This window comes from Triticum aestivum, chromosome 4D (assembly GCF_018294505.1).
Source record: "Triticum aestivum cultivar Chinese Spring chromosome 4D, IWGSC CS RefSeq v2.1, whole genome shotgun sequence".
Classification (NCBI taxonomy): Eukaryota; Viridiplantae; Streptophyta; class Magnoliopsida; order Poales; family Poaceae; genus Triticum; species Triticum aestivum.
Window position 1 is genome coordinate 53238419 of NC_057805.1, and position 70203 is coordinate 53308621.

The 70203-nt window shown below is 46.7% G+C and overlaps 6 protein-coding genes across 8 annotated transcripts; 3 read left to right on the top strand and 3 right to left on the bottom strand.

Annotated features, from left to right (window-relative positions):
- Positions 1-12008: 12008 nt before the first annotated feature.
- On the bottom strand, positions 12009-12899 carry LOC123099587 (uncharacterized). Its single transcript, XM_044521716.1, has 2 exons — positions 12634-12899; positions 12009-12507 (listed from the first exon to the last, which is right to left on the bottom strand). Exons 1-2 carry the CDS (start codon positions 12796-12798, stop codon positions 12334-12336), a joined length of 339 nt encoding a protein of 112 aa, XP_044377651.1. The 5' UTR covers positions 12799-12899; the 3' UTR covers positions 12009-12333.
- Positions 12900-14563: 1664 nt separating this feature from the next.
- Positions 14564-17516, top strand: LOC123096144 (protein tas). Its single transcript, XM_044517766.1, has 9 exons — positions 14564-14806; positions 14905-15150; positions 15247-15342; positions 15434-15517; positions 15656-15813; positions 16152-16269; positions 16511-16646; positions 16817-16995; positions 17096-17516. Exons 2-9 carry the CDS (start codon positions 14917-14919, stop codon positions 17333-17335), a joined length of 1245 nt encoding a protein of 414 aa, XP_044373701.1. The 5' UTR covers positions 14564-14806; positions 14905-14916; the 3' UTR covers positions 17336-17516.
- On the bottom strand, positions 17445-20023 carry LOC123096145 (protein OSB1, mitochondrial). The gene is made up of 4 exons (XM_044517767.1): positions 19676-20023; positions 18692-18830; positions 18145-18238; positions 17445-18047 (listed from the first exon to the last, which is right to left on the bottom strand). Exons 1-4 carry the CDS (start codon positions 19981-19983, stop codon positions 17710-17712), a joined length of 879 nt encoding a protein of 292 aa, XP_044373702.1. The 5' UTR covers positions 19984-20023; the 3' UTR covers positions 17445-17709.
- Positions 20024-25986: 5963 nt separating this feature from the next.
- On the top strand, positions 25987-29642 carry LOC123096146 (protein ASYMMETRIC LEAVES 2). 3 transcript variants are annotated; one of them, XM_044517768.1, is made up of 4 exons: positions 25987-26241; positions 26511-26655; positions 26843-28025; positions 29268-29642. In XM_044517768.1, the coding sequence occupies exon 3, from the start codon at positions 26967-26969 to the stop codon at positions 27819-27821; it is 855 nt and encodes a 284-aa protein (XP_044373703.1). In that variant the 5' UTR covers positions 25987-26241; positions 26511-26655; positions 26843-26966; the 3' UTR covers positions 27822-28025; positions 29268-29642. The 3 variants fall into 3 exon arrangements, with proteins under 3 accessions (XP_044373703.1, XP_044373704.1, XP_044373705.1); XM_044517769.1 differs by having other exon boundaries at positions 26851-28025; XM_044517770.1 differs by lacking the exon at positions 25987-26241 and having other exon boundaries at positions 26264-26655; positions 26851-28025.
- Positions 29643-38909: 9267 nt separating this feature from the next.
- On the bottom strand, positions 38910-42258 carry LOC123096148 (50S ribosomal protein L25). The gene is made up of 3 exons (XM_044517771.1): positions 41839-42258; positions 41153-41282; positions 38910-39364 (listed from the first exon to the last, which is right to left on the bottom strand). The coding sequence occupies exons 1-3, from the start codon at positions 42211-42213 to the stop codon at positions 39156-39158; spliced, it is 714 nt and encodes a 237-aa protein (XP_044373706.1). The 5' UTR covers positions 42214-42258; the 3' UTR covers positions 38910-39155.
- A 232-nt stretch (positions 42259-42490) lies between these two features.
- Positions 42491-44420, top strand: LOC123099588 (uncharacterized). Its single transcript, XM_044521718.1, has 2 exons — positions 42491-43286; positions 43393-44420. Exons 1-2 carry the CDS (start codon positions 43162-43164, stop codon positions 43982-43984), a joined length of 717 nt encoding a protein of 238 aa, XP_044377653.1. The 5' UTR covers positions 42491-43161; the 3' UTR covers positions 43985-44420.
- Positions 44421-70203: the final 25783 nt, after the last annotated feature.

Sequence of the window (70203 nt, forward strand, 5' to 3'; positions counted from 1 at the left end):
CTCTCTCTCCCACGCAAGTGTTTTTTCATTGCGTGAGTTAATTTGGCACCGGAGCAAAGTAGGTGATCCAGATTGGGGCACCAGGTGAGCAATGGAGGGGCATCGATGCCAAATGCATCACAAGTGAATTTGGCACGTGTTTTGGCCTACATAGTGGAGGGCCGTTATAGCCCACTTTTGTACTACCTCTTATTTAGTATAAAATTTTGACCATATATTTATGTAAGAAAATGCCAATGCATGTCACTAAAAATTACACCATTTGAAATTATGTTCAAATACGAATCCAACGATATAGTTCTTAGTGACATGCATTAACATTTTGTCAGTTAAATCTATGGTCAAATTTTGATACTACAAAATAGGAAGAGTAAACCAGGACGGAGGTAGTACTTGCTCTTAGGGTAACCATAGAGTTACTGGAGTAGTCTAAGTTACTTTCCACTATGACTAGCCTAGGCTACTATAGTAGTACAACAAAAAACGATGCAGGTGATCACGTGAGAAAAAATACTAAAAACATTTCTTTCGGTGCAGTGCGTAGATGCAGTTTTGAACACTACACTTGTCATCGTAATTTGGGAAAATTACGAAAAATTTGAGCTACGTTGTGATTACCGTTTACTAATAGGAAAGAAGTTTCACCTCGATGAGTAGCTTCTCCGTGCACGGAAAGCATGTAAGGAATCCAACAACTTGATCCAGATTGGGGCCGATAGATTTTATTGCCAAGATCTTCACTGTGCGCATAGACTGGGTCAAGCTTGTGGGAATCATTTTCTGGAAGACGGTCGTAAATACATCAAGAAGAAATTTAAAAATGTGAATTTCAAGAAGACGGAGAAGAAGATGAGTGTTGTACCTGAACGATTACGGATCCAATAAAGAGTTCGGAGAATTTGGCAGACGAGTGCACCAACGCTGTCAATTTCGGCGCGTCAATGACCCTGATTTTTGTTGGACCTTCTAGATCCGATACAAGCAATCTCTCAAGGAAAGGCGCATTCTCAATGACCATAACGTGGAACAGCTGGAGTGATCTCTTCCCAATTGATGTCTTGTTGCGGGGCCAGCAAGACACATAAATCCATCGGAGATTCGTCGAGGCGATGTGGAGGCTAATGAACCCGTGGATCTGCTCAAGACGAAGGTACTCGAGCGCAGTACAGCTGCGGAGCAGGTGCTCCATAGCCTTCTTCGAGATGACAACGTCGAAGAGGTCGAGCTGCTTGAGTTGAGGGAGAAGAAGGGCGGGCGCGGCATTAATCTGGGGAAGATAGCAGGAGCTGAAGCTGGCGCGGCGCAGCGTTGGCGCGAGGCGGAGCGCGGACGGCGGCAGAGAGCGACATCGTCCAGCTTCAAAGCTGAGCTCCTCGAGCTGATCTAGGGCGGGGGATAAGAACCACTCGTCGAACTTGGGTTGGACCTTGCAGTTGGTACTGAACATGCGGATGTCAAGGCGTCTGGCTGGCCCAGGGTGCGATGAAAGGATCTTGGAGACTGCGGCCATGCGTTTGCAATCCCCGTCGCAGAGGCAGCTGTCGACGGTGAGGTTGAGGGGGACGCGGCGCCAGAGGGGGCGCCACCGCCGGGAGAGCAGGGCGGTCCGCACGGCAGATTTGGTGGGGAGGAGGCCGATGATGACGAGCAGCATGTCGTCGGGGAGGCTGCTGATGAAGTCCAGGCTCGCCGGATGCGGTTTTGGCTCGAGCCGCCTCCGCTTGTTGGCTGCCTCGCCGTCCATCTCAACCGGCGGCGACGCCGGTGTACACGTGTGCTGGTGTGTGTTGTGTGCTGGGTGTGCGCGAGTGCGTCCTTCTGTGCATGCCGCCGCGCAGTGGTGAATTGTGCGCGAGTGCGTCCTCCACGCGGAAGAAGTGTGTCCTCAATGCGCCCTCAATTTACTAGCGTGCGGGGTGCTACCCCGAGTGGTTTCAACTTTGTTTACTTCACCGCGTGTCAGATGGGCCTCTAGTTTACTTATTTTCACCCACTGCCACATGGGCCAGCACACGAAGATACAGAACACGAGCTGACAAGGCAGCATGTGGACTGGTTGACCGGTCAACTAAACAATATACGGAGCTATACGCTGACACAGTGAGCGTATAATCCGTCGGTATAGAGTGTTCGTGTGAGAGGGGAGGCCCGTGAGAGATAGCAGAGAGAGAGAGAGAAAGAGCTACTCCCTCCGTTCGATAATGTAGTTCCAACATTTTTTTAAAGTCAAACTTTTGAAACTTTGACCAAGTTTATAAAGAAATTACTTATATCTACAATACCAAAGATAAATGATAGTATGAAGTAAGTACATGTTGTGATGAATCTAATGATCTTTCCAGATGTAAATGTTTTTCTCCACATATACCTGGTCAAACTTTTCTGAGGTTTGACTTTTCAAAACATCCATATGCTTATGGACGTGAGAGAGTCCCTAACTAGAGAGAGAGAGAGAGAGTGAAATAGAAAGAGTGAGTGAAAAAAGTGTGTGTGCGTGTGTGAAAGAGACATGGACAACACTCGATAAAAGTCGAGAAAAAACGTGTGTGTCTTATGCAAACATATCACACATGCATCTTCGACAACGGAAGCAAGGTGAGGAGATAGTGTGTGGTTGTTTGCAACCGAGAGAGCAAGACCCCTAGCACGTGGCCAAGAGGGGTCTGACAAACAAGGGAGAGAGGTCGAGAGAGACGTACGGAGAAAATGCAGACATGGGGAGGAGAGAGTGTATGTTTGTCATAGAGAGATCCCCTGGAGATCGTGATGGGACTACATGGGTGGGAGATCGAGTGACAAGGTGTGTGCGCGATAGAAGATACCCCGAGAGATATCGAGATAGACGTATGGATGGAAGGAGACAATACGTGTGTTCCTGATGGCTAGTGAGAGATAATCATACTTAGGGGGGGAGTGCTTGCGCCTATGATGGAGTGAGGGATTATGGTACTTATTAGGGGGGTGCGTGTCACATAGAGAGAGAACAAGGGCGGAGAGTGTTGGATGGGTCTATATGTATAGCGCGAGCGAGACATGTGTATGTGTGAACCAGGGAGATATAAAGTTTGAGAGAGATTGAGGAGCCCCGATAAGGCTGAGTGGTGCGTCAGATAGCTGAGAGGGGGAAAGAGATATTCCATCCGCTCGATAATGCAGTGCATGTAATTTTTTAGAAGTCAAACTTTGGAAACTTTGATCAGGTTTACACAAATGTTATTTATATCTTCAATACCAAAGATACATCATACGAAACTACATCTCATGGTGAATCTAATGGTATATGTTTGCCGTTCCAGATGTAATTGTTTTTCTCCACGTACATGGTCAAACTTTGTGATGTTTGACTTTTCAATAAATCAATATGCTATGGACCGAGGAGAGTGCCTAAGTCGAGAGGGATCAAGTGCGTGTGAAGGAGAATGAGTAAGTGTGCAAAAAGAGTATGTGTGTGAAAGAGAAAGTGACAACAAACGATAAATTAGAGAGAGTGTGTGTTTTTTCGTTTCTTAGGCGAACATATCACGCATGCATCTCCGAGATAGAAAAGCGAGGCGAGGAGATACACGAAGATAGCTAGTGTGTGATTGTTTGCAACGGAGAGAGACACCCCTATAGCACATGTCCAATAGAGGTCTGGCCAACAAGGAACAAAGGTCGAGAGGGACACATGGAGAACATGGACGCATGGGGAGGGCGAGAGGGTGTGTTTGTGATAGAGAGACCCCCTCGAGATCGTGAGGGGACTATATGGGTGGGAGATCGAGGGAGGTGCGTGCGCGATAGAAAGATGCCCCGAGAGAAATCGAGATAGACCATGCACATGTTTGTGATGGAGACTAAGATTAGCTAGTCATATACATATAGGGGGGACTGCGTGTGCCTACAATTGAGTGAGAGACCGTCATACATGGCTAGCTAGGCATGAGATTGTGTGTGTATGCGTGTGAGATGGAGAGAGAACGAGGGAGAGAGATAGAGTTTTAGATGGGCCTATCGAGTGCGAGTGAGATATGCATGTGTATGTGTGACCCAGGTAGATGGAGAGTTTGAGAGAGAGGGGGAAGAGCTCCGAGACGATAGAGTGGTGCGTGAGAGAGTTACGGGCAACGATCCAAGGAATTTGTGTGCATACGATGAGTGCACCCAAGATATCTAGCTTGGACTAGAGAATCATACATAGTGGTGCGAGGAGAGCCTATAGATGGAGTATATATGCATGCGAACTAGAAAGACCCCCCCCCCATGCGAGAGAGAGAGAGAGATGGAGAGAAAGAGAGAGGACCAACAAGGTTTGTGTGTTGGATGCGTGCGACAGAAATTTAAGATTGTTCGGCGAGGGAGAGAGAGAGCAGGAGTCCGAGAAGAGGGGGAGGTCGCGTTTTATGCATCAAAGACTGATATAAACCATGTTTCGATATAAACTTGCATTCAAATATTTAAATTGGAGAACATGTTGTCTGCAATCCACACATGAACGGATATATGCGTATATCAAACAAGTTCATTAATTTGACTTTCAACATGTTCATGGAGTACTATAATACTGTACACATGCTATTCGATTGAGGTGTTCAATTTTGGATTTAGTTCACTATTTTGACCTGGTGAACGAGCTATTTTCATTGAATCGAGATATTTTCATTTTGGGTTTGATTCCTTTTTTGAGTGGGTCAACTATTTGTCATATAGTAAATCGCTAGCAACGAGCATGTAAAAACACATTACTCCCGAGCATCATCTCTCCATCTAAAAAAGAAGTGGCAAGCTAATATTTCTAAATTTGATTCGAATCGACTTGGTAAGGTAGACGTGGATGCTCGTTCTCCCAAATTTTGAACGAACCGTTAAACATCCTCTGCTCGGTGGAATTCGCCCGAGCAAATAAATGGGAGACGCGAAATTACCGTCCTATGTGGGAGACGCATTAATTGGCCCGTTGTGCATCGAGGGTAGGTTCGTAACTTCATCCAAGCGCGCCTTCTCCTCGGCCGAAATGACATGTGCCGAATAATTCATAAACCATGGTCGGCAAAACACGCTCTCCTCGCCCGAAATAGCTCGCGCCCACTATTTCAAAACACGCTCTCCTCGCCCGAAATCGCTCGCGCCCACTATATTTCAAAACACGCCCTCCTCGCCCGAAATCGCTCCCGCCCACTATTTGGGGAGAAGCAAAGTTACTCTACTATCCCCGACCCTCAGTACACAGACCCAAGCCGAGAAGCCTAAAGGCAGGGGTAGAACTGTAACCCCCCCCCTCACATTTCAGACAAATGCGTCCGTAAAACATGGTTCCACTCCCGTCCCAATTCCCCCCCCATTCATACCTCGTGGGCGCCAAATCACCTTCTCCCCGGAAGCTCCCTTCTCCCGAGCCGCGAAACCTCAGCCCCTCCTCCATGGCGCCCCCACCGCACCAATTTCACAGCCGCCCTCCTCCCTAATGCCGGAGACGTTGTCCATTTGCCGTCGTGCACTGGGCCGTGTGCCTCTTACTCCGTGCTGCTGGAGCTGCCTCGACGACGGCCGCGTGAACCGTACCGGAGCCGATTCACCCCCACCGTTGTTCACGGCGCCGGAGCGGCTCCAACTTCGGATCCGTCCAGAGTCCCGGCGCTGCTTCCCCGTAGCCGTCGACCGTCGCGACATCGTTGTTTCCCTGCCGCCGGTGGCCACCGCAACCGCGCCGGCCTCACCGACTCGGCAGCTGGACCTGCCTACTTCACCATGCCGCCAGATAGGTCGCACCCTCATCTCAAATCACTTTATTTAGGCGTCAGTTGTCTGAATTTTTATTCTGGGCCAATCGATTCCCAATGGGAAGCAGCACCCCTCGAGGCGGCGGAGCTCCTAGGCTGTCGGTTGGCTGGTGTCTAACGTAAGGGTGCGGGGCCGCAAGTTCGCCGCGGAAGCAGCGCTTAGATGGCTATCTTAGAGTTGCGTGGGTTCAAGGTACTGCCGCCGCCGGATCTGGATGACGGGGAGTCTTTGTGGATTGGCCCGGGGGCGGCGCAACCACGGCAGTGCGGTGGGGCGGGGAGCGGGGTTTTGGCCGGGGCCACGGACGGCGGAGGCAAGCTGCTCTGCCGTTGGTCGCTGGCTCTTCGGGGAAGATTCCTAACAGTGTCAGCCGGGAGGCACAAGACGGCCATCAAGCCATCCGGCGTAGATCGGACAGTACCAAAATAAAATAAAATCGTGTGACCCCAATTTAGTCTCAGTCAACAGACGTGTGACCACTCTCGTACCTTGCTGTTGATCTCTTAGTGTATTTGTTCATATTAAAGAGATGTGTCGTTCTTAACATTATGTGTTATCTGCATCTTCAGCCACACCATCTTCCGACTCACCGCAGCTGCTCCAACAAGGGAAGCATACACCAGAAGGGAGCTATAGTCCCCACTCAACAGTTCCCTGCATCGAATGCGCGTGCCCGACATGGACAGCCACAACAACTGCAGGGCCATCGACAAGTCAGCACATGATGCTCACTCCTATGGATGGCGGCCAGATAGGTTGTACCCTCATCTTACTTGTGTGCAACATTTATGGCTTTGTTATTCATCTAAGCATGGAAAATAGATTATCACATTTCACTGTATATTCATGTTGATCTCTTACGGGTCTTGTTCAGGAGTTAACGTTGTTCCATAGTTCAGCTAAGATACTTGTTCTTTAGGTAACGTTGTTCCATAGTTATCATCCATCAGCCAATGCTATCCCACAGGCTGGTGATTATAGTATTATACCACTTCTAGTATTACCTATGTTGTTCTTTAATACTTTTGTGTGCCATCTAGTTAATCTCGAGTACAAACGATACATATTCTGTAGCTTTCATCTCTGTTCTCCCTTTAGTTTTTGAGACCTGTTGCTGCTAGTTAACCCCAGTCCTACTATTTATGTCGTCTCCTACAGGCACTCATTACATAAATCTAACTACTAGTTGTCTTCCATGCATGTCAGATATAATTGCACACACTGATATATCCACAAGAACCTCACGAAGCAATGTAAAGGCCAATAAACTTGGTGTCAATGATACAATATGATGGAACATGTAAAGGCAGTTCTTCAGAAGACTTGCAGAAAGATGTTGAATCCTCTTCACCCCACAAGGTCCTTTCTCTATCGCAATGCCATCTACTTAATTTGGACATCATGCTTCTGAATATCTTATGCATTGTTATTCATCAGTATGTACTTCATCTGTCTACCATACCATGTTTTTTTTACATTGAAGTGATGTTCTAGTGCTGTGTTGCAATGCCATCTTAGTTTCCCAATCATACACATGTATGTTGCCTTAGTTTTTCTATACGTATTCCGCTAGCATACAGTTTTACATTCAACTAGTGTTTTTTTACTGTGTTGTCCTATCGTATCCCTAGCTCTTACAACATACTCCCTCCGTCCGGGTTACATGTTGCCGAAATGGATAAAAAAGGATGTATCTAGAACTGAAATACGCCTAGACCCATCCATTTTTTTCCGGATGGAGGGAATACATGTCAATATGTCATGCCTTTCTATTCTTTAGTACCTATTTCATCTCTCTGTTGTAGCATGTTTTATAACTGAAGCACCATTCTTCTATACAAGGCATGCAAGGGGAAGACTACTATGTTAGAATCTGAAGGGTTACAAACCAGGTCTTTGCAAAAGATCCAGACGCCAGGAGATAATAAACCAACTCCAGTTTTTATAGATACTCCTCCAGCATAGAGAAACCCAACTCCTACTGATAATAAGCAGATTCCAGTGGCCAAATAACTAGTCCGCTCCAGTCCAGCAAAAATATGTCAACTCCATTCTAAGAAGCATGTGCGTATCCTTGCATCATGAAATTTTATAGCATGCTGATCATATTTTCTACATGTTTCTTACCCATCTCTCTTTTAGAAAATAAGCTTAACAGATAGAAGAATTTATGCACTGGTATCGTCTGTGAGGAAAGATTCTTGCAGGAATTCTCTGTACTCCAATGCAGATGTAAGTACTTGTTGTATATCACTATATTTTTACATCAGCATGTATTTTGTTAATCGGCATGAATCCAACCTTTATCTGATCTAAATTTAGTTGTAGCAAAATGTATGATTAAAGGCCACAATGTTGATTTTTGTAAGGAAAACTGCCTGGTAGTTTTGCATCCTGAACTACATGAGTGTACTATCTCATATTAGTGGGTTTGATTACTTTGGTTCTGCAGTGGATTTTCAGTGTTTTTTTACTATGTTGTCATGTCGTATCCCTAGCTCTTACATCATACTCCCTCCATCCGGATTACATGTCGCAGAAATGGATAAAACTGGATGTATCTAGAACTGAAATACGCCTAGACCCATCCATTTATTTCCGGATGGAGGGAATACATGTCAATATGTCATGCCTTTCTATTCTTCAGTACCTATTCCATCTCTGTTGTTGCATGTTTTATAATTGAAGCACCATTCTTCTATATAAGGCATGCAAGGGGAAGACGGCTATGTTAGAATCTGAAGGGTTACAAACCAGGTCTTTGCAAAAGATCCAAACGCCAGGAGATAGTAAACCAACTCCATTTTTCATAGATACTGCTCCAGCACAGAGAAACCCAACTCCCACTGATAATAAGCAGATTCCAGTGGCCAAAGAACTAGTCCGCTCCAGTCCAGCAAAAGAATGTCAACTCCATTCTAAGAAGCGTGTGCGTATCCTCGCATCATGAAATTTTATAGCATTCTGATCATATTTTCTACATGTTTCTTACCCATCTCTCTTTTAGAAAATAAGGTTAAATGATAGAAGATTTCCTTCATTGGCATTGTATTCGAGGAAAATATCTTGCGGGAATTCTCTGTGCTCCAATGCTGATGTAAGTACCTGTTGTATATCACTATATTTTTACATCAGCATGTATTTTGTTAATCGGCGTGAATCCAACCTTTGTCTGATCTAAAATTAGTTGTAGCAAAATGTTAAAGGTGCCAATGTTGATTTTTGTAAAGAAAACTGCCTGGTAGTTTTGCATACTGAGCTGCATGAGTGTACTATCTCATATCATGCACATTACTGAATTGTAGTGTTGCTCTGGTTTCCCATTCATTCATTGTGTCAATGTTGCTTTCGTATTACCTTACCTGGCTGATGATAGTTGTGCCATATTGTGTTAATTTAGTGTTGGCTAGTTGCCCAAACGTTCGTTGTGCCAATGTTGCTTTCCTATTATCTGACTTGGCCAATGATAGCAATGCTAGTGTCTTAATTTGGTGCAGGCTGCTGAAGATAAGAAGACAAACTCTGAAAACAGCAAGGCAACCCCATTGTTTCTTTCCAATAAATCTAGGCCAGGTAATATGCCAATAACTCATGATTAATCTGTTTGGTTCCCCTCCTAATTTATGTTATGATGTAGTGGTCGAGACACTCTCCACTATCAATAATACAAGCCTGCCAAAATCGCCATCTGAATCTGTTCAGTATCCTCTGTCTCGAATGCAACGGAAAAAATGTATGTTTGTGAACCAATTAATGGCTGAAGGAATGATGGAAATGGTGGAGGAATCAGAGGTGCAGAGTCGTGCGACACAACAACTGATCAATGTTTTCAGAGACAGTGTAGCAAAGCAGCAAGAACTTGCCCACATGCTTATGGGCGTCATCCGTGTTGAGGTTGCAGATTGTGACGTTGTAGATCGTTAGGTTCTGTTCATTTATTTGCACTGGCATCAATCTTTGATTGCCCAGTGGATGTAATTTCCTGTAATATATGCTGGATGTGCAACGTTTTTCCCTGTATGCCGTACCTTTGCTTGATCGGTTTTGGTCCTGTGCATAATTGCTCGTCGTAATGGGCTCAAATTATCTAATTTGGCCTAAAGACATGTACGAACTTTAGTGGGCCCATTAAGTTAATGGGCCGTTACCAGGCCAAAAGTTAATGGTCGGCCCTCTTAACTCCTGGGTCATTAACAGGCTGACATCGAAGCGGGCAACAGGTGGGCCCAATTGATTTCACGGGCCGTTAACAGGTCGTTACTAAGTTCGGGCTACATATGGCCCAACTATACTGTGGGCCTTTAGCAAGCCGAAAGAGACAGCGGGCTTGTACTGGACCATAAAGAGCATGGGCCGCTAAGAGGCCGAAAGTCAGGTCGTATTGTAAATGGCCCAACTGTGTTGTGGGCCTTTAGCAGGCCGAAAGAGAAACCGGGCTGGTATTGGACCATGAAGGGCATGGGCCGTTAAAAGGCCAAAACTCAGGTCCGACTACAAATGGCCCAACTCATTTATGGTCCGTTAACAGGCTGAAAGGCACACAGGGCCGGGAATTGGCCCAACACTTAAATGGGTCGCTAAAAGGCCAAAACTCAGGTCCGACTACAAATGGCCCAACAGATATATGGGCCGTCATCAGGCTGAAAGACACACCGGGCCGGAAATTGGCCCAACACTTAAATGGGTCGCTAAAAGGCCGAAACTCAGGTCCGACTACAAATGGCCCAACTGATTTATGGGCCGTCAATAGGCTGAAAGACACACCGGACCGGAAATTAGCCCAATATTTAAATGGGTCGCTAAAAGGCCGAAAGATGTACATCGTGAAAATTGGCCCATCCACTGAATGGGCTGTTAACAGGCCGAAATCTCATCGAGCCGATATTGAGCCCAAATATATAGCGGGCTGTTAACGGGCTTGAACTGACGATGGGCTGCAATGATGTCAAATCTTTAACGGGCCGTTGACGGGCCGAATTGGCACATCTCGTATGGGCCGTGGGCTTAAATGGACCTGACACAAGTAGGCCTTATATGGGTCGGCTTGCTATTTTTTACTGGGCCGGCCTTTTTCACCGGAATGGGCCACTGTTGGGTCGTGCCACGTGTCGACCTATCATAGGCGCCTCCTGTCCAATGAGTGGATGACATTTGTCCCAACGGTGAGGCAACACGTGTTTCCTCCGGCCAATGATGATTTTACACGTGGAAAATCTCCATTGGTCCGGGCTGTTAACGGGTTATCGGATCCAAAACCGGACCCGATAGCTTAACGGCGTTCCGTTACGGTGGATGCCACGTGTCGGTCACCCTTGATGAAATCACTTCTGTGACGCGCGATTTATCGTCATGGAAGTGGACACTTCCGTGATGATAATTTTGGTAATGTCATGGAACACTTCTACGACAGCACAGGTATGACTATCTTGATTCTGTCATAAATTTGTCATGGATGTACATGCATGACAGAAAACGTGACCTACTGTGACAAACACGTATCATCACGAAAGTGTATTTTTTTGTAGTGCCTGGCCAGTCGGCTTAGGGGGAGGTCGGCTCCTGACCAAGCGGCCCTCCCCCTTCCTTGAAGTTTGTGCGTCATTAACCAGAAGAGATGGGGAGTGGCCACAGTGAACGCCCACCAGGCGGCGGAACTGTAGCCACGCTCTCCCCAACAAAGCACACATCATCAGAGGCATTGCCACAGTACTAAGCAGTCGGCAAGACCCTCAAGTGGCGGGCGCGGCCTGTCGGCCAAGTACGAGACAATCGGCGGGCCCCAGCTGCCGGCAGAGAAGCCGGCCACCAGAGACACTGACAGCTGGTTCCTACACCCGGCCGGATTACCATTGTACCCCTGGGGGTAGGCCTATATAAACCCCCAGGGCACCCATGCAAAGGGTTCGGCCCCTTAGACACAACACCCACGTAGAGAGAAGAGCAGAGCTAGCCTTGCCCTTCTTCCTCCTCTAGCAAACAACTCAAGGAGCAAGCTTGTAGCTACTTGTTGAGATAGTGATCATGCGGGGACCCCGCAGAGCAGGATTAGGGGTGTTATCTTCTAGGAGAGCCCCGAACCTGGGTAAAGTGCGTCGGCGTTCATGTTTGCGCCTTATCTTGTTTCCAGGCACCGGCGACGTATTACTCTCCCCCACCATGATAAGCCATCCTTTGGCATATGTCGCACGAAACCCCCGACAAGAAGCCCCTCAAATCCTATATACCCTCTTCGTCCATGAACAAGTGTATAAGTTTGGCAATCGAAATTTGTCCATAAAAGAGTGTATTTCTATCTTCTCAATGTGCTTTAAAGTAGAAAAAATGGTTCTCTTACATCCCACGGTATCAAGACCGATAACATTTAACACATGGTCTACTCACTTCATACATGCACTTAGCTCATTGAGGTTGAGGTAATTAAAGAGGAGAAAGATGGTAGCTTGCATCTTTCTTGTATTTTTTTTACCCCACTTCATAATCTGTCCTATTACATGTACACTTATTCGTCGACGAATAAGTACTTTATTAGGTAAAAGTGGGCTACCAAATAAATCAGTGAAACACGGAGGTAAATTATGCCGGAGGGTACGCAGGCTGTGTGCTGACCAAGTGAAACACGTTGGCGACAGTAAAGGCGATCACTACCATCAGAAGCGCCATGACCGGTCTCGTTTCGGCATTATCGCAGGCGCTATAATCTTTCCTCATCTGATTCACCATGTACAGCCACACAACGGCCAAGAACCCCTGCAGAATTCAGTTAGTTACGTGCACCGGGCAAATTCAGTTTCAGGTAGCACATCAACCGCACCACGACTTGCTATTTTTTTGGGGGGGGGGGGGGGGGGGGGGGGGCGCTTCGTGGTTCGTTACCTGGAAAAAGCGCCGGCAGCCGGACGTTTCCACGCCCCCATCGTCCGCCGGCGACGCCGTGCCGCGTTCTTCGGGTACGCCCTTCTCGACGTCCAGCAGAGGCGCCTCCTCCGTCGCCTCGCGGCCGGACGCGTCGCACGGCGTCGAGGAGATCCGCTGTGCCATTTTCTTTCCGCCCCACGCGCGAGTTTACCTCTGGAAACCTAAATCGACGCGGCGTGCGAGTTTTTTTTCTTTGGAAGGAAACGTGGCGTGCGAGTTGGTATTTAAGACGTATGCGCCGTGTGTCCGTGTAAATAATCCCTGTATTTCTCAATTATAGGGCTTTAAAATTTAAATACACACGCATGCGAAGAGATAAGAGGCAGCTCGCAGGGGCAAACCAGAAAAGTGAAGATAATCAAGGAAATCGCGCAGAACATATACAGAGTATAATAAGGGATAATAAAACAGAACCTTGGTTCAGTTTTTTTTTCTCAGAACACTGTACAATACAATGACAGATGCTCATATACACCACCATGAACACACATTTGCACACAGTTTTCGAAACGCGAACGCTGCAAGTTGGTGCGAGGCGTTTTTCCCCTGGCCTAGCCGCCGCCACAACCAGGCGACTAGGAAGGCGGATCTTTTTCCACCGATCTTCACCGGCCAGGACGTTGGCCCCCTCTTCCTCCGACTGCTGCTCCAGCAGCAGGAGGGAGAGGGGACCCCGTTTCTCCGCTCTGTAGTTAGGGTTTGGATTTGTAGGTCGTGGTGCGTTGTTGGGGTGGTGGGAGCGGCGTCCGGGCGAATAAATCTGCCTCAACTCCACTCCCACACTGGGGGTGCTCATTATGGCGGCGTCTCGGAGTTGATGGCATCATGTGTTTGCCGATTCTTCAGATCGGCGACGTTAGGGTTCATGGATGGTGTCGGCGAGGCGGCGGCGGTGACTCCATCAGGTGTGTCTCTCCTTCTGCTCTGTCTCCGTTGCTACGGTGTTATCTCCGACGTCATGGTGGAGCAGGGAGGTTTTGTCGTCCAGGAGTACGCGCAGACGGTTGTCTACGCAAGTGACAGCTGGAAGATGGTGCATCTTGTGATGGGTTTGTGGTTGAAGGCTGACAGTTCTGGTTTCCTCCTCCGGCGTCATAATCGCGTGGGGATGTCAGTTCTGGAGTTCGATGGCGTGTCCGGGGACATGTTGCCCCGGTCTGATTCTTTCAACGGCAATGGTTTTGCTTCAAGCAAACTACTTTGGAGGTCTGTAAAGCTGCTGATCAGCGATGGAGCCGCGTCGAGCTCGTGTGAAGAGGTGATCTGTCTCCTTTTCCTTAGTGCAGAGGGACGGGCGCTGGTTTTTTGTATAGGATTGTCCTATCTTTTCAGTCCTGTAACGTCGATGTTTACGTGGCTTGTAACTGAACCTTTATTTTATTAATGAGACACGTATTATCATGCAAAAGAAAAAGAACACACATTCGCACACCCTACTTCTACAAACACCTTGAAGATGCCGAGTCGGCACAACATCTTAAGATTGACGAAGTTATCCAAAAATTTACAGGGGCACAAACTTGCTCTGCCCTACTTCACCATTCATTCACGCCGTGATTTGTGCACTCATTTGCACCCGAAAATGCCTAAAAATCAATAAATCACATTCATTCATGCGCATCTTTTATTATGGTTAAGGTGCTTTGTATTTCTTATGAACTTTTATACTCCCGCACAAGCGCTGGATATTTTTCGAAACAAAAGGTACGCATGCCCTGTAAGAAAATGACGTGCTTTGTTACCATCCTGAATGAACGATAACATCCATTGCTGCTCGCTTAGTACGTGTGGGTGCTCGTGCGGTTCTAAAGGAGCCGACATATGTTTTTCAGGGCTACAGGCACGCTCCCATTTTTGTTGGTGCCTTCTCGTCCTACTCAGACGGTGACCGTCTTTTCCTTCATGGATCTTCGCCACAAATTCGCCGTGTCGCTGGCCGCCGTCCGCATCAACCCCGCAAGCCAACGTTTGACGAAGACTGTGCTTCCTAGTATTTTCGGCCCACTTGCGCCCCTCTCCCTCCATTGGCGAGCTCTCCTCCCCTCCCTCCCTCTTCCCGTGCTTCGGTTTCTAGTTCGCCGGTGAACTGAAGGGCTGTGTTGGCCAAGGAGGCAGCACGACAGAGACCAGGGTATTTCTTTCAAACTTCCAAACATCTGGCAGACTAAAGTGGCTGCATACTGGTGTTTTTCTGCATCTTGATATGTTTGTTGGAATGTACAAGAACAGGGGTTTCAGTATATGCAACCGAAAAAAAATCAAGAAAAGTATACGCAACAAACGATGCTATCCTCGTTCGCGGCAATCTCCTCATCCTATGGAAATGCCTTTCCAGGGCTGAGTGCCCAACAGCTCCGAAGATGGCACCGCAGACGCGTCCGCAGCCGAGTTCGGTCGGCGCAGGAACCGGCGAAGTTGCAGTACAAGAAGCTGGGAGATTCAGATCTCCTTATCAGCGAGATAACTCTTGGAACAGTCTGTGCATAGCTGAACCATCATGTTTCTAATGTTGTCGTTGTTGTTGTTGTCACATTTCTCTTCACATCCTAGTCTGAATTTTACTTCTTTTAGATGACCTTTGGAGAACAAAGCACAGAGAAGGAATCACATGATATGTTCTCTTATTCTTTTGATCAGGGCATCAACATACTCGACACCGCAGAAATTGTCAGTACACATTCCTTCCTTGCCTACAACCAGCGTCTCATTTTCTGAAGTTGATCCCTGTTTTAATTGAAATACTTTCATTGCCTTTTAGTACCCGATTCAACCCAAGCAGGAGACTCAAGGGAGGACTGATCTGTATGTAGGCAGGTGGATGAAATCCAAGCCACGAGATAAAGTACCCTAAACCGGCCTTGTAATTTATTTGCAGTTTCCGAATCCTTTTGTAGTCCCCTGATTTCCTCTTCAGATAGCATGCTTGAATGGTGTCACTGAAACATGGCACCTGCCCACTTTACATTCTGTTTCTGACCAGGTAATTTTGGCCACCAAAGTTTCTGGTTATTCAGATCGCACTTTTCTTCGGGACAATGCAGAAATGGTGCGTGTTGATGCTCCCAATATAAAGGAAAGTGTCGAAAAGAGCCTCTCACGCTTATCGACTGACTACATTGATTTGCTTCACATACACTGGTAAGTGTTTATTTTGAAGATTATTCTTGATTAGAATAATTTTCACATCTTGTTCCAGATTGATTCATACACAATCATATTGCATAATTTGCATTTCCTTATATAACTTGAAAATTGTAAATCTCATTGCACTTTTCCATCCTTTGTGAGTCTTTTTGCCGTAGACTGTTTTCAGCACACATCCTTCATTTAATCGTAATCGTGTTAGTTTTTCATTATTCACATTGAATTTTTTTCAGGTAGGATATTATTTTGTTTATATTAATATGCTTTATTTTTATTTTACTTGAGAAACAAAAAAAGAACTTTGGCTCCGAAGGTTTGCTTTATGTCTTCAGGCCAGATAGGTATGTGGCACTATATGGCGAATTCAGTTATGATTCAACTAAATGGAGGCCAAGCGTCCCATTTGAGGATCAATTGAAAGCTCTTCAAGAACTAATTGATGAAGGAAAGGTAATACTTTTTTTTTGAAACAAAAAATAATTATCAATTGAACACAAATCTTAGTATAGATCCATCTTTCCATAGGATTTGGTGCCTGTATTTTTCACACTTTATGATTGTCGTGTTCGCGTGCGCACAATACGTTTGGGTAGTTCACTCAGAGCATATGCAGAAGACAGACAAAGATAGTACTCATAGATTGGTAACCGTAGACCAGTATATAATTCCCTGTTGGTCTCTTGTAATCTAGGTACGATACATCGGCGTTTCCAATGAAACCTCGTACGGGGTAATGCGATTTGTACAGGCTGCAAAACTTCATGGACTTCCAAAGATTGTGAGCATCCAGAATGGTTACAGTCTACTTGTGAGATGCAGCTTCGAAGGTGAAGCAGAGATGTCAGCCATAGATCTAGTCATTTTCATTCACTTGAACTCTATGCATTTTCATAGCAAGATCCCCTCGGTTCTGAAATTTATTTGCAGACATGTTGTGGGCTTTGTGATCGTTTGAGCCATGGTATAATGGGGTCTGCATGCATTGTTTTTTTCACAGTTGACCTTGCTGAAGTCTGCCACCCAAACAACTGCAACATTGGGTTGCTCGCCTACTCCCCGATGGGCAGCGGTGTTTTGACTGGAAAGTATCTGGATGATAACTCTGGCAATAGCGAGAGTTTCAGGCTGAATCTCTTTCCTGGATACATGCAGCGTTACAACGCGCCTTTGGCCAAAGTATATATACACACACGCTGGAACACTACAACCAAGTATATTGTCATTCAAAATTATTTGCAAGTAATTCTGATTTACTTGTGTTTTGTTCCTTTGACAGGAAGCGACCAAGGAATACCTCAAGGTTGCGAAGAAGCATGGGCTAACTCCGGTGCAGCTTGCCCTCGGCTTCGTGCGCGACCGCCCGTTCACAGCTAGCACCATCATCGGAGCGACCACCATGGATCAGCTGAAGGAGAACATCGACGCGTTCACCAGCGCTCCACGGCCTCTGCCGCCGCAAGTTCTTGATGACATTGAGACTGTTTTCAAGAGATACAGAGACCCAGCAGTCCTCTAGATGGTTTTTCAGCTTCCTCTGAAGCAAATAACAGCAACCCTCAGTGGATGCACAGACCAAGGAAACAGTTTGCTATCATGCAATTTCACATAGCAATTAGCCGTCAGTGTATATCATTGTTCTGGATAAACATTACGCGGTAAGAGTTAATAAAGTGCATCGGGCGTCCAGATTCGCTCCATTGCAGCACTGAATGTACATGAGTTACAACCCACACTATTCAGCATTTGCACACAAGGACCAAATCCCATAATCCGACGAGTCATGCGATCGATTTCTCTACCATCTATACACACACCCACTTCCATTCAGTTTTACAGTCAAGCATAATCAGCGCAGGAGACCCGCCTTCTCAGTCATCTTGCAGAATTCAGTCATCCATTCGCCTGCCTTTGTGTGTCCTGGTCATCATCGTCACATTCGTCAGAGTAGTTGAAGTCTTGAGCGTTCCATCTTGGGTTTGTCAAGCACCCTCTGCCATCCCTGCGACCACTCTCTGCTGTTTGCTGGTCAATCAATTCGAGCTGCTTTCTTACCCAAGGAGGGTCATCTGGATGAAGCCATAGCTGCTCACGGGTGTCCTTGTGCTTGAAATCAGCGCAACTGGCGTATGGTTTGTATTGCCGGTTATCCCACCACTCGTAAGGGCTGGCAAAGAAGACTTGCCACAGACGAAGCCTTTCTCTGTACTTGATTTCTTCAAGTGTTTGAGCTAATTGATACAACAGAAGACAGTAAGAGATTAGGTAAGAGGCAAAAGGACTACAAGACAGAACAGGAATGAACAAAGTCAACTGAGAAAAACGTACTATCCGCAGATGGTGTTGATGCTGGATCTACCGAGTCTTTATCATTCCTAGGATTCTTGGGATCATGAACATAATTCAGTTCCTTGACGTGAATCTATGGAATAATGGATTTCGAATTAGGAAAGTATAGAAGATACAAAGCATACAAAAGTATTTTCAAGACCAACAATAACACATAGCAACACAGAGAAACAATTCTTACTCCCTCCTATCCAAATTAATTGTCGCAGTTTTGGTACAAGTCAAGTTGTACTAAAGCTACGACAATTAATTTGGATTGGAGGGAGTAACATATTTTGTGGTTATTGAAGTAGAAACAATTTTGTATGCGTTGTATATGGTCAAAGATAGTGGAAGTAACTAGGACCACACAAGTATACACAAGAGGAAGGATATGGTAACATAAAATCAGGGCTAGGACAGGACCACTAATGGTAAGAGCACCAAACCGATCTTCTAAATGATCTCGTTAAGAAAACTGTATATCTCAGAATGGTACAGCATCATCTGTTCGTAAGAAGTTGCAATCGCTCAACAACTGACTAACCTTATAGCACACATACTTTTCACCAGTTCCACTGACTTTATGATAAGAGTTCAGAAAACCAGATACATGTACAAGGTCATTGTACTTCAAATGCTTCAGGCACACATTTGCCAGATCGCCCTTCAGCTGCAGTGTCACTCTGTTCAAATTGTTTACATCGTAAGTATGGTGATAGAAATTTTAGAACAAAAAATTACAATAGTCATGAGCTGGAACAATCATATAACATTGCGTAGATGTAATTACGTTTACAGGCTCTATGAAAACATGATCTTTGTATTAGATTAATGGTTTGCTTGGTGGATATAGCTAGAGTTACATCCCGAGGTGCTTCTATGCTTCACCTCTCAAGAGTTGCAGAAATTTTTGACGGTATGAAGCATGGAAGTCATCTCAAGCTGCAAAGATACCGTGCATGCATGTCTCTCTCTCTTTTACATACAAACAATGGATATAGCCCAAAAAAGCCAAATATAGTCCTTCCAGTTTACATTTTGAAAATACAACTTTCTACCTGAGCTGTTTCTACCACCACAAGCATTGAAATTGCTCGCTGACAGGATGGACCTAAGTTAAGTACATCCTACTAACTTGGGTAGGACAATGTCCAACTGTCTAAACTCTTAGACCGGTGTTTCCTTTTCTTTCATATAAGAAGATTGCTCTGTTGTGTCTACATGGAGCAATACACCTACTGCACTTCGACAATGAATTTATTTTTGCTTGATACTCCAGTAGACATTTGTGCTAACCCAGGAATACCACACAGCTGTATGTTTCTACCATGTTTAGAACAAACAATCCTCAGCTGAAGCAACAGATAGTTATTACTACTATCTACAGACAGTTAACCAGGCAAGAACATAGTAATATAAAGCAGAATATAACCCAATCGACCAGACAGGGTAATGAAGGCTACCAAAACAGCGAGCATGAACAAGAGAAAGCTGCGACCTATTTGGGAGTATGAGAGGGAAACGTAACTGGAAGTTGGCAGAGGTCGACGAGGACGAGGAAGAGGGCGTAACGCAGAGGAAGGTGTAAGCCTTCGGGTCCTCCTCGGAGCTGTTCCGGTGCAGGCGCACCGGCGCGTTGAGGCGGCCGATGAGGCTGCACGAGTTAGAGCTGACAATATCCTTCTTCCGCGCGACAGGGGGAGCCCGCAGCATCGACATGCGGTACGCCATGCTCTCCACCTCCTCCCCACCGCCGACGTCTCTGCCATGGTGGAGGAGGCGCCGCCACGCGGCGGCCGCCGGCGAGCGCGCGGCGGCGGCGAGGGATCGCAGCATCCCTGTCCAGCCGGCCGGATTGGGGAATGCCCGATTGGTTTTTGGACTTTTAGACTGCGAGGCCTAGTGGGCCTTTTGCTTTACCGGGCCTTCCATGATCTTTTTCTTTTGATGAAACTTATGATGAATAAAGAGTGGGCCGAATTCTAAAAAAAATGTTGAATGCAGACCCTCTTTTTTTCAGAACCTTTTTGGGAAAGAGTGGGCCTTTCAGAACAAAGAAAAACAAAAATCTCAACTCCTCTCTCTTCCTCCTTTTGTGTGACTGATATGCCGGTTCATCATTCCCCTTTTAAAACTAGCATCAGGTGCATCAGGGGCGGACCTACATAGTGCTGAGTGGGTGCCCAGGCCACAACTTAATTTTTAAAATTTCAATAGGAATTGTTTGTATCCTAAAAGGTTTTTTTTTTTTGAAATTCTTCAAATTTGTACAATAAGTGCTCCCACCCCAATGATTTATCCTACTCCACAAAATTTCTAGGTCGGCCCTTGAGGTGCATACACATAGACCCGCGCTTGGGCTTTTCTTACAAAGAACCTCCATTTTTTCCATAAAAAAAGAACCTCCATTTTTTGGGAGGCACCAGTGCTAAAGGGCAAACAAAGATAAGTAGATAACTAAGCGTCAATTTCAAAAAATAAGATATCTAAGCGCCATACGCTATGTATGGATGACCCAAATTCCCCTACAATCCTTTTGTTAGGAGCCAAAAATCCCCAGAAAATAGGGAGGAGTGATAATAAACACCTCAAGGTGACGTGTCAGATTGGATCAACCAACATTCAAAAGATACTACCCTCTAAATAATATGGACGGCTGTAAAGAAAAACCATGTCATTAAGAAATTTCATTTGCGGGTATAGGGTGATACATATTTGGAAAGGTCCATGAACATCGGCTACTCAAAATAGGAGGATTATGATGGCGAAGGTAGATGTGTTGATCAACCTAGAAATGGTATAATGGATGATATTACTTTGTGATTTATTCTTGCCAATTGATGCAAACCATATTTTAGTTGCGTCCCTAGGAGGATTTGTGGAATGGCATTACATGAAGTTTGACTTGTTCTCATTGTCGAAAAAAGTTTCACTTGTTTTTGGTGCGATAGACGTACCCCATAGAATGAAACACCAATTTGGTTGAAGAGACGGTGATCGATGAAAATGAGGAGTGAGATGCTTGTGATATGCTACGAAACCATAACAAGTAAGGTGGACAATACTTTATTCAATTTATACTTCGAATTAATTCATTCTCTTTCTTTTGAAATATGGGCGATGTTGTAGCTAATATTATGTGCAACAGTGCAAGGTGAATTGAGACAATGCATATAGACTAGACGGACCTTTGTTGGTTGCGAAGGTTCGTTCTCGAGCTTTGACACCACTAAAGGTGGCTATTGTTGAATTTGAGTTTTGAACCGGTCTGTTGGAGACTGGAGATCTGATGAGAGATATTGGACGGTGGGAGGCAATAGGAAGGGAGACATAGGAATTAGGATGACACGGTAGATGGTTGTTTGTTGTTAGCTCATAGGTTTGGTGGTTTGGATGAAACAAGAAAGGTCAGAAAAATGAATGGACAGACAATCACCGACTTAAATATTTACAAGGCGGCGGGCTCATAGGTTTGGTGGTTTGGATGAAACAAGAAAGGTCGGAAAAATGAGTGGATAGACAATCACCGACTCAAAAAATTACAAGGCGGCGGGCGGTAGGCATGCGGCGACGGTGGGTGCGCTTCGGCGGGGCTCGTGGAGGTGGTGATGGAGGGTTGGATCTGGTCTGGCCGTGGGCGCTCGCAGGTGGGCTTTTGGATGCATGGTGCGTGGCTTGGGAGGTTGACCAGGGTGAAAGTCGTTTCTCCGGTCATGACAGAAGTCCACGATGACGACGCTTTCGAGCGTCGTTTCCTTTTGTTGCCAACGTCGAGGTGGTACCCTCAGCCATGACCTTTACAGCTTTGGGGGAAACCCTAGGTCTGTTCACTCAGACGATAGCGGCGCTATAGCGTTGTATGCCTCCTTGTGTTCATCCTCTTTGGAGCTGGTGTTGGATCGTGGCAATGGTTGTGGAAGTTGGCTCTTCTTGGTGTGTCTGCGGGATCACTTGGGTTGATTGTTGCTATGAAGTCGGAGCTGCAGGGGCAGAGTCCCTGTGACGATGATGAGACAAGCAATAAGTGGCCTGTTTGGTGATCTTCAGTAGTGTCATAATTGCATAGTCCCCATTCAAAGATCTCCGCTAGAATCGAAAACGCGCTATCCTCGGTGTCGGTGGCTTTGTGATTGGCACGGACCTTCATGGGACTCTGCATGCCCTCGGCGGTGTGGGCTGTGTCGGCGGTCATCTACGACAAATAGGAGTCGCGTGCTCAGGAAGAAAGGGTGGCAATGACGTCTACTCGAGGAGAAGTGATGACAATGACGTTACTGTGCTATCTCGGTGAGCCTTTCGTAGTGTTGCATACGAGGTATCTTATGTGTGCCGCTCAGCGGATTGTGCTGATTTTTGCCGAATTTTTTCGTTAATTAACTAGACAACTTTCTTTTTCTTCATTAATAGACGAGGCTACTCCGTTGCCTCCATTTCGGGAAAAGAAAATAGTACAAGTTAGACTACTCACAGTGGGAGTAACATAGATGATAACATCACACATATTTAGGCAAAATAGATGATGTGGAAAATAATTAATGAATAAAAAGGGGCGTGTGGTAACATAGCTAGTCACTGTAACATCACATATATCAAGACAGGATGAGTCTACAACCTAATAAATGATGTGATGCATGACACCACACATATATTACTCCCCACTATAGAGGTAGTACTCTCTCCATTTTTGTATACAAGGTCACAAACCCGTATTACAGGTACCAAGATAAAAATTAATGCTTACTTAAACCAATGTTGCAAGCTAGCTTTTCTCCTCGTTTGACGTGTTAATAATATGTAGTTCTCTCTTCAACACTAAACAAGCGAACCCACCCTCTCCTCATTGGTTAATTAATGTTGTGCATGCAAATCAACCTTCTCACACCACAGCATGCAAGAGATATTAATGTTCTCGGTTGATAGTACGAGGCAAACCCATCAATTTTGCCTCGGTTAGTGTTAGCGGCCTTATTTTTTGGAAATGGAGGAGGAACCCCAACCTTTGCATCTGGACGATACATGCAGCCACTTTATTAATTATTCACACAAGACCTTACAAAGTCATACAACAGTAAGACTAAAGCCACCGTCTAGGCAACACCTGTCGCTATTCCTATCCAGTTGATGAAGGGATGTTGATAGTCTGGGCCTAATACCAAACAGACCTCACAGCCAAACCTAAACATCTAAGACCTGAGATCCCAACCAGGACGCCTGCCGGGTATGGGGCACCTACCAGTCCAGCGCACTCCTCAACCAGAACGCCTGCCGGGTATGAGGCCGCCGCAGCCACTTGCCACCAAACCATCTTCAGAGATGTATTGTTGCATCTACCGTACCAGGTCTCTCTGCCACCGACGCCACCACGACGCCAGACAGCGTCGTCCTCCTGTGCGAGTCCATCCTCGCAGATCGGACGCCGAATCTGCACCGCGCCACGCCGTCGAGATCCGTCGCCATCAATGTGTAGGATGAACCACCGCTCCACCAAAGATGCGGTCCACTGGTCCCTCGAACCCATGCACACCTCCAAGAACGATGCCCCCAAGGGGTAAACGACACAAGAGCGCCGCCGTCGTCCGATCTACTGATCAAGGGTTTTCCCCGGAGGTAGCAGATAGTTGTCTTGAACTTCTCCTTGGCGATGCCTTCAAGAAGGAAACACCGCATAACAGCGCCGTCACCGCCGGCCTTGGCCAGGTTTTCACCTGGATCTGAACAGAGGACCTCCATCAAGCAACTTGTACATGAACCGCCGCCATCGCTGTCGGGGACTGGACGGAGAATCCAAGCCGCCGCCGCCTGACCGGCCATGGCACCACCATGGTGCCTAGGCCGGCGTCGCCAGGCCCACCATGCCCGCCTGTAGATGCTCACCAGATCCGCCGGCCCGCCGAAACCCATTTGGGTACGGCGAGATCCGCGATCTGGGCCGCCGCCACAGGGGCTCCTCTGCCGCGGTATCGCGCTTGCGCTGACGCCGCTGTCACACTTGCCGCCGGGAACCCGCTGCTCCACGCCGCCGGTGCCCCGCAGTTCCGTGTACCACCGCCGCCAGGGGAAGACGCAACCACCACGCGAGAGGGAGAGCCCCGCCGCCGCCATCACTGGCCAGTCTACGAGCGTGGCCTCCGGCGGCGACTGGGGAGAGAGGACGAGGGAGGAGGCCCTTGGGCCGGCGGCGGCATATCGCCCCCCGTGTCGCCGAGGTTAGGCGATGCGGGGGCAGGGAGAGGTGTTAGTGGCCTTATATAACTGCAAATTGTAATTTTGATAATGACCTTGTATATAAAAATGGAGGAAGTAATATAGACTAGTAACATGTGTATGTTACTGCTCTAAGTTACTCCCCACTGCGACTAGTCTTAAGAGTTGCCCCCGAAGTGTTGTGGCCAATTGATTTGCACTAACTTGATTGTTATGTAATTAATCGAAACAATCATTACTTCCAATCAACCTAGCTGGATCAATCGAATTAGCGGTCTTGCTCCCGCTCCGTGGCATTTGTAATGTGCCGCGTATCAAACTCGTGTAGGCTAACCTTATTTGAACTGGAAACGTATTTGATCGCCGTAGCTATCACCCGTAGGCCGTAGTAATAATAATCTGAACTACGAGCAACACGTTTACTACCTCTTCCCCCTAAAAAAAAACACGTTGCGTAACTCTTTATGCAGGTGTGCAAGCAAAGTCAAGACAAAAATTACTATAGTCGTTGTCAGGGATTGCACGTATACACCCAACCTGTCATATCGGTAATGATGATGATATACGGTGACATAAATCGAGGGTGCGTCAAACAATCATACGCGACACTGACCCCGGGGGAAATATCTGGTGCTACCAAGGTTTAGATGATACCATGATACAGACTGTTGGGAGCCGTTGGATCTCAGATCGAATGGCTATTGGGAGCTCTTAAACATTTTGCAAAAGAGTCATTCAAGAGTCTCAAAATTACGCGTACGTAAAATAGCTTCTCCGATGCCGTTGGATCTGAGATCCAACGATCCAAAATCATGTATCATGGTAGCATATGAAGTCTGGTAGCACCTGAAACTTTCCCCTGACCCCAGCTTCAGCACAGTGACAGGTAGCATGACCCGACAAAAATACGAATAACAGTGACCTTTTTCTTTGATCACACATGTGAATACAAGAAACTAAAAGATGCAGTGTTTGAAATTTTTAGAGTTTTTTTTAGTTCTTGCCAGAGTAATTGGGATTTATTACAGCTTGACAGTTGTTTTGCTACAGTTTTTTAGAGGTAGATTGGGGTAAGTTCTCTTTTTAGGGTAGATAGGGGTATGTTTTATATGTGTGTCTTGCTTATTTTGACCAGTTCGTTGTGATATTTTCTCGCCGGCAAATCAGATGCTTCGCGAAGCACCCATCCAACCACAGGGTAGATAGGGGTATGTTTTACACTGTCACCTCAAAGTAAGAAATATTCAAAGTTTGTCCACAAAACCACAACACACGCGCGCGAACCAATCAGTGGTTGGACGGTTTGGAGGACGGTGGTATCTCATCCCACCAGGGTTCAAGTCCCAGACTTTACATTGGTGCTCACATTTTTCTGCATTTATTTTAGATTTTTCGACGATGTCCGTTCAGTGGAAGGAGACGTTCACGTCGACTACGACGCGCCAGTATTGTATACTGTCATAACGAAAAGAAAAGGAAAGAAGACCCCAAAACAAACAGAAATCCCCTTGCCAATAATATGCCCGGGCGAGAAAGGGACGGCTCCCAACCTTTTGTCGCATGCATGCACACGGATACGATACATAGCAGCAGATCCATCCATCCATCTCATAATCCCCTCCCTCCGATCCTCCTGCTCCTCTCCCTCCCTCCCTCCCTCCCCGCAATAGTAAAATTCGGTTCTGGAAGGCAAGCGAGGCACGCACGCACGCACGAGAGAGGAGGGAGAGCGAGCGAGCGAGCAGGAGATCTCTAAACAATTCCCTCCCTCCCTCATTGGGATCTGGGTAGTCCTGCCGCCTCCTGTACATTTCTCTCTCCCCCTCCTCCTCCTCCCCCCAACCCGGCGCAAATCCATCGCCGAGATCCAAGTCCACCACACCGGACGAGGTGCGTGCGCCCGCCCCCATTTCTAAATCCCTTTTCCTATTCCCCTCCCTCCCTCCTCCGCTCCCCGGCCCCTGCTGAAAACAAGAACGGAACGCGCGCGCGCGAGAATCTCTCCCCCATTAATTTCCCGGCCCTCTCCGTGTCGCGATCGATCGCCAACCACGCGAGTACCGAGGGCTACAGCGCCTTTGGTTCCTGGTTTCGTGATCTCGTTCCGTTAATGCTTGCGCCTATCCGATCCCTAACCGCGGCTTGTCCTTCTGATGCAGCGGCAGCGGCATTGGTTGATCTCGCCGCCGACGTCGGACGAGGGCGGCGCCGCCGGCATGCGCCCGCAAGGCCAGGATCCGTCCGCCCGCGACCGCGACGCTTGGATCTGATCCTCTCCGGCCGCCGAGACACAGCGCGCAGCAGGTGTGTACGTAATGTGTTCGCCGTTCGTTCTCGCCGGGCGGGCGCAAAGCCTCCGAAAAAGCGAAGGGGGATATTTATTTGTCGACGACGAGGGCGACGTATTAATAACGCTAGCTAACCCTTTTTAATCTGCATTTCTGTTAGGATGCGTATCTGAGTTTGTTATTCCTTTTCTGTTTCTGTTAAGCGTGGCAGGAGGGGAGGAGGAGGAGGAGAAGATAGAGACGGAAGCCACGCGCTGCTAGCTAGGGTTTGTTCCATCTCCCTCTCTCGCTCGCCCTCTCTCTCCCGAGGAGAGGAGAGGCGGAGGGATGTCGTCGTCGAACTCGCCGTGCGCGGCGTGCAAGCTGCTGAGGCGCAAGTGCACGCAGGGGTGCGTGTTCGCGCCCTACTTCCCGCCGGACCAGCCGGCCAAGTTCGCCAACGTGCACAAGGTGTTCGGCGCCAGCAACGTCTCCAAGCTGCTCAACGAGCTCCCCGTGGCGCAGCGGGAGGACGCCGTCAACTCGCTCGCATACGAGGCCGAGGCGCGCCTGCGCGACCCCGTCTACGGCTGCGTCGCCTACATCTCCGTCCTCCAGCTCAAGATCAAGCAGGTGCGCGAGGAGATCGCCAACGCGCGCAAGGAGCTCGCCGGCTACATCGGCCAGGCCGCCTACGCGCCCGTCGTCCCCGTGCAGCACCCCCACGCCGCGCAGTACGCCGCCGGCATGGCCCTCGTCCAGCCCCACCCGCACCCGCACCAGCAGATGGCGATGCAGCAGCAGCACCCGTACCACCAGCAGCAGATCGCCGACGCGCAGCACCTGGCGGCCGCCGTCGAGGTGGCGCGCGCCGGGCAGCAGCAGCAGCAGCATCACCACCAGCACCAGCAGCACGAGATGATGATGATGCGCCAGACCTACGCCAACGTCCACGGCGGGGCCGCCGCCGGGCCAACGGTGGCCGTCGAGCCTCCCCAGGCCGCGGCCTACGACGGCACCGCCCCGTTCCTCATCCAGCAGCAAGCGTCGCCTTCCGCCCTGACCTACCGCATGGAGGAGCCGTCCCCGCCGCCGCAGTCCTCGGGCCACTCCCACGTCGACATGTCCCACGCGCCGCAGCAGCAGCGTCATCAGCACACGGACGGCAGCGACGAGGGGAGCGGGGGCGCCCCGCCGGCCTGATGGCCATGCTCCCGCCTCCTTCGCCGTGTGTCGATATTTCCCCCCTAGCTTGTTTTTTTTCACGGTTTCTTTGATGTTCATTTGTTGGACTCGAGTCTTTTCGTCTTCTTGCGGATCATACGATATCGAACTGGCATCGCCATGGCTCCCCGGAAAGCATATCCATGGCTCCCGGAGGCGGACAAGCTGGTGATCTTGCTCAAGGTATTTCTTCTTATACATAGCACACTCAGAACGATCTCTGTTGCATTATTTTGTGTTTGGATTCATTATTGCAAAACTATGTTAATTTCCTTGAAACGATTCATTAGTCCATAAAATAGCAGAAAGAAATGTGGATTCTCGAAAGATAATGATGCAATGTTCATGGTTCATTATTTGTTGGTCAAAGTACTACTAGTACTCTCATTAGTCCATCGAGTTGGTTGTGTGTGCGCACGCCAGTTACTTTGTTTACTTGTGTGCTAATTCCAAAGTTACTGCACATAGTATATGCTTAGATTACTGCTCTGACCTGTACATGTGGTGTGTGCTAGTCAACTCCACAGGATGGCAGAAATTTTGTGAAGAAAATAGTCTAGTCCCTAATTAACTTCCTACTATGCCCTAATGTTATACAAATGGTTCACATGCCAAATTGGTTTAGCAGTAAACAAGGAGCGTAGTATAGCTACCCTATAGAGCTGATAATCCTTGCTAGCTACCACCGTTCAGAGATCTGGGTCAGGAAATTATGAGTGGATTAAAAAAGTTACCATTGGTTTTTGGTGGAAAAATATATTATTAGCGTGATTATATTGAACAAAAAATTATGTATGTACCAGAAATTAATGGTGATTTCGATGATGTATTGAGATTTGGATTGTTGGATGCTAATATACTCATTTACTGCATCTACACGATAATCATTTCCTGATCTAGATTGTCACAGAATCATGTATGCTTGTGTTGTTAATTAGTCAGCAATTGACAGGCACTGGAGAGCATGCACAATGTAGTTGCCATGTTAAAAACCTACAAGATCTAGAATTGCATTTCTCTTATTTATATATTTTGACTGTCAGACTCTGAATTTGCACATGCCGGTTTGTGTGTTTTTCTGTCAAATTAGTAGTTAAGTTATCAAAGTATGAAGTAATTCACTCTGATACCTTATAAATAAATAAGAGTGCATGCATGTTGTAAAAATAAGAATGCATGCAAACAAGTAGTACGATTGGCATATAACTGTATCAAACAATGATCTCTCGGTCTCTCTCGGGCTGGCTATAGCCTGTAGCTATGACCCACACGCGCGCGCGCGCGCGCGCGCACACACACACACACAAAAGCCCAGCTCTGCACATCTCAGAGATTTTGAGAATGGGCATATGCATGACTGCTGCTAAACTCTAGTATCGATTTCAGCCACTGACATATCATACTCCTGGAAATGTGCTTTGTCAGGCTCTTCATCAGCTGCCTTTATCCCTCACAAGAGTGACAGCCAAATAAATGCAGACCAGAAACAGAGGTAGCAAAGAGAAACTTATGAAGGGAGGTGCAGATAGAGACAGTGAAACATGCATGCAAGGTGTGCGTGCAAAGGGGAGCAAACAGTGAAGCATGCAGCTGGGGCACAGTCAGGGAGAATTAGCGGCCAGCAAGCATAAAAAAAATAGACTACGTACCAGAAAGTTAAGCAGAAAAACAGCAAAAGATTTTTAGTTCTTCTGCATTATGCTTTTCGACTAGTATAGTGGCTACATATATTTCTTCTCTTCCGGATTTGTTTCTGTTCATGGAGTTCACTATAGCATGATGTTTTGTTTTGCGCTTTGATTTTTGGCTTGCTTCGTTTGTTCTAGGATATATTCTTTGAGCGATAAACATTTGTTTGGAACCATTACCTGTGCTAAAGAGTGGGGTCAGTTAGAGCAACTCCAACAGGCCGACCCAAACGGACGGCGATTTCGTCCGCTTTTTGTCCGTTTGGGTCGGCTGCCCGCCCGGCGTCCGCCCTGTTTTTCATATGGGTCGGCAGCGCGCCAACGCGCCGACCCATATGTGCAGGCATGGCCGGCTGGCCGCCCAATTTTACATTGCATTCAACATATTGTGAAATGAAAATTTAACAAACAAAATAGTCCGCCCAAATAAATAGTATAGTTTTACGGGCCAAATAAAAATAAAAATGTTTCACATAGTTTTGCAAACGAATAAAAGAAGATACATTTATTGGTTGCCAACATGAATCCACATATGCTCAACCAAATCATTTTGCAGTTGCACGTGAGTTTCCCAATCACGCATGTCTTCATGAAACTGAGTGAACTGCTCAAATGTTGCCGCTACTCCATGCTCTTGGTCGCGGGCGGCTGTGGGGTGGGGGAAGCGGCGGCGGGAACCAGTTTGCTCCCCGGCGGAAAAACGGCGGCAACGGGCGACGGGGGCAGGGGCGGCGTTGCTGGGCGGATGTGGAGGCGGCGGCAGCTGGAAGAGTCGCCGCAAAAATGGGCGGCGGCGTCGGTGACGGAGGAGGGAGGCCAATGTGCCACAGGCCAGCGGGCCCGGGGACAGGAGTAGGCGACCGCGCGCGCGTCCGTCGCGTGTCCGCGCCGACGCAAATCAGGCTAAAAAATGGGTCGCCCGCGGACGAAAAACGGACGCGCGTCCGTTTGGATCGGCGCGTTGGGCCGCCTTTTCTGTCCGCGCCGACCCAAACGGACGACCGCGGACGAAATGGGTCGCCCCATTGGAATTGCTCTTAGCCATTTTCTCTTATAGTACTACGTAGTACTAGTTTAATACACCGTGTGGAGTATACGTACTGCTGCGTAGGCTCATGCCTATGTTAATTATATGCAGTTTCCTTTCAATATCGTAACCTAGCACGGCTGTTATGGATGGCATGATTCTATAGGTGATCGAGTCCCTTTTTCACAAAGATACAACTTAACCAAGCCAGAGATTGTGCCTAGCTACATATGCATACTCCCTCCATCTATGAATAAGTGTATATTTAGTTTTTGTTCTAAGTTAAAGTTTTAAAATTTTGACCAACTTTCTAGGAAAAGTAGCAGCATTTATGACACTAAATTAGTATCAATAGACCCGTTTTGAAATGTATTTTCATAAAACACCAATTTGATGTCATATATGTTACTATCCTTTTCTATATAATTGGTTAAAATTTTAAAACTTTAACTTGAGACAAAAGGTAGATGCACATTTATTCATGGACGGAGGGAGTACATCTCTAGCTAGCCGTGCTGCTGAAATCATGACTATGCAACGTGCAACCAATGTTAAGCTTTGCATGCATGAGTGTGCGTGTGTGCCCCTGTTCGCCACAATCCAAAGCCTAGTGATCATAGCTAGCCAGATTGCACATGCCCACCCAGCCTGTTCAGTCACCGATACACAAGACCTAGTCCCCTCAACCTTTGGGTTTTGGAACACTAGCATGGGAATAACCATAGATAACTTCGTAATATAAGTATTCTTTCATTTTTTTTTCATCTTTTAGAGAAGTAAGGTATATCTCGTAATCTCGTTGTCTAGTCTCATATCTCTATCTTAATTTTTTTTTAGGGACATATCTCTATCTTATAAGTGATACATTCCACTCAAAAGCTCCCGAAAAAGAATTAGGGCGATCCACATTCTAGGACAATGTCTAATCTGTGAATCTTGGAACATTAATTCTTTTATAGAATACATGCATAAAAATATTATAATTAATTACTCATCACAAATGTAATGGTACTATACTAGTATAGGCATTACATTCACAAAACTAGGTTCATACTATTTTTGTGCTTATGTATAGTATTGGAGGCGGGCATGGTTGGTCCTCTAGTCCAGAGCAACAGCTCTAGGTAGTGTGCACCGCGACGTCCTAGCGGACGGTGCCTGTTATGCGGGTATGGTTATGCAATCTTGGCCGTGAGGGCGACGATATACAATATCATAAGTTGTCGCTGACGACACGCTCCAGATCTAGGCGTCGTCTTGGCCCTCCCCCTCCCCTACCCGATGTGCGGTGGCTGGTGAGACCACATGTCATAGGTGTTTGTTACTTGGGTGATAATCAGGCTAGATGGTGTCGTTTGCAGTGACGCCAACGTTAGCCAATGTTGTCCCACCCTTTGGCGATGATCCATCAGACGACAAAAAGCTAGATGTGCGCATGAGGTCCTCTTTGGCCGATGGACGGATGGTACCACGACGAGCTCCACCCTTTTCAATGCAAAATAAGACCTTCCTCGTGAGTTTGCTTTCTTCCATCTATATGCACTGCATTCGATAGTTGGTGCTTGAGTGGACAACAACTTTGTCGGTGTCTAGCAGTGTCTCTTTTTCATGTTCTTTTGTTCTTGTATTGCCCGTGGCCTTATATAGGTGTGGCCTATGGTATGTGTGCTCCTCAGTATTGTGTGCTCCCATCTGGGGTCCTGTCTCTGGCTCCTCCTTTAGTTTCGTTAGGCCTTGTCTATAAAACGAAGCGAAAGACTATAATTACATATTAGTTTGGGGTTATTTACATTATAGAATTTGATTTGTATATTTCTATTAATTGCGCTGAAATCAATGCATTTTCCAACAGTTAGAGCAAGTACAATAGAGCTGAGTCAGCAGGCTATAAGGAATAAACTAGTATATTTCTGCTTAGTTGGAGGAAAGAGAAGAGGAGAGAGAAGGTAAGCGGGCTCTTCGTGAAGAGCCAGCTCTAGCACGTGCTCCTAGGCACTTTGTGAGAATGAAATGTGGGCCACATAATAAAAAAAAAGTACATTTTTTTGATCTACTATTATACATGTTGGCTATAAGATGGGTTGTAGATGACATGACACTGGCTTATAGCCAGCAGCTGGCTATACTATTAACCATGCTCTTAGGATGAGTTCTCGTCCTTCCCCAACCTAGTCACAGTTTTCTTAACTAGTACTACTAGTAATAATTAAAAATATCTCATGTTGCGTGTTTCGTTGTTCAATGATCCCATACAAGCAACTAGATCTACTCAATGCATGCACATCTCGTACGTGAACCGTGGGGCATGTGTGCAAGCTTAATTTCATTTACCATCTCTTCTCAAAAAATAAAAAATAAATCATCTATATATACCATCTAGTGTGCCGACCAATGAAGAGTTATTTATTTATTTATATTTTGGGTGTGTGTACGTGCAATCATATTAAATCAGGTGTCCCAATGTAAAGCCTTCAGCTAGCTGTGATGGGTTCGTTTGACCCATTATAGCGCTGTGGTCGTACGTGCAGAAATCCTCAGAGCTCGGAAGCAGGAAAAGGCTGGTGCAAACAACGCATGAGGCGGCACAGTACTATCAGCACCAATTAATTGTCATTGCCAATATATGCGTGGCATCAGCGGAGCAGGATCGCGTACCACGGCGGGCAGTACGGCTCGATTTGCATGGAAGGAAAACATTACAGTGTGCCCCAAGGTAATTTGGGAGGAGAGATATGCAAAGAAATTACCGATGCTAAGAATAACATGGGTGAAAGCTGGCAAAGTAATTTAGGATGCGAGATATCATTTTGATGATCGCATGATTGCAAAAAGAAATGTTGTCAAGCATAAGCATGTACATCTATGCAAAACAACTTCGCATGGGAGAGTTTGATTGCTAAACAATTAAATGAAGGAAACTTAGCAACAAGAAGCTAAACTCTATGCATTGAAAAAACTTTAATTGTTGAACTCTTTCATACACATAGCACCTCATATAAGCACCTACACACTCTAGGAGAGGCCTAAAGGGATCGGACGATCTGCTGTAGCATTGGCGGCAGCAACCTGGAATAAGGTCTCTCCGACTAACCCTTGTTGCAGCAGCTCGTGCTCTTCCTGCATGCCACAGATAGCCTCCAAAAAGGAGAATCCTAAAACAATATGAGATGTGGAGGATCATATGTCCTCAAATCTAGTTCTCCTGATGTAACTTTTTCTGTTGCAGGTTTATCGCACTATCATGCAGAGTGATAACATGGTTGTACATCTTGGTTCTTCGGCTTCAATTCTGACCAACGGGGACTGGCCCGCCTAGGCCTAGTTAGATTTGTGTTCCCTGACTCTGTCTGGCCGGACCTGGGCGGTCTACAGGCCTTCTTCAACTTTTCTTCTTTAAGGCGACGATTTGCTAAGCAAACCGCGGCCGTCGACATCTTCTGATTTACATTGACGAATTTTTGACAGTTGCTTTTACAAATGAGTAAAATGCATCACAAGTCCTAAAACTATTGGAGGTGTGTCAGTTCAGTCCTATAACTTTGAAACTGCAGTTTTGGGTCCTAAAACTATTGGAGATGTATCAATTTAGTCATATAACTTAGAAACTGCTGTTTTGGGTCACAAAACTATGTAAGTTTATTCATCTCGGGTCCTAATGTTGCATGGCTAGCATCTATGGTGCATTTTTTCAAATAAGTCCATTCATATGTGTTTACTTCCCCAAAAGTGATCCATATGCTTCCACGTTGCAGTGTCGCAACCTGCACGCCCGCCACCTGTGTGGCCATGAGCTGCAGTGCAGCCTCGCTGAGGTTTGGCGCGGCCGCCGAGGAGACCCCAAGCCAATCCGGGTGAAGGACGCCATCCCACCTCCCCCTCTTTCTTCTCATGACATTGTCGTTGCCCCGACACCCTTGTCGTAGAGCTGGTTGTGCAAGTTGTTGTTTGGGCACGAGCATGGCCACATGTGGGGAATTATCGCTGCTGCCGGACGACGCGGAGGAGTGCGTGGAAACCGCAAAGCTGGCGCAAAGGTCGATGAGAGTGATGCAGCCCCAACAACAGCCACATGTGGGTAGCAATTGGACGTTGTGCTACATATCATTCTGCTACTGCAGGGTGAGGCTGAGATGACCAGTCTACTCTCCTCGATGGAGCTCAAACCATTATGCCATTGATGGCATGCGGTTTCAAAGTTATATAACTAAACCGACACACCTCCAATAGTTTCAGGACCTAAAATTGCAGATTTGAAGTTATAAGACTAAACCAACACAGCTCCAATAGTTTTAGGATCTAAAACGGTAGATTTGAAGTTATAAGACTAAACCAACACACCTCCAATAGTTTTAGGACCTGCAGATTTGAAGTTATAAGACTAAACCAACACACCTCCAATAGTTTTAGAACATAAAACTGTAGCCACAAAGTTATATGACTAAACTGACACGCCTCGAATAGTTTTAGGACTTATGATGCATTTTACTCTTCACAAATTCCTGTGCTTTACCAAGGTTGCTCCGTTGAGGCGGAGGTCCAGACGCGGCAACAAGGATGCAGGAGGAATAAGACTCCAACACCTCAAAAAACTGTAAAAGTGTTTCTGTAAGGGACTAAGGGTATGTGCTACTTAATATATCGGCTTTGTTATGTTCGCCTAAAAAAACTATCTCATACCCACTCTGTCTCAAAATAAGTGACTCAACTTTATACGAACTTTAGTACAAACTCGAGTCGCTTATTTTGGGACGGAGGGAGTACTATCTAGCATTTTATTTTTTATTTTTTGTGAAAACATGTGCTAGCATCTGTTGACTAGCTAGAAACCGTTACCTCTACGTCAGATTGACTTTGAACGCTAATTCTATATCTTGAGTTCTTGACTAGAAAGCAGTACATGTCTAGAGATGTGCGAGTGGCTGGCTGGCAGTTTGGCGATGCATGACACATATGCGCAGTAAAGAAATAGTACTAGCAAAATCCGCGAAATGAATTGATACGACTAGGACCGGCTAGCTTGGTCGCCTCCGGCGCGTGGTCCGGTCACCGTCCAGTCCACCATGGTGCTTTCTCTCAGCGGTCCGGCGGGATCCACACCCCCGTCTTCACTGCCCACCTCACCAGCCGCGGCAACTGAACTAGAATTACGCATGCATCACCCGGACAATCTACATGAGGTCCTGGTGAAGCCACTCAAACAGCACTGCAGCAGAAGGGCCAACCGGCCGGGCAAGGCCCCCACCTGAGCTAGCTCCGGCGCTGGCCGGCCACCGCCCTCTCCCGATCTCACCTCCAAGCTCCGATCCGACCGTATGGCGTGGGTGGCGTGGGGTGGGGGCTCGCACGGCCGACCGGCGAGCAAATCCAGTGGGGAGGAGAAAGAAATTCTTCGCCCACGTACGTGCGTACGTACGCTCGCTGGGCTGGAGCAATCCGATGAATCTTGAATGCAGAGCTAGCGCTAGCGCGTAGCTCTATCTGTCAATACATGGTAACAGAGACGGGGACCCCTGCTGCCTTCCTGGTCCTCCTCAGCCCTGGCCGCGGCTTGGAGTTATTGCTAAGCTGCTCCTACCAGCACCAACCTTGCGCGACCGCCGAGGCAGTCGGAATTGTCTCGCTTTCTTCGCCCCCTTGTCTTCACTGCATGGCAATGGTGTCGAGATCTCATCTGACTCTGCTGGGGCTTTGTGTAGTTGTGCGGAATGGATGGATGGTAAATTCCAAGCCTTCAAGATTTCAGTGCCGCGTACGTCAATCATCGGACTCACTCGTCCAAAGAGACAAAGCAGCGCTCTTTCCCTTCCTCTGCCCGTTTCGTCGCCCCCTGCCTTGCTTTTCACGCCACACCACACCATGCATTCATCTGATTCCAAATACTGCCTCTGTCCGAGTTTATTAGGCCCTAGACAAAACACAGGTACCAACGCACAATGATTAATTCTCTGGAATAAGGACATCTCCAACAGTTGTAAGATAGGTGTTGGTAAATTTGCCATCTAGGATATAGTGATGATGTGGCATGTATTAAATATGAAGAGAGAGCAAAGTTGTATGTAGATTAACCAACAACCTTTGGACAAGCTCCAAGGTGAAATAGAGAACAACCACATTTATTTTCTCACCATCTATTGGATAGCTTACATACAACCCACTGGAGTAGTTGTATGATAGCTTGTTGGTTGATGACATGAACATTTTACCAACAAAACTAACATACAACCCGTTGGAGATGCCCCAAGCGCTGCCCCTTCGATTCCCAGACGTTATTTACTACCCCAAGTAATCCCGTTTCAGAGCAAGTATAATAAGGTGACGTAGGCGGGCTGTAAGGCTTAAAATATTATATTTTTGCTTTTTTTAGGGGTTATTATATCTTGCTGAGTTGGATGAGAGAGAAAATGAGAGAAAGGAGAAGCGGACTGTAGATTTACAGCCGCATGTAGCACGGGCTCCAAGAACCTATGTGAGAGTGTATGATGAGTCATGTGGTAAAAAAATAGTATTTTTTTATAACCTACTATTATATATGTTGGCTATTACATTGGCTATAAATGACATGGCAATATGTTATAGCCACCGGTCGGCTATATTATTAACCATGCTCTCAGGCACATGCAACCACACACAGTTTAATTCCCTGAAGGGCCGCTGCATGGTGCATGCATGTCCAATCAAAGAAGGATTAGAAGCCCATGCAGTGGCTGGGTTGCGTGGCGTTATTGCTAGGGAATACTAATAGGCTCAGTTTAACAGTTTAACAGCTCACAAGCTCCCGGCCAACAGCTGAAAATTATTTGTGCTTCGGAAGACGAACCGAAAAGCTGAGGAGGCCAAGAAAGGAACGAAGACTTTTTGCTCTTTGGCAGCCTGATCGATGGATGGACCTAATAAAAATGGACGAGCTCCCTCCTCCACGGGCCTAATAAACTCGGAAGGAGGGGAGTCAGCTCCCCTGACGTACTGCAGGACGCAGTTAGGCCACTGACATATGGGCTTGAAAACAAGTTGGCCCATCTATCAGTAACCCAACTACACCCTGCAATAGGCTAGGGGAACTGAGTCCGACGGAGGAAGTACGAACTCACACCAAACCGTTTCCCATGAGAACAAAGAAAACATATTATGCTTTCTAAACTAATCTACGGGGCTTTACTTTGAAGGGGACATAGCTAGAGAGTAGTAAAGGGTCCAGCCTACTGGTTTAATGCAAATGCAGTGTGGGCACAAGGACAAGAGGGAGCAAGTATAATAAAGTGATGTAAGCGGACTGTAAGAACAGCCTGCTTCTCTTCTCTCTTCTCTTCTTTCACTTCCAACTCAGTAATAATATAATATTTAAATTCTTACAGTCCGCTTACGTCTACAGCTTGCTATAGCACGAGCTTCAAGAAACTTTGTGAGAATGGATGATGGATCATACGTTGACAAAGTAATACTTTCTTATAGCCAGCTATTATACGTGTTGGCTTTTACATTGGCTATAAATAACATGGCAACATGTTACAGCCAGCAACTGCCTATATTATTAACCATGCTCTGAAGTTGGGTAGAAAGAAAAGAGGCTGCTAGCTAAAGTTGTCTTACCCTGATTCAAAATTACAGGGCGCATGCTACGGCTTTGACCTGCCAGCCTCTGTTTGCTGAAACTGGAATAGTTGAGAACAAAGTAACCTGCCAGCCTCTGTTTGCTGAAACTGGAATAGTTGAGAACAAAGTGGTGCATAACGCGTGGTAATCTGCCGAACTGTTTGATGAGCCTGCGTAGTAGTATTAGGTAGTTGGTGTTGCTATGCATTGCACTGTGAATGTGACTACCTATATTTTTGGGGTACAGGACCAAACGCCTGAAGATGCTAGTATCAACGTGGGAAAGAGGATCAGCATGATCACATAACGCAGTGGTCCAAATGGCAGCAGGCCCAGAATGCAGAATAGATAGGGGACGGTGACTGTAGATCCCACACACAGGTCGTGAAGCACCTGGCCTGCTGGAGAACCAAACCCAGCCCATTCAATCCGAATCCCACCCAGGACCAGATAAATTCGAAAAGGTGGCCGTACAGGCAAAGAAGAAACAACCACAGCTACTACCAATGATTCAGTGACACCACGGTGGGCTTGCCTGCTGTGCTCATCATCCTCTCACTCCAGTGGTTCAAGCATTCAATACGTGCAGACGCGCAAAGATTGATCATGACGCAGAGCTGTCTGTAACAGCCATGATTGGCAGCAAGAGGGCATGAATGAGCTAACCCTAGCATTCTAGTGGTGGTAGTAGTAGACTAGTAGTAGTAGTTAAAAATCATCACCCAGCACACAGCAACCAAGAATCTACAAGAACGCCATCCATGTCGCTGAACTGAGAAAGCAGAGATATTATTTCATCAAATTACAGCCGAGATTGATCATGGGGACTGTTTTTCAGCCTCTTCGCGCGTATCTTGAACACAATAAACTTGTTTGAATCTACTATGAGCAAAATGGAGCCTAGCAAGTAGATACCAAAAGCAAGCACATAGAGGGATTAAATTCTTAGGCCGACGTACCACCTATGGTAGGCAGGTGTCTCCAGCTCTAGGTGGTCGCACGGGGTTCCTACTCGGCTGGCTTGGAGGACAGGACCTTGCAGACGGGCATCGTCTCGTTTTTACTCAGTAACTTGAGCGATGGATGGACAGGGATGTCCTGCATTAACACTCTATCCCCAATGTCAACATTTGTCAGGTCCACCTCGATTTTTGGAGGGATGTGCTCCGCCGGGCAGAGATACACCAAGCTGGTCCTGATTTTCTGCAAGAAGCCACCTGCTTTTTCGATCGAATTTGAGAGTTAGGTCAGCAATAGAATAGTTCCATCAAGAAAAAAGTACATCAAAGAACACCAAAGCAAGAGTTAGATGGTCGATCTACAACAAAAGGAGTGCTGGCATGTTTTCTTCAACTACTGTCAGTTTGGCAGGAGATCTTCGAGCATAAGCGTAAGCCGCTCGCTGTAAGCTTATAAAATCATAACCAGATTGCTAATGTAATAATGGTTTCTATAGGAACTTTGAGCCAAATTCCTAACGACTGTACGACAAGGACCAAACTTCTTCAAAATGTCAGCTTAGTGGCTTTTGAAGCAATATGAGATAATTGAAGTAGGTATTTAGGCCAGCGCAAGTTGAGTAGAAACTTGCTGCTCTCTTAAACTGACCACACTTTCCGAATTGGAAACACATGTTCAGTGTGATTTATCATTGCACAAGTACCAAAGTAATGGTTGTGTAGATCAGAGCTTTCAATACAAACAGTGCCAGGTCAGGACCACATATCCACGGTTGATGCCTAGTAAATGATAGAGAACACATGTGCCCCTTGTTGTGATAAAAAGAATGATAATCCCAAAAGCGTACTGTGTTATTAAAGTGCCTACACTTAGTAATACATTGTTATGGAACTTCCAGACTGTTCAACATTCATTTACGGGAATGCCCATGGAAAATGATGGTTATTATGGAACTTCCATAGTCATTTCTCACTAACCGTAATTAGCATCTGTTTATATCCAGAAATCGATCTGTTTATATTAAAAAATGTCAAATCAAACTTCAGAAATTATTCAGATTTTTCAACTGGTAATGATATTAACAGAATTTTCATCAAAGTAACTCAATGCCATAATATTTTTATGATTTTCAACAACACATGCTCCATAACAATGACCTAAAGGTCACAAACGTGTGGATTGAACTGTCTCGATGTCCTAAGGCCTTGTTCGGTTAATCCTCTCCCCAAGAGGATTGGAGGGGATTGGCAAGGATTGGTTCATATTTTGACTAATAAGAGGTTTAAATCCCCCTCAAACCCCTTCAATCCACTCGGATCCACACGAAACCGAACAAGGCCTAAAGGATATCTATTCGGATATGGAGGGACTAATTTAGTATTTACAGGCAAACATCTCAACAAACAAAATAAATAAGGAGATTACAGGATACCAGACATTTGTACTAATCCATACTTAAGCACACAGTGGAAAAGTGGTTTAAAAACATATATGTTAGGGCAATAGGAAATAAACCATTTGAATTAAGCTAAATATGGCCAGATTGAGCTTTAACTGGTTATGTTGCTATATAAAATAGGATTAAATCCTATATGCACACCAAGTGCTTACTACTATAACTAATATGATCAGTACATGCATGGTAATTTGGCATCTAGTAGCTACCAAGATGATTATTCTTAGCATGTACTCCCTCCGTTCCAAAATATTTGAAGTTCTAGGTCTGTTCTAAGTCAAACTAGCTTAAGTTTGACCAACTCTATAGAAAAATGTGCTAAGATCTACAACATCAAATACAAATAGTGTCAAAATATATTTCGAAAAGAATCTCAAGAGACTAATTTGGTGTTCTAGATATTAATATATTTTTCTATAGACTTGGTCAATAAATCCAGAACTTGAATTATTTTGTAACTATTTCAGTTTTGATGAGAAATGCTTCGGTTCATATGTCATCTTACATTCTAGACCCACTGTTCACTGATGTAGACTACCGAGTATACCAAAGGAATGTTACCAAAAAATTGAAAAGAGAAGGGCCGCACCTTTCTTTAACCCAGGGCAGACATCCTCCCCTTTGAACACTACGGGCAAATTCACCTTCAGCATTGTTCCTTCATCTGCTTCCACCATCACCAAGTTCAATATATTCCCTGTGGATTCATCTGTCTGCACCTGCATACGCAAGAGCACAAACATCACCCACAATGCATTAATGGTACAAACCTCCACTAACAACAGATCCAACCAATTTCTCCAAAGGTTCTCTACACACATAATTGGGACAGGCTTAAAACTGTTCTCCACAAGAGATTCCCCGAGATAGGAATACATTTTGAGCGGAAACAAGTAAGCTAAAAAGGAATGTTAAAAGCTTACTGCAAGCGCAAGATACCTTACATAGTCGAACTACACTATGATCACAAGACAAATAGATGAAAGGTACTCGTTGTTTGACTACCCAACAAATAAATGAGAGGGATATGATCAGGAGAGTGGGTATGTCCGAGCAACTTCTGCTAAGGAAGTACAATTAAGTACACACTGGTTTTGACTACCTATCATTTCGCAACCAGCAAACTACGAGCGGCATTACACTAATGAGCATTTCATCGAACATAAGGTGAGCGAAGAACATCCCCACCAGGAAGGAGCGCAAAGATGCAGATCCTGCATGCGTACTCAACAAAGGATGCAATCTCAGCCGGAAAGGCGAGAAACGCTGGTATACCTTGATTGGGAGTACGGTGCCCGAGTGCACGACGGCGGTGGACCGCTCGCCGGCGCGGACCTGGAGGCGGACCGGGGTGGAGAGGAAGTACGGCGACTGCTTCAGCATCTCCGCGAGCTGCTTCTTGTCGGTGGTGAGGAGCTTCCGGTGGGCGACCCCTTCTCCGGGCCCGGCGCCGGCCAGGGTGAGCAGCACGGCCGGAACGTTGCCGTTGCGGCGCTCGCGCGCCGCCGCGCGCGGGCCGGCCGTCTCCCGCGGCACCGCCTGGATCGTGTGGTGGTACGACGCCGAGGCCGCCCGCTGCCACGGGGCCGCCTTGCGGAGCGCCTCCCCGACGGCGGCGGCGCCGCCCTTGCCCCGGAGACACTGCGCCATTCTTCGGGTTCTGGGTTTAGGGGAAGAAAGATGGGCTTTGTCTGGCTGCCCGGGTGGTTTTTCTTCCCCCTAGACTTCCGCTCTCGCATCCGGCCCGCGTGTCTTGGTGGCCCAAGTTTTTCTCCGTGGCTGGCCCAGTCCGACTCCATCTCGACATCCTCCACGACAACGGAAAATTATTGCGGCTCCCCGACTCGGAAAACAGTCGCGAGCGGCAGGGGTCCCTCCGTTATAAGAGCCCACGCTCCACGAGAAGCTTAGCAACTTTCCAACAGAAGAAGCCTGACAACATTTTCCCTCAAAGAAAGAACCTAAGCGACTACGCATAAGATCGGTCGAGCGATGGAGCAAGAGAGCGACCGGACAAAAATGCTGCCCGACGACGTGCTCGCGGGTGTCCTCACCCGCCTCGCTCCACGCAGCCTCGCCACGTCCCAGTGCGTTTGCAAGACGTGGCGGGGCATCATCGACGACCACCGCGCGTTGCGCAACATCTTCCTCCCGAACTCATTGGCTGGTATCTTCATCAACTTCAACGAGCTAACGTATGCGGAATTCTTCTCCCGCCCATCGCCCATCAAGGTTGTTGGGGGCGGCGAAAGGCTCGCCAACCGTGTGGAGGATCACTGCAACGGTCTTCTCTTGCTTTACGATGCGGTGGCTAACCCAATTAGAGGATGGGAGGCACCCTTGCCACCGCGGCCGCCCCAAAGCCTATGGGCGGAGTGCTTCTTCGAGGATTCCTATCTTGTGTTTGATCCTACGGTGTCATCGGACTATCATGTGTTCTTGATACCTCGTATTCCGTATATCGAGCTTGACATAGAGCCATTTGAAGACCCCGTGGTTGAGATTGACCCCGTGGTGTTAGAATCGGAATGGCCACCTACTTCATGGACCCTGCTGGTCTTCTCGTCGTTGAATGGGTAATGGGAGGAAAGAATATTCATGCGACAAGGGGAGGCTGCGGGGATTGTGTCTGACTTGGCAACAGACTATTCATGGGATAAGCGTCACGCCGTCTATTGGTGTGGTGCATTATATGTGCATTGCGAAAAATATTTTGTTATAAGGTAACTACTTCTTAAGCATCATTATTAGTCCAAATATTTCATTGTAGTTCTTTTTTTCACTTATTTGATTTGCCAGCGTGTTAGCTAATGATATGATTTCTTGCAGGTTGTCATTATCAGATAACACATATCATGTCATTAAACCACCAAAAAGTCTTGAATCCGAGAGTTTCCCGAATTGTTATCTTGGGAATTCGAAGAAAGGGGTGTATTATGCCTTGCTACTTGAAAATGGATGCAAGTTGCAGGTGTGGGTCCTTAATGAATCACATGGACATAAGGAGTGGATCCTAGAGAAGCATGATAGGGACCTCAAGTTACCTTTGCCATGTCTAAACAATGGTCCATGGATTCTAGAAGATGTTAACTACAATGAAGAAAAGTACATTCAGCATTACGATGAAACCAACGCAGTAGAAGAGGATTTTGAATGGAACTCTGATAACGATGTCTTAGATACAGAAGATACGATCAACAAGGGTGGCTATGATTCAATTCTTGGATTTCATCCTTTCAAAGAGATCGTCTTTCTGAGCAGAAAATTGGACAGAAATTTGAGCAGGGGATTGGCATACCATTTGAATACCTCGAAGATTGAAGACTTGGGTAACTTATGCCCAAAGGATTACGATGATATTACTGGCCAACGTGGACGTATTGAAGCATCTTTTATGTACACACCTTGTTGGGTGAAATAGTTCCCTACTAGAAAGGTCCCTATATAAAACAGAAAATTGTATTGGCTATTAGGTGCAAACTATTTTGTACAACTAGATGATACCCCGCGCGTTGCTGCGGAAATTATGTATCAGCGCATACCTTAATTCATAGTCAGTGTAACAAATAAAAAAATATGGATCAAAGTGATTACCCTATAAACCGGAACAATATGTTAAGGATTTGGTATGGCACAATTGCAAGTAGATGCTGGCCGAAGAGTATTAATGACATTTTTCTTGATTACAAATGAAGGCGGTCGCTCTAGTGATAAAGTAATTCTAAATTTAGGCAACCTATAATTACTAATTTTTGGTAGAATCTGTAGTCTAGTTTGTAAGAAGCTGCATGCGTTGTTGATGATGTAGCATGTTAGGTCGTCTATAAGGAAATTCTCAAAGAAATAACAAAGGATACTGCATCTTGTATATGTGAGTTGAATATGAAACATTGGGATGACTTCATAACAGCAGTGCCGAGAGGAGAGGAAGGGACAAAGCATGCTTGAGGGTGGCCCGTTGCCTGCTTAGATCGGTAGCCAACTGGCCGTCTGCCTCGCCGGTTTTGTCTACATGCACTGTGAGAGACGAAAGGTCAACTCTGCATGCAACTGGTGGCTTGTGGGAAGTAGTACGAAGCTACAGTGGCAGTAACTGCAGCGCTGGTGAGGACAACAACGAATGATGTGGCTTTACCATATGCGAGAAATATTTAGTACTGGAAGGTACGTTGCTGATGTGGCAGGAATGATGATGTGGATAACTTACATGTTTAGAGAAATAGGATAGTGGGGATGAACTATTTATGTATTATAGATATGAAAAATATAAATTTTGCGACTCTAAATTCCCCTATTTTGTCCTTCTATCTTATCTTTCATATTATACAAAGTGATTTCTCTTACTCAATCTGACCGTTTATTTTATATATTTTGTCCTCTATTCTTTTTGCTAGTGCCATTGTGCATCTTTAACAACCCGTTGTTGCCCATTTTCTAAAACAGAATATAGATGAAGCTTGTATTAAAAAAATACAAGTGGTATTGGCGTGCATCCAATCTACATGAGACCTTCATAATATAATATGCCCATCCAACATCTCTACTATTGAGGGGACTCCATACGTGCTTTCGTCCCCTCTAGGTATCCACCGCTCGCATGTTCACATTCCCTGCCCCAACGTTCTTCAAGCAAATACCCGCCTCCCGTTTTCGATTCTTTATTACCGGTTTTTCTGCCATAATGTTCCTTCGCCCCCCACCTACGCACCAAGGACCCGGAAAACCACCCCCCCGCCCCGCCCCGCCCGCCTGTCCTCCTCCCTTCGCATATGACCGTATGCACGCACAATCTCATGCACGACATGTTAGAAATAAACACGTGTTGTTGCCACCGCCGACCCCGTCCTCCTCTCCCCCGGCCCTCCTTCTCCACTGCAACTTTCGCCCGCCCCCCATCAGCCCCAAGTCCTTCCTCCACACGGCCCCGCAAAGCCACGATGGAGATGCCCGTTGACCAGCAATAGCCGCATGAATCACCACTATGACCGGTTGGGGCGTAGTAGTGAGTGCTCAAGTTAGTGGTGGGTGCGGTGAACAGCACATTATCATTTGGTTTGGCAGAGGTCACACAACATGAGCCGCCGCCCCGGCGCACTTCATAGTGGGCACCGACACATGAGAAGTCGCCGCCACACCAGCTAGGTGACCACCAACAGGAATCTGAGCCACCTTCACCACCCTGGGGATGTCCCAACACTAGTACAGTGAGGTGCTATACAAACGGTTTTTAACCCCTTTCCGCGACGACATTTGGAACCGTCGCCTAGTGAGTGTAGGCGATAGGGGGTCTTCCCACACGACCCAGAAACTATCGGGGATATGCCCTCCTGCCACACACGCTCGACAAAATGAGGTCGTGTGCGACCGGCGAGCGCTCAAATACGGAAATACGTACAGTAGAGCTCAAAAAAATACAATTATACAGGCGAAATCATTTCCAGTCGCAAGTACATCCCACACAGTCAGTCACCGCTAACGTTTCCGTTCGTATATACATCCCACACAGTCGCTCCAAGGAAAACGTTTCTGTTCGCAAGTACATCACACACAATTTTTCCCGTTAAATCGTTTGTGATATCGTTTCCATTGTACACGGTATTAACAATTTTATCGTTTGCGTTATTGAATGCATCACACACGGTGCGTAGAAGAAACTGTGTGTCAAGGGCTGTCCATTACACACAGTTTTTATGTGGTAAACGTTTGCGCCAGGTGGCCTAACACAAACAGTTTTCAAGAGGATGTCGTGTGTGATTGTTCATTAATCTAACACGGTTTATTCCTAGAAATTGTGTGCGTTATTGAATGCATCGCACACGGTGTTTTCTCAATAACCGTTTGTAATAGAAAAACCCAATTAGCAAGCTAATTGTCCGATTATTAATAATCCATTTATTAATCTAATTGACATTTCATATTAAGCACACAATATATTTCATTTTCATAATTAAAATACATCAGAGTACAACATCATATAGCTTCAGCACTCAGCCACCCCATTACACAACTACACCAGCACCAAGTTTCACATGCAACATCTATAACCTTTCGAAATTAGCATCATAGACGGTACATAGACAGATGCATCTCATCTGGAAAACTGCTGAAGCGGAAGGTGAATATTGAGCCTTCATTGATGTTGAAGGTCTTTGTAACTTTAGGCCAGTGCCTGTGGATGATTGACCGTCCATCCTTCATCCCCTTCAGGAACACTTCAATATTAAACCGTGGGTGTTGTATGAATACCTTCCTCGCATCCTGACCATACATGTGGTTTGAGAGGTAATCATCAGTGAACTACTTTGGAAAGGCCTGAAAACAAGGATGTGCATAAATATCTTCTCTATATTGGAAATGGGGCAAAGGAATAAAAAAGGCAAGGTATAATAGTTAGTACCATCCTGTAGTGAACTGATGTCTTCTTCATTGTGCAGACAAAGATCTTATTGTTTTTTGTCGCTAATTTCTTTATCCTAACAATCTTTCTGAGTTTCTTGACTTGACTGATATTCATGGACAACTCATTTCCCCATATGCAAAAAGGGTCGAACAGTGGGTCAAAACCTCTGACAGCAGGACCTACATGTGCAAGACCAAATTGTTAAAAACCTAAATATTAGAATGGTTCCTGCAATTGCACAATAATGTGCTATTAGACAACGGACCATGCACGTGCTAACCTCGATTGTAAACCTCAGTGCTTCCCATTGTTTCCCTGCAACACATATAAGGTAGTTAGTCATCAGGTTAAGTAAGGGTTCGCATGCTATCAGTAAAATATGTTGATGAAAAATAAGCACATTGCAGATTCATCAGATTAATTCAAGCCACATGGAAAACCCATTTATCCAAACCAAGCATGATTAAGAACTAGGAAATATAGCACTTGTATATGTTTCTCATGTATTAAGTGCAGCCAAATTCGATTTATTCCTCACATGCACAACAATACAAAATTCTACCCACAACAATTAGACATCGCATTGCACAATTAAACCAAGCAGTTAACTAAACACCACAACAAATGAATCAAACATTAACTGAGCACCACATTGCACAATATAACGTACTCCTAATAGAAGATCAGACATTTAACCAAACCAAGCATGCTTAACAACTTGGAAATATAGCAATTGTATTTGTTTCTCATGTATTTAGTACAGCCAAATTCGATTTATTTCTCGCATGGTATACAATAACAGAATGCAGCCACAACAATTGGACATCGCATTACAGAATTGAACCATGCAGTTAAGTAAACACCACAACAAATGAACCAAATATTAACTGAGCACCACATTGCACAATATAATATACTCCTAATAGAAGATCAGACAGTTAACCAAACCAAGCATGCTTAACAACTTGGAAATATAGCAATTGTATTTGTTTCTCATGTATTTACTACAACCAAATTCAATTTATTCCTCACATAGTATACAATAACAGAATGCACCCACAACTATTGAACATCGCATTGCAGAATTGAACCAAACAGTTAACTAAACACCACAACACAAATGAACCAAACGTTAACTGAGCACCACATTGCACAATATATAATCAAACCAAGCATGCTTGACAACTTGGAAATGTAGCAATTGTATTCGTTTCTCATGTATTTTGTAAAGATAAATTCGATTTATTTCTCACATGGAAGACAATACAAAATTGCAGCCTGAAGAATTGAACATCACAGTTCCAGAATTGAACCAAACAGTTAACTGAAGACGACAACTAATTAACAAAACAGTTAATAAGTGAGCACCACACTGCACGATATATAGAACATATACACTAGAGCAACAGATTGCATGGTAAAATTAGATAGCACAATTCACTAGAATTTGTGAAGGAAAGGCAGGAGCAGCACACGCAATGGGTAAACCGAGCATGCTTAACCGACGTAGCTAGCAAATGGCAAGGTGCTTCTCCAAGATCTGGGGGTCGGCACGAATGGCAGCCATCGCGACCTCATCCGCGCGTGCGGCCGTGATTTGCTTCTCCGCTGCCAAATGCTCCTTGAGATCCTGGCTATACTACGTGCACCATGGCTTAGGGCGATGCTTATTTGGTGGAGGGGTCGGTGATTTGGGTGGAAGGTGTCGCGCTCGTGCCAGCGGTCGGGGCATGTGGGATGTGGAAGGAGGAGGAGGATGGGGGTCGGGTGTGGATTACCTGCCTGGATAGGCGAGGCCGAGCAGCGTGAAGGAGGGTCACCGACGACGAGGCGGTGCTGCAAGCAAGGAGTGAAGGTTTCAACTTGGAAAGGAAGGCGGAAACAGGGGAAATGTGGCTTTTAGTAAGGGAGAGGGGCGGGGAGGTAGATATTTCCGCGGAAGCCGAAAATTTGAAATCGCTTTAGCGAAAAAACCGGCGTGCAAAGTGTCATCAGACACGGTCCCTTATTCAGAACTGTGTACGATATGTGAACATCACGAACGATTCAGATAGCTTAACCCGTGTGTGATGAGTTTGAATGTCAAAAATTTTGGTTCGAATTTCCCTGGTTACAGTGGTCATCCACGTCATTGCATAATTTGGGTACACAAAGGAGACTACAACACACCCACACTTCTTAATCGAGCAAGTTCAGCAATTAAACAGAGCTAGCTGACCTAAACATTAATCTAAAAAATTAAAGACCGACGCTCTTAATTAAACAAAAAAAAGAGTACTACTACGGCTGGTGCTCGTCGATCTCCGCCGCCGCCTCCATGTCCAGCTCGCGCCTGACGGTCTCCTGGGGAAGGGGCTCCATGGCATCAATTGCACCATACTCCGCAAGCATCTCGTCATCCGCGTCCGCCATATATTTGGAATAGGCCGCCACGAGCTGGGCGTGGACGGCCGCGATCTGGGCTTTCGCGGGCTCCATCGTGGCAAGGTATGCCGCGTAGGAACGGACGGCTACTCAAACTCTCTCGGCGATTGCCAACTCTTCGGCCATGGGTTGCCGACTATTATCGGAGAAGCTTCGTTCGATTTGTGCGGTGAATGCCACGAGCTGGGCGTGGACGGCCTCGACATGGTCGTGGGCGGCCTCCATCAGGGCTAAGGCCGCCGCTGCAGAACAGACAGCTGCTGTGCCGCTCTCGCCAGTTGCTATCCCCGAGGCAGATGCTGTGCCGCCGCCTGAGAAGCAACAACGGCTATTTGGGCTGCCTTGGCCGCCCGGACGTAGATTACGGTCGCCCTCACAAAGCTTGTTAGCACGCGCCAGGCGGCTGCGGCCGCGCTCTCGCTGGAGTGGGCCTCCGAAGTTGCCCTCATGACGCGGGTCCACGTCCCCATCTTTCACCGACGATAATTGAACAGTTAAATAATATTTTGAGGAGCGGGCTAGTGTGCTTGACACTCCGACGGTGCTCCAAGATATTTTGTGCTGCATCTCACAAGGTTGGTGATAATAAACTGTGTGCGATCTACTTGATTTTTTGTCTTGATTTGCATTACGTAATGGGGTCACAACTACAAAGGATGGTATTTGAATTGCTAGAACTTTTATCTACAGTGAACATGCAACTATAGGTGTGTCGTCAAAAAAATTAGAATTATTCAGGGTTCGTTTGGACATTTTTATACATTAACTTGGTTTTGTAGGCATTCCAGGTGCATAATTCAAATTTGAACTACATGCACATGCTCCAGTGCATATAAACTGGTTGAAAAATCAAATTTGTGTCCTTGGTTGCATGCTTAGGTCCCATGCAAGAAATGGGAATGAATGTCAAACACCCTGCCACCGTCACTCGGCCGCAAACATTGAGATACTTGGTTTTTAAATTCTAGTAAATCCAAAACTCGTCTGAGATTCATGAAACTTGGCATGCTATCATGGAGCGGCATCAACATGCCGTTGTAAATTTTTTGTCCCATTTGGGGCAGCTTTGGGTATAAGCTTATCCCAAACCAAAGCTTCTCACAACAAGCGTGATGGTTTCGGTAGGGAACGTGCCACCTTTAGGGATGAAACGATATCCGTTGCCTCTTATTGCTTCCAAAAAAATTCTAGTGTCAACATAGAACAACATGAGTGTTGTGTTTAATTTTTGAATTTTTTGGGGTTCGTTTGGACATTTTTACACATTAACTGGGTTTTCTAGGCATTTTATGTGGACAATTCAAATTTGAACTACATGCACATGCTCCAGTGCATATAAACTGGTTGAAAAACAAAAATCTGTGTCCTTCGGTGCATGCTTAGATCCCATGCAAGAAATGGGAATGAATTTCAAACACCCTGCCACCTTCACTCGGCCGCAAACATTGAGATACTTGGTTTTTAAATTCTAGTAAATCCAAAACTCGTCTGAAATTCATGAAACTTGGCATGCTATCCTGGAGCGGCATCAACATGCCGTGGTAAAAGTTTTGTCCCATTTGGGGCAGGTTTGGGTATAAGCTTCTCACAAACCAGAGCTTCTCAGAACAAGCGTGATGGTTTCGGTAGGGAACGTGCCGGGGACAAAATGATATCCGTTGCCTCTTATTGCTTTTGAAAATTTTCTAGTGTCAACATAGAACAACATGAGTGTTGTGTTTAATTTTTGAATTTTTCAGGGTTCGTTTGGACATTTTTATACATTAACTTGGTTTTGTAGGCATTTCAGGTGCATAATTCAAATTTGAACTACATGCACATGCTCCAGTGCATATAAACTGGTTGAAAAACCAAATCTATGTCCTTGGTTGCATGCTTAGGTCCCATGCAAGAAATGGGAATGAATTTCAAACACCCTGCCACCGTCACTCGGCCGCAAACATTGAGATACCTGGTTTTTAAATTCTAGTAAATCCAAAACTCGTCTGAAATTCATGAAACTTGGCATGCTATGATGGAGCGGCATCAACATGCCATGGTAAATTTTTTGTCCCATTTGGGACAGGTTTGCCTATAAGCGTCTCACAAACCAGAGCTTCGCAGAACAAGCGTGATGGTTTCGGTAGGGAACGTGCCACCTTTGGGGACGAAACGATATCCGCTGCCTCTTATTGCTTTCAAACATTTTCTAGTGTCAACATAGAACAACAGGAGTGTTGTGTTTAATTTTTGAATTTTTCGGGGTTCGTTGGGACATTTTTATACATTAACTTGGTTTTGTAGGTATTTCAGGTGCATAATTCAAATTTGAACTACATGCACATGCTCCAGTGCATATAAACTGGTTGAAAAATCAAATATGTGTCCTTGGTTGCATGCTTAGGTCTCATGCAAGAAATGGGAATGAATTTCAAACACCCCACCACCGTCACTTGGCCGCAAACATTGAGATACTTGGTTTTTAAATTCTAGTAAATCCAAAACTCGTCTGAAATTCATGAAACTTGGCATGCTATCATGGAGCGGCATCAACATGCCGTGGTAAAAATTTTGTCCCATTTGGGGCAGGTTTGGGTATAAGCGTCTCACAAACCAGAGCTTCTCACAACAAGCGTGATGGTTTCGGTAGGGAACGTGTCACCTTTGGGGACGAAACGATATCCGTTGCCTCTTATTGTTTTCAAAAAATTTCTAGTGTCAACATAGAACAACATGAGTGTTTTGTTTCATTTTGGAATTTTTCGGGGTTCGTTTGGACATTTTTATACATTAACTGGGTTTTCTAGGCATTTTATGTGCATAATTCAAATCTGAACTACATGCACATTCTCTAGTGCATATAAATTGTGTGCGTTCTGTTAACCATTCACGTGACGCCACGCCTCACTCTTTTAATGGCTAGGAGGTGCCGTGCAGATAGGTGCTTGAGTGCTTGACTAAACGGGAGGCGTGCGAGTTGTACTCCAATGCGGAGGCTCACCGGGAAGCGTGCGAGCTGTACGCCGCACAGCCTCACCGAAATGCGAGCCCTTTGACTTCCATGGCCACCCGCCTTGCTCGCATCCTCTCCATTAATGGTGCCCAAGCCGTAGTTTAATTCGGTTTTTAAATATAAAACACTCATCGCAAATGTTTTAGTTAGAACACCTATATGCAAAGCCGACAACTTCCCCAGGAAGCCAAGGGAAAATGTGCCTAGTAGGATTTGTAGCTCTTGATCGCAAACGTTTTAGTTAGAACACCCGTATGCAAACCGACAACTTCCCCAGGAAGCCAAGAGAAAATGTGCCGAGCAGGATTTCTGCAGCTCTTGATCGCAAACGTTTTAGATAGAACACACGTATGCAAAGTGAGAGCTATGCTCTTCCCCCTTAAGTCGAGGGAAAAGTCGCAGCTTAGGATTTGTGCATCCCTTCAACGCAAACGGTTGTTTTGGATGACCCGTGTGCAACCACGTACAAATAATTTGGTAAGATTTGCATCTGTCATATTGGGTATTGTTGGGGATATAACTACTGGGTATAAATCGCCCAGGAGGGGCCGGGTTATACCACTGGTGGCTTAAGATTGAATATGGCGGGCTATACGAACCATCGGACGGCCCAAGACCCAGAGGTGACTTACGGCCCAGGTGTATGAACCGCAGTGTATGTATAGCTTGTATTGTAAGGCAAGTGTAAATAGTCACCGAGCCGGACACGTTGTGTATGAGCCAACCAGGACTCTATGAACCGCCGGGCGTCCACCTGTGTATATAAAGGGACGACCGGGCGGCGGTTTAGGGCAAGAAACAAGAGATCAAAAGCTAGGTCAAGCGTATTCGCTCCTTGGTAATCGAAACCTAAGCAATACCACCTCAAACTGGATTAGGCCTTTACCTTCACCGCAAGTGGCCGAACCAGTATAAACTCCCTGTGTCCTTTGTCCCATTTAACCCCTTTAAGCTAACCTAGTTGCGATGGCTCCACGACTAAGTCCTTCTGCTAGGACATCTGCCGTGACAATTCCACGACAGCTGGCGCCCACCGTGGGGCCAGCACATGGTGGTTTCGAGTTCTTGAAGGGCAGCTTCGAAGGGATCAAGGGATACGCTGTAGGCCGGATGACCAAGATTTGTCGTGGCAAGCTCTACATCGACGATGCAGGCTGGAGCCCCGAGGCCGGCTCAATTGAGTACGGGTACCGGGTCCCCTTCGGCGGAATCCACGTCTTCATCGGCAAAATCGGCGAACCGGGCCCTGAACAGGACACCTGCACCGACATCATCGAGACGGCTCAGCGTGCACGACCCGCGTGGGTTCAACCCGCCGTGAAGTGCGCCTTTGTTGGATTTATCCACGGGGCGGAATTTGAGGAATGATCTGTGTCTGGTGGTGAGACGGCCATCTACTCTGATGGTGAGTCGTCCACGGGCGAGACTAATTCATTGTACCAACTGCAAGACGGCCGGCTTGGGGGCTGTTCCGATGGCGATAGTATCCCGGACCCCTATGAGCCGCCGAACAGGGTCATGATCTTCATGGCCGGTACACAGCCGGTGCTTGGTTCATCAACCACCGCGGCTATGACCTCCAGTTCAATGGCTGCAGCGGCGGCTGGTGCTAGCGGTTCTGCGCGCCCGCCGGCTCAAGTTCTCACAGAGTTGTTGGAGGATCTGGCGACTTTGATGAGGTTAGAGGTGACCCCGGACAGCCAGGAACAGCATAAGGTTGATGTGGCGAAGCTGCGAGATGAGATCGCTCAAGCCAAGCAAGAGCTGGCGGCTGAGAACACTAGGATGGCTGCAGAATGGGCTGCTTCGGACGCCCAGGCACAGCGGATTCAAGCGGATTCCTTCCAGCTCACATTGGATCAGAATGCTTCAAATGAAGTCATGAGGAGGAGGCATCAGACTCGTTTGCCTTCAGTTTATGAGGCGAGAAACCTCTTTAATACGCCTGGAGCAGGGACCAGTGACCCGCCGGTGGTGAACCAGGCGGTTGAACCGCCTGGGACTGGAGCGCCGGTTCAGCCACGTTTGAATAATACTCCGCCTCAGCATGTTCCGATGCCTCTGGGTCATTACTCTAACCCTTTGGATAATATGATCGCTGCGGCGACACGACTGGCGGCTTTACCGGTTGAAGGTGAGTATCCAACGGCGATAGAGACATGAAGAGCCAGAGAATTTCTTCAAACAGCTGTGGCTCAATAGGAGGCTTATTCGTATAGCCGCGAGAGGATACATTCAACCCCTCATCCAAGCCGGAGTTATAGCAGGCACATTGACTCACCAGCAGTTTCAAGCAGTGAACAACACCGTAACCAGCCTCGTGGACATGACCCGGGGCGTGGTGGTGCCAACGCCCAGACTTTGGTGGATCAGGGCAGAGCACGTCGGGAGGCCGAGCTGGCGGCTCAACAAGCGGCTCATCAGTATTCTCCGGTTTATCCGTCGGCTTCGGCGGAGGCAGGCGTGACCTCTAGAACTTTGGGTGTTCCATGTTTAATGCCGGCCCTGCGTAATGAGCGTTTGCCCAAGGATTTCAAGGGTCCTCGCAAGGTGCCTAACTACACAGCCGATCTACCCCCTGAAGCATGGATTGAGAGTTACGAGATGGCCATGGAGATGCTGGACATTAGCGATGCTGCTTGTGCTAAATATTTCACCATGATGTTGGATGGACCAGCTCGCACTTGGTTGAAAGGGCTGCCCGTCAACTCCATTGGGTCATGGGCAGAGTTGAGGGCCCGTTTTATCCAAAATTTCAAAGACACGTGCAAGCAGCCTATGTCCATCTTGGATTTGGTTTCTTGTGTTGAAGGTGAAGACGAGTCAACAACCCACTGGGTGCGCCGAATCTCAACTATTATACACTCGTCAGATAGTATCAACGTCGGTTCAGCAATTCTGATGTTGGAGAAGAATTGTCATTTCCTCCCCCTTAAGCAGAAGTTGGGACGGCTTAAGCGACACTGCAATGACATGGGGGAGCTCATGGCGGCTCTAGTCAAATATGCCGACTCTGATAGTACCAAGGACCCTAAGTCTGATGATGAAAAGACGGGCAAGGGAAAGAAGAGTAGTGGCATGAAAGGGCGGCAGCATAACCCTGCCAGTTAGGGTGGCAATGGTAAACGCAGAGCTGATGGAAATTTAGACTTTGTGGCCAACACTGGTGCGCGGAATAATAACCAACGTCATAAGGGGAGGCCGGCCCAGTCTGGAGGGTCAAAACTCAACCTCGAGGCAATAATGAATCAGCCGGTCCGAAGCACGGAACGCCTGAGAAGCCATCCGCCCATCTGTGGAAGGATTGCTTTATCATGAAAGAATTAAGGGATTCCCATCTTTTCCAGAACAATCATGGCCCGAACGGTGGTTCAGGATCCGGCTCTCATGGTCCGGGTTACGGAGGTGGCGGTTCAAATTCCGGTTTTCAAGGCTAGGGCAATCAGGGTAATTATAATCAACAGCCTGGTCAGGGGGCTCAGCAGCAGTCTGGTTATCAGAGTAACCCGAAGCAATTGAATAGTGGGCAGTACCACGTTTTCACCATGAGTTTATGCAAGCGGGATCAGAAGCTCAGTAAAAGGGCAGTGAACTCTGTTGAGCCGGTGGTTCCCCGTTACTTGCGATGGTCTGAGCAGCCCATTGTGTGGAGTCGTGAGGATCACCCGCCCCGGGTTGATAATCTAGGTCACTTGGCTCTGGTGGTGGCGCCTCAGGTTGGAGGGTACAAATTCACTAAGGTACTCATGGATGGAGGCAGCAACATTAATATCCTTTACTATGATACTTTCCGTCGCATGGGATTGACTGACAAAAATCTTAAACCATCCAATACTGTTTTCCATGGAGTGGTGCCTCGTAAGTCGGCATATCTCGTGGGCAAGATCGCTTTGGAAGTGGCCTTTGGGGATGAACATGACTCCAGAGCGGAGACGCTAACCTTTGAGGTGGTCAAGATCCAGAGCCCGTATCACGCTCTGTTTGGGCGGCCGGCTTATGCCAAGTTCATGGCACAACCTTGTTATGTCTATCTGCAGCTCAAGATGCTGGGTCATAAGGGTACCATCACGGTGCATGGAAGCCGGAAGATAGCCTTGGAGTGTGAAGAAGGCGACGCTACTTATGCTGAGTCTGTCTGTGCAACAGAGGAATTGAAGTTTTACAAGGATAATGTCGACCCGGCAGATATGACATCTTTGAAGAAGCCAACTACGGAGCATGATCCGATGTTGAAGTTTTAGTCGGCAGATGACACTAAATTGGTTGATTTTGTTCTTGGTGATTCATCCAAGCAGTTCAGCATCAGTGCTAACCTGGATCCGAAATAGGAAAGCGCGCTCATCGAGTTCATCCGTGAGAACCGGGACATCTTTGCGTGGACCTTCAGACATGCCAGGTGTACCGAGGGAACTCGCTGAGCACACTCTTAATATCGATCCAAATTTTAAACCGGTCAAGCAATTCCTTCGCCTTTTTAATGAAGAGAGGCGCAAGGCCATTGGTGAAGAAGTGGCCCGACTCTTGGCGGTCGGGTTCATTGTTGAAGTTTTTCATCCTGAGTGGTTGGCTAACCCGGTGCTGGTTCTTAAGAAAAATGGCACTTTGCGTATGTGTGTGGATTACACGGATTTAAACAAGGCATGTCCAGCTGATCCTTTTGCTCTCCCTTGTATTGATCAGATTATTGATGCTACGACGGGTTGTGAGCGTTTGAGCTTTTTGGATGCTTATTCTGGTTATCATCAGATCAAGATGGCAGTTAAGGACCAGGAGAAGACAACTTTCATCACCCCCTTTGGAGCCTTCTGTTATGTGTGCATGCCCTTTGGGCTCAAGAGTGCCTAGGCGACCTACCAGCAAAGTGTGCAAAATTGCCTTCATGGTCAGATTGGGCGCAATGTTCACGCTTATGTGGATGATATTGTGGTAAAATCAAGGAAGAAAGAAACCTTTATAGATGATTTGAAAGAGACTTTTGACAATCTCCGGGTCTACAAAATGATGCTTAACCCGGCCAAGTGTGTCTTTGGCGTACCGGAAGACAAGCTATTGGGTTTTCTAGTTTCTGACAGAGGCATTGAAGCTAACCCGGAGAAGATAAAGGCCATTACTTCCTTGGCTAAGCCGGCGTGTGTCAATGACATTCAACGTATGGCGGGTCGTATTGCGGCCTTAAGCCGGTTCATAAGCCGGTTGGGAGAGAAAGCTATACCACTGTACCAGATGATGAAGAAAACAGATCACTTCGTCTGGAGTGATGCTGCAAATGAGGCATTTGAAGCCTTGAAAAAACAGTTAGCTGAGCGGCCATTCCTTGCTGATCCTATTGATAAGGAGCCGTTGTTGTTATATGTGGCTGCTAATGCCCGAGCTGTCAGTGTAGCTATTGTGGTGGAGCGGAAGGAAGCAGGCAAGGAACATCCGGTTTAGAGGCCGGTTTACTACATCAGTGAGGTGCTCATTGAGTCCAAACAGAGGTATCCGCATTGGCACAAGCTTGTATATGGGGTGTTCATGGCTAGTCGAAAGCTCAAGCAGTATTTTCTGGGCCATCCGATCATTGTGGTTAGTTCTGCCCCTTTGGGGGATATTATTCAAAATAGAGAAGCCACAGGTCGGGTAGCCAAGTGGGCCATTGAGCTTGGACCCCATGGTTTGAAGTACATGCCTCGTACAACTATCAAGTCTCAAGCACTTGTGGACTTCATAAATGATTGGACAGAATTGCAGATGCCTGAGGAGAAGCCGGATAACACATATTGGACTATTCATTTTGATGGGTCCAGGCAATTGGAGGGCTCGGGGGCTAGAGTTGTTTTGACTTCCCCGCGAGGTGTTAATTTTTGTTATGTTTTAAGGTTGATGTTCCCTTGCACTAATAATGCAGCTAAGTATGAAGCCTTGCTCCATGGTCTTCGGATGGCTAAGGAGATGAATCTAAGCCGGGTGAGGTGTTTTGGTGACTCAGACTTGGTGGCTCAGCAAGTTTCTGGCACTTGGGATTCTAAGGATCCGCTCATGGCGGCTTATCGCCGCGAGGTTGATGCTATTGCTGGTCATTTCAAAGGTTATCAAGTGGAACATGTTGATCGCAGGAAAAATGAGGCGGCTGATGCTTTGAGCTGGCTAGGGTCTCAGCATAAGCCGGTGTCACCTAATGTTTTTCTGGATATCCTGCATAACCCTTCAGTTAAGTTGCCTATAGAGGAAGATCTTGCTATTCCTGACCCAGAGGCACAATTGGTGGCGGCTCTTCATGCTATTCCCGATTGGGCAGTTCCATATTTGGCTTATATGACCCGGGGCGAGTTACCTGAAGATGAAACTTTGGCTAGACAGATAACCCGGCGGTCTAAGTCGATGACAATTGTCAATGGAGAGCTACACCATCGCAGTGTTACCGGGGCATTCCAATGTTGTGTTTCTCCTAAGGAGGGTCGTGAGATTCTTCGCGAGATTCATGAAGGAGATTGTGGTCATCATGCCGGTTCTAAGTCCATCATGGCCAAGGCTTTTTGTCATGGATTTTATTGGCTGACGGCTCATGCGGATGCAGAGGACTTGGTTAGTAAATGTGATGGTTTTCAGAAATTTTCACGATGAGCTCACCTGCCGGCTCAAGAATTGAGGATGATTCCAATTGCTTGGTCATTTGCAGTCTGGGGGCTTGATATGGTTGGACCTTTCAAAAGTTCCAAGGATAAAAAGACCCACCTTTTGGTGGTGGTTGATAAATTTACAAAGTGGGTTGAAGCAGAGCCGGTTAGTAAGTGTGACGCGGCGACGGCGATTCAATTCATCAAAAAGGTGATTTTCTGTTTTGGTTTTCCCCACAACATTATAACTGATAATGGCACTAATCTGTCCAAGGGTGCTATGAAAGAATTTTGTCAACGTGAGCATATTCGACTTGATGTATCATCAGTGGCTCACCCCCAGTCCAATGGTCAAGCCGAAAGAGCCAATCAAGAAATTTTGAGAGGCATCAAGCCCCAACTTATGGTTCCTTTGCAGAGGACGCCGGGTTGTTGGGTGGAGGAGTTGCCCTCAGTGTTATGGAGTATCAATACTACCCCCAACAGATCTACAGGTTACACGCCTTTCTTCATGGTTTACGGAGCAGAGGCGGTTCTCCCTAGTGACATCCGTCATGACCCGCCCCGTGCGGCGGCTTATGCTGAAGCTGATAATGAAAAAGCACGTCAGGATGCACTTGACCTGTTGGATGAGGAGCATGATCTTGCGGCGGCTCGTTCGGTGATTTACCAGCAAGATCTGCGTCGTTATCACAGCCGCCGGGTTAAGACCAGAACCTTTCAAGAAGGTGACCTGGTGCTCCGGCTTATCCAGGATCAAACTGATATGCACAAGCTATCCCCACCTTGGGAAGGACCCTTTGTGGTCAGCAAAAATCTAAACAATGGGTCATACTATCTTATCGATGTTCAAGACCACAAGGACTCACACACGTCGGAGGAGGAGACCCGCCGGCCGCGGAATATTGCTCATCTTCGGCCTTATTATACCTGAGCCATCAGCTCTTTTGATGTACATATTTTGATAATGTATATATTATGATCAATATAATAAAGCCGGCATCCCTGATAATTCAGGGCCTCTGTCGTTTCATTCCGCACAAACTGAGTCTTTATTGTCACTTCATATGATCACTTAAAGGCTTGACGCCCAAGTTACAGGGACCAAAGAGAGTTTGTTGCACAACACAGCTCAAACATAGGTACCCGGCGAGCACAGCTCAGAAACATATCACTTGGGGGATTTTTGTTCAATGAACACAGCTGTATTCACCCTTTTGATTGGCTTGGACGCCAGGTGTATTCACCAAAAATCCGGGTTATCCTGCCTGTATGCAAGATGCTTCTCCACCAGGTAATCCTGAATGACCCGCCATGTTCTTAATAGTCAATCTTTTAAATAAGACCTTGAACTCGTTAAGGTTAAAACATTGGTTGGGTCATGAGAGAGTCGGCTTACGGAAAGCGAGGATAAACCCAGGCTATTAAGCCGCCTTCCTTGAAACTTGGTTAAACCTGCCTGTTTGCACGATGCTACTCCAACCCCGTGTACTCTCGATAAGTCAATCTTTTTAAGACCCTGAACTTATCCAGGTTAAAACGTCGATTGAGTCATGTGAGAGCCGGCTCACGGAAAGCGAGGATACTCTAGTGCCTATCATGCTAGTTTCATTGAAGTAAGATTTAAGTTTGAGATTTGGGCTTGGCGGCCTATAAAAGCCTCGTTTTTTCTGGATTTTTATTCATCTTGGATTTATATAGTCCCTTTTCTATTACCGAATGGTTTTTACAATTCAGGCCAAGCAGCCCTGACTATGTCTCATATTTGAGCATCTTTGGGTTTTTAACCCGCTCTGATAGCGGACTCTAAGTCGCGAGAGAATGATGATCATATGTTTGGAGTACGACGTTCTAAGCCTGGGATGTTGCCTCCCCTGCTGTGTCTGGCGTTGCAAGCCGACAGTATGAATCAATTGAAGCAGGGCGTTGAGCTCTCAACCCTTATTGCACAGGTCTGATAAGTCGGCAGTATGAGCAACTACCACAGGTATGGTATTTTGTTTGAATTATATAAAGTTATGATTAAACCAGCCCTGGTTATGGGCTTTTCTAGTCACCAGTGGTTTCATATTGGGCACCGTGACCCGCCTGGTGGTAAACCGCCAGGGCACTTGTGATCTGCTTGTATGCAGGAAAAGGCTCAAATTGATGCTATCATAAGCATAAGTGACAGATCTTCAATCGGCGGATCAGCAGTGTTATGCAAAACAAAACGTGCTCGATGGCACGACAAATCAGAGTTTAACTAGCCTATTACAAGGCATCTGATGGCCCAACAAGCATAAGTGTTTTGACGATATCAGTGCAGCAAAGTATTACGCTCAATAAACCGGTTCATGACTGTGGACGGGTTGAAGCCTCCAGGTCATCCTGTGCTTCTTCTTCATCTTTAGCTCCTTGATTATCCACCAGCTGGAAGTTAGGCGTAGCCCAGTTGATACCGGTCAATGCTCTAAATACAGCTTCATCGTCAATGAGGTTTGATGGATCAATGTCAGGAGCGAAGGTGTGCTTACGAATTTGTGGGATGAGATCCGTCGGCGGATGAACCGACGCCTTCACTTTCTTATTTTCAGCGTCATAAGCTGCCTGGTATGTGGAAAGATTGGTTTCATCAGCCAGCTTACTTGCTAAGGGGCACATTGCTCTTGCTATCTCTGCAAAATCATCAATGCTGAAGGTAGAACCATCTTCTTTAACGCTGGGGCAGCCATTGGCTAAATCTTCCGGGTCAAGATCTGCCTGCCATGCCTTCGCCCGGCTTAAACCAGTCAAAGCACCGGCTTTGGAGGCTCCCCGTTTCAAATCATCAATCCTTTGGGGTAGCACAGATAACTTCTCCAGTGTGTCTTTGATGAGTGGTGAAGGAGACTTCTTGTGCAGCGCAGCAGTAATGGTTCGTTGAGCGCCAGTATATAACTGTTCTACAAGAGTGTAGACAGCCTTAAGCCGGACGCACATATCTAAGCCCAATTTAGTGCTCCGAGAACCTATATCAGTAAAGTTATGGGTAAGCCAGCAGACGTTTATAATATGATCATTAAGGTGCAAGGGAGATATGCTTTTCTACTTACCGAAGATGGCTAGCGACATGATATTGATTTGTTGCTTTAAGCCGGATAACTCGTCAGTCACCGGTTTAAGTGCTGATTCAGCATCCTCTGCTCTCTTCAGTAGGGCTGCTTTTTTAGTCTCCCAGCCATTTTTTTAGTATTGAAATTTTGCCTCAGCTGTTCAATATTCTCTAAAGCAGTTTTTAATTCTGCTTTGGCCTTGGATGTCTCGGCTTGTTGCATTTTCACGTTGGCCTTCAGATCATTCAGCCGTGCATCCTTCTCAGTAAGTTCAGCATGTGACACAAGCAAACATGGAAGGCGTTATGATCATGATGATTTGTGAAGTCGCAAGCACAATACAAGTATTATACTTGGAACTTGGGGGCTAATGTCTATTGCTTCTTCAAACTTTGTAAAGTCCCAAGCACAATACAAGTATTATACTTGGCACTTGGGGGCTAATGCATATTGCTCTTCCTTAAGCCAGATTTATCTGCTGACCTGGACAAATGGTATGATCCGGTTAAAAAGACTACAAGCTGGAATATTGCTTTTTAGCAGAATCCTTAGTCCTGGCTTATTCATGACTGATTAAGCCGACCCTTGGGAGCTACGGATGCAACGTTGATTCTTGCTACTTAAAGTCCCATCTTAGCATATTTATTAAGCCGGCCCTTGGGGGCTACACACGCAGAGTTGAAGTACTGTTATTATAAGTCCCGGTTCATATTGAAAGCATAAACCGGCCCTTGGGGGCTACTGGATTTGATCTATGCAACTATTGAAGTTTACAGCACATTCTATTCTATCATGTCCAATAAACTTGGCGGCTAATGGAAGTATATTCATATGGACAGGAGTTGCAGTATTTACCTCATAACGCTCCTTCATCAAGTTTACTAAGCCGGCTTCAAAATCATGGCTGGTGTATAGACGGTTCAAGTAGCCAGAGTGGATGTCTTGGGCACTGAACTGGGCGTAGCTTTCTAAGTCTACCTTCCACTTGCCTTTATCATCAGCGGAAATTTCTTTCTTAGTGCTGTGCTTGGCTAGAACAGTGGGATTACCCGGTGCTGTGTAACCAAGCCCAGTGATGACAACATCGCCAGCCTTCTCTTCAGCGTACTTAGCCGGGCTTGGCAGTTTAGAAATCACCGGCTCAACATTTATATGGTCTATGGAGACTTCATGGTCTTGTGGTGGCGGATCATCAAGGGTGGCCTCGGCAATTGGGTTAGAAAGTTCTGATTGTTGTTTTTCCGATTCAGACGGGTTGGAGTCGTCGACCGACTTACTCAGTTTTGCCTTCTTGCTGGGTTTAGCCTGGCCCCTGAAAATAAGAAGTATAAAGAGGTCAGTATAATGATCAGGCATAAGGTTTGAATGATTGAATATACCCCTATCCATGTACAGTCTAGAAAGTTGGGATTTGAGTTCCCGTTGACTCGCCAGAGGAGGAATAAGAAGTCCCCTGATAGTTTGAATCAGACGGGTTAAGAGGTTGTCGGAAATGACCCGCCTTGGGATAAAATATATCAGAAATATGTAAGACCTCTGGGCGGCGTTTGCGAACCGGCGTGTTTGGTAAGTCGGACAAAGTAACTATACCACCACTATGACGAGTGGTGCGGCGAGCTTCGTGTTGCTGTTTCTTCAAAAGAAAGTTGGAATCCAAGTGAGCTAGAGGGTGAGAAAATCTTACTTTCCGGCTTGTTTGTCGGGTTCTCTGTGTTGGCAGAGGTTCTGAGTCGGAGGGAAGAATAATTACCTCTGTGTCACCTGCACGGCTGGCTTCTGCGTCATCCTGATCATAGTCATTGTCAATAAGGTGTATAAAAAATGAGCCAAGAGAATCAAGTTCTACCTTCGACTCATCATCATCCTTGTCATCATCTAAGTTTAAATCGGCAGACTCGCTGGTCTTCTTCTTGGCAGGATTCTTGGTAGCCTTGGTCTTGGTACGAGCCGGTTTGGCTGGTTTTTCTTGTGGCTTCTTCTTCCAGAATGGAGAGTCGGCCTATTGAGGATAAAAAGAGTATAAGCAGGCATAATTATCGAAAATGTTGTTGAGCAAAGGTGTGCAATACTTACGGTTGGCGGCTTGTTGAAGGTGCAGAAAGGACTAAGTCTTGTTTTACTACAGTCTTTCAAAGATTCATTCAGCAGCGCCTTGGTGGCTTCAGCAATTTCAGCATCAGACAGCTGAACGTCGCAGTGGCGCTGGGGATCCTTTAAATCGCCAGTATATTCACGCATTAAGCCAGGGCGACGACTTAATGGCAAGATCCTCCAGGAGACCCAACACCGAACAAGGTCGACGCCTGTTAGGCCATTAGCCATGAAGGCTCCGAGTTTTGAAAAAGTGGGCGCATATTTAGCCCGCTCCTTTGCGCTGATCCGTGGGGGGAGTGGATGTGTTTTGCTAAGCCGGTGGTCGCGGTAACCCGGCAGAGGATTTTCATCTGCTGGAGATGTGTTTTGACAATAGAACCAAGTTTGGTTCCAATCTTTGGGATGACTCGGCAGCTTGGCATAGGGAAAGCTGGCTTCTTTCCTCTTCGGAATTGAGACTCCACCGAGCTATTGGCTGGGCCCGTTAGTAAATTATGTCTGACGATTTAAGTAGTAAAACTCTCTAAACAGCTCAACTGTGGGCTCCTCTTAGAGATAAGCTTCACAGAATACTTGAAAGTTGCAAATATTGGACACAGAGTTGGGTCCAATGTCTTGAGGGTGAAGCTGAAAAAAATGAAGTACGTCGCGGAAAAACTTTGAGCCGGGTGGGGCTGAACCCCCGGATCATGTGGTCAGTGAAAACAACTACTTCTCCGGCCTTAGGCTCAGGTGGGTTTTCTTCGCCCGGGACCCTCCAGTGGATGACTTCCTTCCTGGCTAAGGTGCCAGTAGCAACAAAATTGTTCAAGTCTTCTTCAGTGACCCGGGATTGGACCCAATTGCATTCAGTGTATGACTTAGCCATTTCTTCGATGATCTGAAAGGAAGATTATGACGGGTTAAGATTATACGATTAAGCCAGTTGTTGACTTGAAGGCAAATAATAATGAAGCATACATGCAAAGGTGTTGAACCGGAGGATGGTATTGAAGTTATGAAGATGAGCTATTGGCGGCTTAAGAGGGGACTAATGGTACCTGGCGGGTTAGTTATGGTTTCTGAGTTAAGCCGCCCACACAGTTATTGATCTACAAATCTGAGATTGGAAAAATTACTAAGTGTTGGAAAAATAGATTTCACAGATTGATGCTATGATTTTGGATCTATGGCACGTCGGATAATGAAAGATATCTAGACCTAAATTTCAGTGCTTGAGCAGTTCATGTGTCCAGATTGGATTTCTTATGCAAAAGGAGATGCTCTAACGCTGCAAAAAAAAAGACACATCCGTGACATTCTGGGCCGAACGATTTTTTGTCATACTTATGACACTTCTATGATGTCAATTGTGACAAAACCCGGTATCATCATAGATGTGGTGGGCTCCTACTTCTATGACAAAAAATCATGATAAAAAATGGCCTTTTCGTCCTGGGCGGGCCGGAGACGCAGCTGCATGACATTCTTTGGGCCGTCCATGACGGAAAAAACCATGGTAGAAGCAAGGGCGAGGAAAATATCAGGGAGTTCCCGGTTACGGTGGGTGGTCGGGGGCCGAGCGATGCACGTTTCTCTCATACACGTACGCGCGTGGGTGCGAGGCGTTGGGCTCTAACTAAACCCGAGCGAGGCGTTCACCTACTGAACCCGAGCGATTGCACTGCAGGCTACGCATTACTGAACTCGAGCGATCGATCGATGGCTGTTAACTGAACCCGATCGAGCGATTCCTTCATTCGCTACTGCTGCTAACTGAAGCCGATCGAACCTACTGCCTCCTTCCCTTGATGAACAGTGAGCGTTGTTGGGGGGGGGTTGGATGAATAGTTCCCGGTGGGGGGTTGGATGAACAGGACCCCGTGGTGTTGCCGCTGGATGAACAGGACCCCGATCGACCGAGCCGGTTGGGCGTGGATGAACAGGACCCCGTGGAGGGCTGGATGAACAGGACCCCGTGGAGGGCTGGTTGAATAGTAGCCGGTGGAGGGCTAGTTGAATAGTAGCCGGTGGAGGGCTGGATGAACAGTAGCCGGTGGAGGGGTGGTTGAACAGTAGCCCGTGGAGGGGCTGGTTGAACAGTAGCCGGTGGAGGAGCGGTGGAGGCTGGATGAACAGTCGCAGGTGGAGGCTGGAGGAGGTCGACGGTGGATGAACAGTAGCCCGTGGAGGCTGGAGGAGGTCGACGGTGGAGATGAACAGTATCCTGTGGAGTCCCGTTTTGCGGTACGCCACACCCCTCCCGATGAACAGGACCCCCGTTTCGACCGTAGCGCTCCAACACAAATCTGTTTCCTCTGTTTTGCGGTACGCCACACCCCTCCCGATCAACAGGACCCCGTTTTGACCATAGGAGGTCCAACAGAAGTTGGTTTCCTCCGTTTTGCGGTACGCCAGACCCCTCCCGATGAACATAATCCCGTTTCGACCGTGGCCGGTACACAAGGATGTTTCCTCCGTTCTGCGGTACGCTAGGCCTCGTTTCCGTCGGCTGTTCCGTCCAAGCCAGTTGGCTCCCGATGAACATGACGTATTCCGTTGCCTCCCCATGAACACGACGCATTCCGTATCCTCCCCATGAACACGACGACGGCGCAGCTTCTCCGTTCCGACCCAGCCATGTACACGAGCCCTGGCCGTACGTATGCGCGAGTAGGCATTCGGGACCCCGCTCGTATGTACGTACGTGGCCGTATTTACTTTCTTGCACCCTGGCCGTTGTACGTACGTGTAACTACGTGCGCGCCTCTACTACGACATGTGCGCTCCTCTACTATGACACGTGCCCTTCCTTGCACGGCCACGGTTCATCGATGTAGCCTGCAGACAGACCGATCGTATGTACGTACTCGTTCGCGACCAGAATGACAACGCTACGTATGCTTCGACCAGGTGGGTCCCGACTGTCAGGCACTTCCTTGCGTGCGAAGATGTAGTTGGTGGGTCCCAGCAGTCAGGGGGTGAACCATTTTTGCCCGTAATATGGACGCACTTCCTTGCGTGCGAAGATGTAGCTGGTGGGTCCTAGCAGTCCGGGGGGAAAGGTTTTTTTGCGAAATATGGTGGCCCGTCCGGTGGGTCCCTGCTGTCAGGTGGAGGAATCATTATTTTGCGCATAATAAGGAGGCACTTCCTTGCTGCGGCCGTGGACCTAGCTGTCAGCCTCTCTGCATACAGTAGTCTTCCGATGGAAGTCGATCCTTGACCACGTTGACCACGCCGCGCCGAGAGCACTAGGGCGGTGGACGACGGCGAGGCCTAGGAAGGGGACGACGCGGAGCTGGGGAAGACGTGGCAGTGGAAGCCGATGCGGGGAGGAGTACGAGGGTTCACTGGTTTGGCTGCGGTGTGAGGCTGCCGTCGCCGCAGAATAACAGGGGGTGTGGGTGAGTAGAGGCATGCACTGGCCAGCGGTGGGAGTAGTAGGGGGCGGTGAGGCCTGCGCGGCAGCACAGCCGGCCATGGGAGGCGGGAGCAGGCGTTCCCGCCGGCGCTGGATTAGGCGGCTGGAGCAAGAAGATCAGAGATTGAAGAAACACGACGGCCGTTGGATTGACATCCAACGGTTACGTCTGCTAGAATCGTTTGTTGACGTATATAATAAGTAAAAAAATCTTGCATACACGTCAACTTAATAGGCCCACAAGTCAGACCATTCCCTACTTTTTTAATAATTTATATATAGCTCATTGCAACTTCTTATGCAATTTATTGCAGTCCGTTTTTTTGTTGGCCAGGGCCAGGGTTAAAAATTTAAACGAAATTTCACATATTTATGTGGGTTCCAAACTATTTTTAATACCGAAATGTTGAGCCAGATTTAAAGTACTTTGAAGATATATTTAAATTAGGTTAAAGCCCAGTGAAATAGGAATCTGAAAATGTGAAAAAAATTCAGAAATTATAAAGTAATTGCCAATTTGTCATCTGTTTTTATATTTACAACCCATTTCATATTACTTTCAAGATTTGCAGGCGTCTTGAAAGAGTTGCAGCCCATCAGGGCGTAGAAAAATAAGTAGGCCTGGATTGGGTATTCTTCAGAAAAAATAAATTGGGCTCATTTTCACAAAGAAAAAATACCTGGGCTGGTCATATGGTGAACATAAAATATTAGCCTGGGCTAGACGGGCCACAGCCCAGTTGAAACCCTGCTCCGTCTCAACAATAACAAAAAAAAACTGCTCGAGCAGCTACGTCCCAGGTGTCAGCCGATCTTGTGCTGTTCTCTTGTCTATTGACTATATACGCTCACAATGTCATGGGTCCCAGATGTCAGGAAACCACTAGGAGGAAGCATTTTTTTCCATACGCTGACATGGTGGCCCCCTACTGTCATCCTCTCCACGTACTTCTGCCGATTCCTGTTGTTTGTTGACCATGTTGACAACGCGAGAGGGCGGCGCCGCGGTGAGTGCACCAAAGCGCGCGGAGGACGACGACGAGGCCTCAGACGTCGGCGTTAACGATTTAGGAGATGGTGGGGTGGCGATGCGTGCGCTGAGGCGCAGCCAGCCGTGGGGGGCCGAAGCAGGCGGCCCCGCCGGCGCTGGTTTGGTTTTGGCGGCTGGAGGAAGACATGACTGAAGAAACACGACAGACTGTAAAAGCAGTAGGAGTACTTAACAACCTTAACTAAAACCACCAGGGGCACTCAACAACCATAGCTGAAAGCAGTATGAGTACCTATACAGGTTCAACCGTACAAAGCACACCTCGAACAATGCTACTTTGCCTACAGTTAACCAAGGGCGAGGCCGCCAAGCCCCAGGACAAGGCCCAGGCGCCACCCCGCGCATCCACAACCTTCTGAAAGCGGCTTCATCTCACAATGTGGTCAATAAACAGGATATTCGCTTTAGAGCCATGGAAAAGCAGGAACATAATCTTCTGTCCTATTCTCCAAGATGGACGGGCCTTCATTATTTGAGACCACCCATGAATAAGTATCTTTTCACCACCAAGGGGAATGGAGTAGGTCGACATAAACATCATGTTGTGACCAAGCGCAAGTCTGACCCGACCATGGTCAGGCATCTGTATAGGAACAATAGAACTGGGCAGTTTCTGTTTCAAGAAGATCACAGCTGTAAAACTGTGTATAAGCAATAGTTTATGAACAACATATATAACAGAAAACAGCTCGTACCATAAGTTTCTCGACATAGTTGGACCTGTTCAACGAGTGCATCAGTGACACACATATCCCACGTGGCCTTCCACCATTGAAACGCCCCACAAGGACCTCAAGACGATCAATAAAGTGTAGGAACTTGTGGATGTTGTCCCAGTCAACTTCAGTGCCATCAGTAACAGCCGAGTTGTTATAGAATAACAAACGAGCAGCCTGCTTAACTCTGAAAAAACCTACACGTGCCACCAATTATAAGAAAATATTAGTTAGAAGTAGCATCTTCGTGAGAGATTCGTTGCTACTTCTAAAGTTAAATTGTGATTAGTTAGACAGAATAGGTGGATTAAGAAGTAATCGAGGCAACAAGCAAGAACCAGATACAAAACTAACATGGATGAACAATTGGAACGACGTCGGGGTGGAAGATCGCAGTGAAGATGAGACCAGGTTCTGCTATTTCCATCAACATTCATGCGCCAACTTTCAGTCCGTAACACTTGAGAAAGTTTATCCAAGTTCGGCCATAAAAAAGCAGCGATCTTCTTGGTTCATGAACCCAACTTGAAAATTATATCCATGGCTTGTCTTCACTATGACCATTAAACTGGTGTATTCAGTTATGGCAAGGCCGAGCATCGTGAGTACATGTGTTCTGGCAGAGCAAGTAATGCACTGCAGGAAAAATAATATGAGAACACAATGTATTCCCTATCCAAATCTAGAAATAATTTCCTCCTTCATGTCGGTGTTGACCATCGTACTAGTACCTTTTATCCAAATATAGCAACCCAAATTTCCAAATTAGTCGACAGCATGTTCAAAAAAACCCACCCTCCCGGATAGAAAAGAGGATTCTAGGAACATATTGTGCGCGTTTTAAAATCATGTGTTAGGATGAGAAGGAACAAGTGTGGCGTCTCGCCGAG

Coding starts and splice junctions, on each gene's coding strand:
- LOC123099587 (XM_044521716.1), bottom strand. CDS start 12,798: ATGGCACAGCGGATCTCCTCGACGCCGTGCGACGCGTCCGGCCGCGAG. Junction 12,508..12,633: donor GCTGCCGGCGCTTTTTCCAG/GTAACGAACCAC, acceptor TGAATTCTGCAG/GGGTTCTTGGCCGTTGTGTG.
- LOC123096144 (XM_044517766.1), top strand. CDS start 14,917: ATGCAACCGAAAAAAAATCAAGAAAAGTATACGCAACAAACGATGCTA. Junction 15,518..15,655: donor AATCCAAGCCACGAGATAAA/GTACCCTAAACC, acceptor GTTTCTGACCAG/GTAATTTTGGCCACCAAAGT. Junction 16,996..17,095: donor ACAACGCGCCTTTGGCCAAA/GTATATATACAC, acceptor TTCCTTTGACAG/GAAGCGACCAAGGAATACCT.
- LOC123096145 (XM_044517767.1), bottom strand. CDS start 19,983: ATGCTGCGATCCCTCGCCGCCGCCGCGCGCTCGCCGGCGGCCGCCGCG. Junction 18,831..19,675: donor TCGACCTCTGCCAACTTCCA/GTTACGTTTCCC, acceptor CAATTTGAACAG/AGTGACACTGCAGCTGAAGG. Junction 18,239..18,691: donor AAAAGTATGTGTGCTATAAG/GTTAGTCAGTTG, acceptor ATTATTCCATAG/ATTCACGTCAAGGAACTGAA.
- LOC123096146 (XM_044517768.1), top strand. CDS start 26,967: ATGTCGTCGTCGAACTCGCCGTGCGCGGCGTGCAAGCTGCTGAGGCGC.
- LOC123096148 (XM_044517771.1), bottom strand. CDS start 42,213: ATGGCGCAGTGTCTCCGGGGCAAGGGCGGCGCCGCCGCCGTCGGGGAG. Junction 41,283..41,838: donor GCACCGTACTCCCAATCAAG/GTATACCAGCGT, acceptor TTGCGTATGCAG/GTGCAGACAGATGAATCCAC. Junction 39,365..41,152: donor CTGCCCTGGGTTAAAGAAAG/GTGCGGCCCTTC, acceptor TCGAAAAAGCAG/GTGGCTTCTTGCAGAAAATC.
- LOC123099588 (XM_044521718.1), top strand. CDS start 43,162: ATGCGACAAGGGGAGGCTGCGGGGATTGTGTCTGACTTGGCAACAGAC. Junction 43,287..43,392: donor GAAAAATATTTTGTTATAAG/GTAACTACTTCT, acceptor GATTTCTTGCAG/GTTGTCATTATCAGATAACA.